This window comes from Glycine soja, chromosome 15, assembly GCF_004193775.1.
Source record: "Glycine soja cultivar W05 chromosome 15, ASM419377v2, whole genome shotgun sequence".
Taxonomy (NCBI): domain Eukaryota; kingdom Viridiplantae; phylum Streptophyta; class Magnoliopsida; order Fabales; family Fabaceae; genus Glycine; species Glycine soja.
This window is the reverse complement of record NC_041016.1, coordinates 43380871-43452959: the sequence shown is the minus strand read 5'-3', so window position 1 is coordinate 43452959 and position 72089 is coordinate 43380871. Positions and strand designations below refer to the sequence as shown.

At 32.6% G+C, this 72089-nt stretch overlaps 2 protein-coding genes and 2 pseudogenes across 8 annotated transcripts; 1 reads left to right on the top strand and 3 right to left on the bottom strand.

Annotated features, from left to right (window-relative positions):
• The first annotated feature begins 18754 nt into the window (after positions 1 to 18754).
• LOC114386183 lies at positions 18755 to 21920 on the top strand (annotated as a pseudogene).
• Positions 21921 to 29060: 7140 nt separating this feature from the next.
• Positions 29061 to 37803, bottom strand: LOC114387046 (annotated as a pseudogene).
• An 11203-nt stretch (positions 37804 to 49006) lies between these two features.
• On the bottom strand, positions 49007 to 52989 carry LOC114386521 (disease resistance protein RGA2-like). The gene has a single exon (XM_028346531.1). It carries the CDS (start codon positions 52748 to 52750, stop codon positions 49151 to 49153), a length of 3600 nt encoding a protein of 1199 aa, XP_028202332.1. The 5' UTR covers positions 52751 to 52989; the 3' UTR covers positions 49007 to 49150.
• Positions 52990 to 54683: 1694 nt separating this feature from the next.
• On the bottom strand, positions 54684 to 63275 carry LOC114387256 (peptidyl-prolyl cis-trans isomerase CYP22-like). Of its 7 annotated transcripts, none has more exons than XR_003661279.1 (6): positions 62919 to 62982; positions 62393 to 62416; positions 61093 to 61149; positions 59262 to 59354; positions 58856 to 58888; positions 54696 to 55029 (listed from the first exon to the last, which is right to left on the bottom strand). XR_003661279.1 is itself a non-coding variant. In XM_028347407.1 (6 exons), exons 1-5 carry the CDS (start codon positions 63095 to 63097, stop codon positions 55783 to 55785), a joined length of 465 nt encoding a protein of 154 aa, XP_028203208.1. In that variant the 5' UTR covers positions 63098 to 63275; the 3' UTR covers positions 54696 to 55029; positions 55754 to 55782. The 7 variants fall into 7 exon arrangements, 6 of the variants coding, with proteins under 6 accessions (XP_028203206.1, XP_028203208.1, XP_028203207.1 ...); XM_028347407.1 differs by lacking the exon at positions 61093 to 61149 and adding an exon at positions 55754 to 55918 and having other exon boundaries at positions 62919 to 63275; XM_028347405.1 differs by lacking the exon at positions 61093 to 61149 and having other exon boundaries at positions 54684 to 55029; positions 62919 to 63275.
• Between the last annotated feature and the right edge of the window lie 8814 nt (positions 63276 to 72089).

Genomic DNA, 72089 nt, shown 5'->3' with positions numbered 1-72089 from the left:
TTTAATCTAGTTTACGAAAATTGGGATGTTACATAGAGAATGATAACTTCACTTCTTTTTGAGTGTTGGATCTTGAGACTCCTTTTGTAGACTTGAGGAATAAATCCCTTGTGGGATCAATGCCTTGATAAAATATCTGTTGTGGGATTCCTTCCTTGAAGTTATTAGTTGTCTCTTAGTTGGTTATTTTTTGGCAGAATGTTAGTGGAGACAGAGAGAAAGGAGAAAATGCAACTGTGCTTTTTTTACAATGTGATTCTTTGCTCCGTAGCAAATAGTCTCTTCACAACTAGAAAACTTGCGTTCTACGTTGGTTAATTGAGGCATACGACATCGGTTAACTACCGTCGTCGTAGACCGCGTCGTAAAAAGCTGTGCTCTATTCTACGACGGTCGCAAAGACCATCTTAGAATGCTTACCAATCTATGTTGGTGTCTCGAGATGACCGTCGTAGCTACTTATTCATTCTACGTCAGTTGTGTACACGTGACCGTCTTAGAATGCAACCCATTCTAAGACGAGTCACATGCGGAGACCGTCTTAGATTTCGTTTGTTTCTACGTCGGTCGTATTTGAAAACCGTCGTAGATTGCATTCATTTCTACATCAGTCATGTGCATAGACTGTCATAGTATTCATTCATTTCAATGTCGGTCACGTGTAGACGACCGTCGTAGTATGCGCTGCATACTACATCGGTCTCCCGAGAACAGGCGTAGAAATATTTTTTTTTGTTTTTTTGGTATAGGAGCTAATTTTTTTTGGTCAAAGCTCATACAATTGATTTGCAACCATATATGTAACGCACACGCGAGACTTACCCTATCCAGCATGAAATTAAATCACATAAATAAATAAAAAACAATATTTGGCATGATGCATATAACATTGCAGTCCAACTAAATAGAGATTTAATTTTATTTTTATTTTGTAATTTTTGTCCAGTCCTAAATGTACTGATAGGCCAATAAGTAATGTGTATAGAAGAATAAAACCCCATAGGCCCTAGCTAGAGGGAATTAAAAAAAAATGTACTGAAAGGTAATTACGTTTCAAAATTTGCAGACTGTTCATACAGCCTAGTAACAGCACTCAATATATCAACAATTAAACACCAAAGTATTAAGTTCAGGCATTTGTCTTCCTAATAGTAGGTTTAGTTTGCAGACAACACTACAATTAGTTATATAAGAGGCAATAAACCATAGTTGATTTTTTGCTTGAATCTATTCTAGAATCCATCAATTCCTAAATCCAATTTTATACTGTTCATATCCATGGAGCAGCAGTCAATCAATATTTAAGCACCAAAGTATAAAGTTCTGACATATCTCCATAAACCATAGGCTTCTTGGCATATAATGCTTCGCCAACAGCTTGCTCTCTCACTTTTAGCTCCTTCTCAACTTCCTTTCTCTTCATCTCGCTTTGCTGTAAGAGACCAACAAGTTCTTTGATTTGATCTTTCATTTCCCTGATCTCCATGTCCTTCTCCCAGAGTTGGCACCTACACTATGAAATACTCAATAAAATATACGAGTTTATATCATGTAATTTAACATGACTTCTGATGTCATATATTCCACTTGTTATCATACATCTGTGCCTTGTGTTCAATTATCTTATTTCTAGAGCATTGAAAAAAATGCTAATAAAAGAGACAAAAGGTCTAGGTCAAAGCACCAAGCATCTGCACCAGAATTAAACATATATTGAAGCAAACACTTGTCTTCTCCCATAGAGCACAACTGATTCCAGCGTCCACGATTATAGAAGGCTCGTTCTCTTTCTTCTGCCTCAGAAAGTTGAGAAGCCATTGCCACAAGTGAGTTACATGATATGCTCAGCATGTTGTCAAGTTAAGCTATTCTGGCCATTCTTGCATTTGGTGACATGGAGGATGCCCTAGAAAGATAAATTTTAGAAGTAACCAGGAAAACAGATGTTATCCTTCACATATTCCACGCATTATTATTTCAAAGATCCAATATTTTCAAGAATATGAGAGGTAGGCATTACCAAATTAAATTAAATTTATACAAAAATGAAATTAACCTGGCAATTCCATTCTTTCTTGGAGGACCACGAGCCTTTGCAGCAAACTCATTTACTTGCTTCAGCATGGCCAATTCCTCTGCAAAGGCAGCTCGCCGGAAGATTGCATTATAAAATTAGAAACTACCCAATATACATCAATCAGTAGCAAAAATAAGTACTGAACATTGGCTACATACACTTGGCTCTGTTTCTCATACTCAAAATGAACTTCATGCTCTTTTACCATGACTTGTAGTTCATGATGAAGCCACCGTTGTAAAGATTTGTCATTGCTCTAAAGATGAAGCTAAATTTTTTTTATTAGTTCCAAATGATATTAAAGCCAATCTAAGAGAAGGAAGGAGAGTTCATTAGCTGACCATTTGTTCTACTTCCATTCATTTCTTCTTCCCTCCTTTAACTGGTTTTGCAAAGGCAAGGTGATCAATTATCACATTAACAGTAAATGTATATATAAGTGAAAAATAAGATTGCCTCTAAATATAAAGGAACTCATTGTTTATCACATATAAAGGAACTCACCCTGTGTATACTATGTCGTGCCATTTTAAATTAACTCAGTCAGATCTGTTGGCGTTAGCTGTCAACAAAATTGTAGGAACTATAATAGGAATATAGTTATTAATTGTTAATTACCCTGATTTGGTTATAATTATCCTGATTTAGTTATAATTAGAAATAGGGTTTTCTGTGTATATAAATATAACCTATTTCCCTTTGTAAGATACGATTGAAATATATGAAAAGATCATATCAGTTTTACATGGTATCAGAGCCAGGTCTTAATCTAGACCTACGGTAACTTTCCATCCTTCTTCCATGGTCGACTCGGATTCAAACTCCGATGAGGCTACCTCGTCTTCTATTCTTGCTGAGTTGACGATGAAAATGACAGAAGTTCTGAACCGTGCTTCAGCCCCGTCACAAATTGGCTCTGACCATACGGTGGCACCGATTAGCATCAAGTTAGATGGTAGCAACTATCCCCTTTGGTCCCAGGTGGTCGAGATGTATATCTCGGGCAAAGACAAACTGGGATATATCAATGGAGATCTCCCGCAACCCCCTCAAACAGATCCTACGTCTCGACGTTGGCGGACTGACAACTCGATTGTTAAGGGGTGGATAATCAACTCAATGGACTCTTCTCTAATCAGCAACTTTATCCGATTCTCCACTGCCAAGCTGGTGTGGGATGCAATTGCGACCACGTATTTTGATGGCAGTGATACCTCCCAGGTGTATGACCTTCGGCGACGGGTGACACGTCTTAAACAAGCCGGTGATTCTCTTGAAAAATATTATAACGATCTCCAAGGACTTTGGCGTGAGATAGATTTTCGTCGTCCAAATCTGATGACATGTCAAGTTGATATCCAACACTACAATACACTTGTCCAAGAAGAACGAGTGTATGTGTTTTTGGATGGACTTGATGACCGCTTAGATAATATCAGAAGCGATGTTTTACAAATGAAACTGTTTCCAACAGTGGAGCAAGCATATGCACATGTTAGGAGGGAAACTCTTCGTCGGGCAGTGATGACAGACAACTCCAATGAATTATCTGGAGCAGTTCTCGCATCCAAGGGTCTCAAATTACAGAGCAGTAAGATATTTTCTCAATCCAAACATAAAGAACCATCTAATGGCACTAAGTGCTCTCATTGTGGAGGTAACAAACATACTAGTGAGACATGTTTTAAGCTTCATGGCTATCCAGACTGGTGGACAGATTTTCAGGCTCGAAAGCATCGCGATACAACTGAGAGCAACCCGGGCAAAGCTGTAGTAGCTACTGCTGAACCACATCTTTCCCTCATTCCGAAATCAAGTTCCCACACCATTGAAGGTAATGTTCTAATTTGCTCTAATCATGATGATGACTCTAATGCATGGATACTTGATTCCGAAGCTACCGATCATATGACATTTGATGCTGCTGATTTTTCTGAACGTTCAACCCCTCGGCGCTCAAGTATTGCCAACACAAATGGTGGTTTATCGACGGTAACAGGGGCTGGAACTGTGATGTTATCACCATCCCTTTTGCTTTCAAATACACTACTTGTTCCCTCTCTATCTCATAAGTTGTTGTCTGTGAGTCAAGTTACAAAGGACTTGAACTGTGTTGTGCTAATTTATCCATCTTTCTGTTTTCTTCAGGATATTCTCACGAAGGAGATCATTGGGCGTGGTACTAAGAGAGGGGGACTTTACTATATGGAGGATTTCAGTGTAGGCCGAGCGCATCACATGCATTATCCAAGAAACAACAAAATGGAGCAAGTTTTACTTTGGCATCGTCGATTAGGCCATCCTTCGTTTGGCTACCTGAAACATGTGTTCCCAAACTTATTTTCAGATACATCCTTGTTGAACTTCAAATGTGAAGCTTGTATTTTAGCCAAGAGTCATCTTGTCACTTTTCCATTAAGTATGAATAAAAGTAATGTTCCTTTTGCTTTAATCCATTCTGATGTATGGGGTCCATCCCCAAAATCTTCTATCTCTGGTTATCGGTGGTTTGTGATATTTGTTGATGATTGCACTCGAATGACTTGGATTTACTTGTTGAAACAAAAAAATGAAGTGGTACACATATTTCAACAATTTCATACAATGATTCAGACTCAATATTCAAAGAAGATTAGGATCCTTCGCTCTGATAATGGTGGGGAGTTTGTAAATCACCAATTCCATGAGTATTTCAAAAAACACGGACTTATTCACGAAACCACGTTTCCACAAACTCCACAACAAAATGGTATTGCAGAACGGAAAAATCGCCATATCCTTGAAACTGCTCGTGCTCTTTTACATGGAGCACATGTGCCTCACCACCATTGGACTGATGCTGTTACTACAGCAGTATATCTCATCAATCGAATGCCATCGAAGGTTCTTGAATTTAAAACTCCGCTGCAGACCTTGTCCACATTTGTACCGCTGCCTACAATACAAATGCTGCCACCTCGTGTCTTTGGGTGTGTTGCATTTGTTCACCTACATAAAAACCAGCGTACGAAGCTTGATCCGTGTGCCGTTCGCTGCCTGTTTTTGGGATATGGTGCACACCAGAAAGGGTATCGCTGCTATGACCCTACTACTCGACGCATGTATGTAACTATGGATGTTACATTCTTGGAATTTGACCATTTCTACTCCTCGGCATCACCCAATTCTTCTCTTTAGGGGGAGACACCAGAAGAAGAGTCGAATTGGTCGACATTTGACTGGTTCAAAGATATTGATATACCATCAACTGAAGCTTCTGGTGATTCTTGTCAAACTCAAACAGACCATATGAGTCCTGAAGTTGAAGTATCGGAATCCCCCCCCTCTCCAGTACTCAACGATCCATCTCCTGAGAATATCATTGAGGTAAGCTCTCATATATCTCCTGATAATAATACTAATGGTGATATCTCTGTTAGCTATGAATTACCTCACAGGCATAATCGGGGAAAACCACCGAAACGTTACTCTCATGAAGAAGAGGATCATAGATCGAGGTATCCAATTGCTAATTATGTCTCCATGAAGGACTTATCTGAACCCCTTAAGAAATTTGCAAATGAGCTATCTTCACACAGTGTACCTAGCAATGTTGAAGAGGCCATTGAAGACCCTAGATGGGTTCAAGCTATGAATGAAGAAATGGAGGCATTAAACAAGAATGCGACATGGACTCTTGTCCCTTTACCAAAAGGAAAGAAACCAGTAGGGTGTAAGTGGGTTTTCTCCATCAAGTACAAAGCTGATGGGTCTATTGAAAGGTACAAAGCAAGACTAGTAGCTAAAGGCTTTACACAAACATATGGCGTAGACTATCAAGAAACCTTTTCTCCTGTTGCCAAGTTGAGCACTGTTAGAGTTCTTTTATCTCTTGCAGTAAATCTTGATTGGCCATTGCATCAGTTAGACGTGAAAAATTCCTTTCTCCATGGGCACTTGAAAGAAGAAATATATATGGATATCCCTCTGGGATACATGCCAAATTATGAGACTAAGGTGGTGTGTAAATTGCAACGCAGTTTGTATGGCTTGAAGCAATCTCCTAGAGCGTGGTTTGGGAGATTGAACCTGGCAATGAAAAAATATGGCTTCCAACAAAGCAACGCAGATCATACGTTGTTTTTGAAACACCGTCAAGGTAAGGTCACAACTTTGATTGTGTATGTAGATGATATGATTATTACAGGAGATGACTCTGAGGAAATAGCAAAACTTCAAAAACAAATGGCAACTGAATTTGAGATGAAAAATCTAGGTGGACTCAAATATTTTCTAGGTATTGAAGTTGCTAGGTCGAAGAAAGGCATCTTTTTATCTCAACGAAAATATATCTTAGATCTCTTATCTGAGGTTGGGCTACTAGACTGTAAACCTGTAGATACTCCAATTGTCCAGAACCACCAACTTGGAGAATATCCAGACCAAGTGCCAACAAACAAAGGAAGGTACCAGAGATTGGTTGGCAAACTTATTTACTTATCTCATACACGACCTGATATAGCGTATGCGGTAAGTGTAGTAAGCCGATTTATGCACAACCCGAGTAAAGATCACATGGACGCGGTAATTCGAATCATGCGGTACTTGAAGTCCTCGCCTGGAAAAGGCTTGATGTTCACAAAGAATAATCATGTACAAGTTGAAGGCTATACAGACGCTGACTGGGCAGGAGATATCACCAACAGAAAATCCACCTCAGGCTATTTCACCTTTGTTGGAGGAAATTTGGTTACATGGAAAAGTAAGAAACAAAAGGTTGTAGCATTATCAAGTGCTGAAGCAGAGTTTCGAGGGATGGCAAAAGGTCTATGTGAGCTTCTCTGGCTTCGAAGACTGTTAATTGAAATTGGCTTTGCTCCGAATAGTGCAATGAATATTTTTTGTGACAACAAGTCTGCAATTGAAATTGCTCATAATCCGGTTCAACATGATCGAACAAAACACGTGGAAGTAGATCGACACTTTATTAAGCAAAATTTGGCGACCAAGATAATTCAATTTCCGTTTGTTAAATCTGAAGATCAATTAGCAGATATACTCACAAAAGCTGTATGTAGTAGAGACTTTTACAACGCACTTGGCAAGTTGGGCATTCGAGATATCTATGCACCAACTTGAGAGGGAGTGTTGGCGTTAGCTGTCAACAAAATTGTAGAAACTATAATAGGAATATAGTTATTAATTGTTAATTACCCTGATTTTGTTATAATTATCCTGATTTAGTTATAATTAGAAATAGGGTTTTCTGTGTATATAAATATAACCTATTTCCCTTTGTAAGATACGATTGAAATATATGAAAAGATCATATCAGTTTTACAAGATCTAATAAACAAAGAACTTAAATCAGAACAAGCCAGCACTTGATGATTCTAAACAACTATGACTCAGATTTCATGTAATCCTAAAATTTGCGATCAAGGCGTCATGATCCAATTGAGTTAGCTCCATTCTTAAGCACACATTATTAGAGTCTAAATCATACAACAGCAGAATAATGCAGATCAATCAAAGGAAAATAAAAGAGCACACTCACGAAAACTAAAGCAAGAGATAATCATATGTAACGAACGAAAATTGCAAGAAATAAGAAGAATCTAACCTGCTGACGCTGGATCTATAAGCACCGATCAGCTGAGAGTGATGACAAAAACTGGTACCTTCAGCTGAATGGTTCATAGCCTGGCAATTGAGTTTAACCGCAACTGGATGTCATCATTTTTGAAGTCATGTATAAGCACTGCTATTGGATATAGTGGTTCGTCAGCCATATCAATTTTCCTTGGTTCCCAATACTTCTGGTACAATGAGCACATTAATCAAATCATTAAAAGAACAAACACAACCACAATTCAAAAATTAATGAGAAAATAGAAGTACAATTATTAGTATACATGCAATGAAGAAACAAGTATTAACAACATATTAAGAATAGTTAGTGTAGGAGGGTCACTCTTATACCCAATTCCTCGTGGCAAATATAGAAACAAGTCTCACACTAAACAACATACCCGCAACTAGAAAAATAATATGGAAGCAGAATTTTACTAACTTCAACAGATGCATAAGAACCAGACTCAAGTTCAAAAGATTCAGACTCAGCAATTTCAATAACAGCTGACAGCAAGTTAATACAGAAGCATGAGGCAACCATTGTAGTAAAACTAACTACTAAATAATGGAATGTTAAGGGCAACAATATGTAAATTATGCAAGGCAATGGATAATAAGAGTTTCAGAAATAGAAACTCAGCACTCCACCATACCTGAAAACTAAACATCATTTGGCTGCAGTATGCTTCCTAACGGATTCTAAGTAGGCTGCAATTAGTGTGTAAACCTGACAACATAACATCAAAGCCAATGCTAATATATTCTTTGTGATGTTTAACTGAAATACTGTATACCCCAAACTTGCTTATTTGCCCCAACACACCGAAGAACACCAAAGAACCAAGGCCCCGTAGATGGAGCTGACCTGAAAAAAAGATACATCCAACTAAATGTGTTTGGTGGCAGCCCAGTATATGTACCTTATTTTCGTTTCTTGTTAATTACACAATCCGTGAAAGGGAGTACCATAATGCGGATACCACTCAGCTGCACTGAAACAGTGGGCCACTACAAAAAAACTTATCCTAGAGGGATAAGTACAAATCGCAACCCAAATACATAGCACATGCAATGACTAAGGTAAAGAAAATATTAAGAGTTATATAATAAAGCTGAATTAAATGTCATCGATCACCATAGAAATGCACGAAACATAAACAATGAAAAAATTATCTTCCAAACAATAATGTTCCTATGTCAGCTAAATTTGTCTAAAATCCATTTTTTGAAGTTGTAGAAAATAGGCTGCCCATTTCTTCCGTAGTGTCGTTATGGTCTCCTTGTCTAATGATGTTTGGTTAGCAAACCACTACAAAATGTTATATATTAAATTAGTTTTGTCCATCACCCATTGAGGTACGATTATTATCATTGTATGCTTACATGATGGAAGTCATTCTTCAAATTGCCGCTGACTATGCACCACATCCAATGCACCACATAGTATCCACACTCATATCCTCCTAGTTGAACATGACTCTACATGAAAATATGAAAATTAGCAATTAAGGTGCCTAACACTTTGTTACACATGGTACCACAATTTTCAACGAGGTATTCATTAACGGAATAACATACCTTTGGTTCAATCCATAGAGGCACAGAGCCATCTGCCTTGCCTTCCAGAGTAGTGGATATTTTCTTCATTGCACTAATTTTGAAAATAACAAAAACGTTAATAACATATACAAGACTTTGTTCCCACAAAACAAATGGTAAACCAAAATTTTAGTGAAGCTTGCAAATCACCTGTTAATTGCAGCCTTGATGTGAACATCACGCCTTTTCCATAATGAACAAAACCAAACTACAATATTATCTCATGGGCACAACACAAGAAGTTGCCAATGTTCCCTGATGTGAACCAAATCACATTAACGAAGAAACATAATGCAAATTTATTGACAACCACGACATGAATTTACTTACTGATTCAAGTAAGGTCCTATGTACACTTCTTGATGTGATTCCTTGACCCACGTTTCTATGTATTGTTCACATTCTTCACGCCTGTCCTTAGCGTTGTGTATAGACTGCAGCTCAAGGAAACCCTAAATAGGGGCAAAGCCTATGCTTGTACTCCAATCATTCATAAACCTTTTTGAAACAACATAAAGAATATAGTTAAGCAATTGTTCTAAGTACATTTACTTATGACTTAGGTAAGGATATATATGCAATTTACTTACATCATCCACAGTTGTAGTACATATATGTTTAAACATTTGTCCCCTAAAATGATTTCAGAAACATCTGCATGTGTCATGAAGAAGCCGTTTTTGGAATTTGGTATCCCAAACTTGGCCCCATCCCATTTTAACTCGATTGGATTTTGGTAAACATCAAATAAGTTCTTCACCAATTATGTCAGGGGATCAATTGCACCCTCTCCAGTGCCCATTTTACCCAGTCCCTCCGACTTTGACAAATGCTTATGGGAATCCTACAAGGTTAACAACAAATACGTTAGTGTACATGTAATTCATTATGACAAAATGACAAATGGTTTAACGGCGAAAAGCAGTAACCTGATAAGATATCACTTTCACAAGATGTGCAGGTCATGCGACGAATGTGCCTAAAGCCTGGCTGACTAACCGAACCTCTGACGTTGGATAAGGGACCAAAGCATCACCTTTGTAAACTGTGACAACACTCACCCTCAAGACATCATCTGCATAAGCCACATTGTGTATGCAGGATGAGTTGTCATACACTTTTCCCAATGCCAGGAGCATAGTAATTTGATCCTCTAGTACGTACAAGCCCATTAGGTCCACACCAACATCAGAAGGGTCTTTAGATATGCCTTTTGTCTCCGGTTCAACGCAGCTACCCTTAGTGCTCATGCGTGCTGCCAAAACCTGTATTTCTGTCGGCTCTACTGGGGCTAACTGATGTGATGCAATATGAGATAACTCAAACTTGATTGACGCTTATAGCTATTGCTTCATTATCTCCAAATTGCGTATCTGTTTGGCTTCAAATTCCCTCTTCCACGCCTCCTTCAGCTGCTTGTTTTCTTCTTCAACCTGTCTTCGTACCTCATCCTTGATCCCACTGATGATTTCAGCCAATTATGCTTGGGTGATTGACGCCGATGAAGTGCTCGAGCCATGGGACACTTGTCCAAAGTATTGGGTGACGGTAACACCTGTCCCTGCTGTGACACCCTCTACCCCGACATATATATAAATAAATAAAATATATAAAAATATCGGTAACCAAATTCACACGGGTAAAAGGTTCACATTCACTTCACTTCACTATTATCAATTAAAACTTATTAAAACCTATTTGGCTCAAAATAAGGCCGTCAAAATTTACAAAAATATTTTGTTAAATCAGTGAGATAAAATAAAATAGACTAACATCATGCAATTAATATAAAACTTATGCCCCACTGTCACATCCTAACAGAGCATTGTGTCCTAACGTCCTACAACACAAAGTTCCTTAAAGCACTTCACCTAGCCATCTGCTCCCCCGAACACAAGGTTCAAGATCATCACAGGATCCAAACACAAACAACACACAGAGAGTGAGTTATCACATTCCTAACTAATAGAGAAAAATAAAACAACATATAGATATAAATATTATATAACAAAATATAATTTACTTGAGCATAACTCCCGTTATTTCACCACACGTCTCATTCATTTTTACAACATTCGCATACTCAATAGTCAAAATACAATATCATCAAATCAATCAATATAGAACAATACACAAGCATTATACAACAGATACACTAAGACTCAATCTTATATGCAATGTGGTACCATGTCAGTGAAAAATCTCGTCGGGCGCCTAGGAGTACATGACAAGACAAACCACACTCTAACAAGTCAAGTCACTCTCACTAGGTAATATCATAGGGAGACCAGTCAGGGTCACAATGTTTTGCGAGAATGCTCCAACCATATGGGATCAACATAGGCTTAAAGGAGCACTTAAACCGGGTGACCCCCAAGGCCTACACTCCGAAGAGTCCGTCAGGGCCTCTCCCTCCTGATTCAGGTCCAACCCAAAAAAAACATTTTAGCACATAGACTCTATCTATGAAATGTACAGAACACATGACTACTCAATTGTTCTCAAATATTTTTAACTCGCCGCCCTTTAAGGGTCTTTGCATTAACTCGTCGCCCTTAAAGGGTCTTAGCATTAACTCGTCGCCTTTAAAGGGTCTTATAGTCGTGTGATTGTACATTCCACGATTTACAACTCAATGCACACAACATCTCAATCACGTGCATACTCAGTTTATCACATTCACTCGATCTCAATTACAATGGTATAATCTCAAAAATAGCATGTTGTCACACCTCATGAATCATATTCACTTTACCTATGAACTATGCAATACACACAACTACTCAATTATTTTCAAAATCATTTTAACTCGTCGCGCTTGTGATTAAACTCGTCGGGTTCCCACAATGGATCTCATCACAATACTCATCGCGCAAAACTCGTCGCCCTTAAAGGGTCTTACAGTTGTGTGATTGTACAATTCATAGCTCACAACACAATACACATCTCAATATACATGTATTCCGTCATTCATCACATGTTCAATTCACCACATACTCACAATTTAAATCATAATTTCATATCCTCAATATAACAATTTATACAAAAGACTATCACAACCTGGAGACTAAAACCCCTCAAATAATATTACACAATTATATCAAAATCATAGGTCAAAATATACAAATATCAAGAGAACAATTTATCAAGCAATTCTCATCAAAACATCAATATTTTATTTATAATCATAAAGGAAAATTTGCAATTTAATAAACATCCCAAAATAAAATCCCAATTTAATCATCTAAGGATCCCTACACATCTTCTCACTAACCCCAATTGTGAATAACTCATCCCTTACCTCTAAGCGGACTCACGTGTCTTCTGAAAGTGATAGAGACATCTCTAACAAGTTCCTGAGATTCCTCTGGTTGCTCTGATAGGGTTCCCAAACGTTAGAGAGAATGAGAAGGGATTGAAGCCTCCATTTGTACTATCTTCATGCGATTTCTTTTTCTCCCTCCACGAATATTAGCTCGCAAATCCCAATGGTAAAATTGTGCGCAATTGAATTTTGAACAACATATCCAAATTTGACTACAATCCAACAGTTAACGAATCCGGGATCGTATTTTTATCGAGACAGTTTTGGGTTTTTGTGGGAAAATAAAAGGCTACAATGAGAAGGGTTTTCCTCTAATCTTAGACATTATTTTGAAATTCCCAACGGTGAGAATTCTGGAAATTGGGTTGTGAACCTGGTGCTTAAATTTCACGATGATCCAACGGTGAATGAGTCTGAGATCATCATTTTTCTAAGACATGTTTGGTGGTTTACGGGAAAAGAGAGGTTGAGAAGGGAAAACGAAATTGAGAGGCGAGGGAGGCGGCTAAGGAGTTAGTGTGAAAACTGACTTAGTATTTTTCTATTTATAACTAGGGGTATTCACGACCTACTATTTACTCTATTTATTTATTTTTATTATTTTATAAAAAAAACTCTATTTTATTCTCCATCAATGAATAATAAAATACTCTTTTTATTTTCTCTCAAACCATTATTTTAATTACTAAAGTTAATTTCCCTTATTTATTTAATTATAAAACCTCATCATTTTTTTTTCTAAAACTCTATTTATTTACAAATAAAAATCATTTTTAAATTAGTTTACGAAAATTGGGATGTTACACCTGCGACTCGAACACGTCCTGGATGCTCAGGTTTGCCAATAGCTGTGTTTAGTATGTCTTCACGACCTTGTGGAACAAAGCTTCCCTACGTCACCTGTTGCTCTAAAGAATCCTGCATGCAAAGATAATTTATTAATGTACAAATCACTGGCTATTGTAATGACACAATTAGTTGCCAATGATTGTAAGCAAACATAAAATGAACTCACAATTTTGTCTAATATCTCCTGTGCCGCTGCAGATGTCATTTGGCCATAATGCTTTGTGTGGGTCATCTTCCACTTCATCTGTCTAGACATGGGGGAGGGGGGGTCCATCCTTAGTGATGGATTTTCAGTTAATTCAGCTAGATGTTCTCGGTGCTTCCTTTTCTCGTCCATAAGCTTTTTCTCTAGTAGATCATACCCCCCATGAGACAATAAGTGGGGATAGTCATTGAATTTTTGAATCTCATGCGCCTTCTTGTGTATTCCCTTACAAACACAAGCAACAATAATTATGAAAATGACATCAAACCAACTATACAGCCAAAATTGTTTTTCAAATAAACACATTATACAAACCTGCCAATTAGGTGTTTGGTGGCTTTTTGCAAATTCCGCCCAAGTAGTTGCATCAAGACCATCCTTCAGTGTAAGATCATTTATTTGTTCACCCTCATTGCCAGCATACACAAATTTAGAAGTCAAGGAAGACTTAAATTGCCTCCATCTAGTTGCAACTGTTGACGTCACCTTCCTTTTTGCATTTTCACCTTCAGGAATGTCAAACTTGCGCTGAACATGAAAGTTGTTATGTCAGACTAAGTCAATGATTCATATTTAAGTCACTTATAAACACAATCATAAAGATACGTATAATTATAACTGCTTACCAAAATATCTTCCCATATTAGCTTCTTAAGGTTGTCTGGGACAACAGTCCAGTTGGAGTGGACAATTGGAACTTTCTCACGTGTGACAACCCCCAGATAACTGTGAAATTTCTCTTTATGGGGGCTTGATCCTCTTCCAGCGGCAGGATTGACGTTCACAACTGGTCGTGGATGATCTAAGCTCCTAGTAGTTAGCCATCTGAGCCTGGAGTCTAGTCCTCTTAGAAATTACCTCTGTGGGATTATCTAAATGTGGCGGGGACGATGAAGGTGTTGCCATTATGTTGCAAATAAAAAACAAATTACGCTAGGACAAAATTAGTTATGTAATATGCAATAAGTTGAAAAATTAATTATAAATTTATTAATTACAATTATGCGACAATGAATAAGTATATGGTAATTTGTGCTTACGCAGTTATGTAGGAATGTTCTCCCATAAACCCTCATCATGATCAGTACGATTTTCATATACATCGTCCTGTTGTTGTTTGTCATCAATCGAAGGCATGTCTTTGGAGAAAGGTGGCATGTCAGTCACATCAAATGTTGACCCATCAATATGTTGACTGCTAGAAAATGTTCTCCCTTGCAAAACAACTTGCCATCTATAGTCACATGGATCTTCTACATAAAACACCTGTCGCGCTTGCACTACCATGATGAACGGGTCGGCCTTATAACCTACCTTTTACAGGTCTACTAAAGTAAATCCCATTTTGTCTTGACGCACACTGGTCTTTCCATTTACCCACTGACATTTGAAGAGAGGTACTCTAAATTCACCGTAGTCAAGCTCCAAGATTTCTTGAATTACTCCGTAGTAAGGTATGCATGCTTCAATGGGATTTTTATCTGAAGCACTAGAAAAGTGAGTCGATTGACCATCAACAGTCACCCCACTGTTCTGAATAGTACTTTTATCATCCTGCAATTTTGTGTAGAAAGAATAATGATTGATATCATATCCCTTCCAAGTTAGCACATTGAAATTTGGGCTGACTGCTAGCAATCTTAATGTCTTGGAAGCATTGCTATTGGCAAAGATTGTTTGTCGAAACCACTGCAGGAAACTTCTATTATGCTTGTGCAACAACCTCATCATGTTCATTTTTGGGTGGATACAACAAACATGTTGTTTGTGAGCATCTATGTATGGGATGACCTCTGTTGTGCTGTGTAATACATATAGATGAGCTTGTGATAGCTGTTGTTGATCCATGGTTACAACATTGAATCCTTGTGTGCCCCGACCTTGAATGGTTTTGTCATAACGACTTTGAGGAACTCCTACTGGTGTCGCAGTTTGTATATATTTTGAACAAAACTCAATTGCCTCCTCCGCAACATATCTTTCTACAATGCTAACCTCTGGTCGATATCCTTTTAGCACCTTCATGTAACGTTCAACAGGATACATCCAACGTAAAAATACAGGCCCACACAACCGAATCTCACATACAAGATGAACAATTAGGTGAATCAGAATGTCAAAAAAGGATGGAGGAAAATACATCTCTAATTCACACAGGATAATGGCGGCCTGATTCTCCAAATCATCCAGTTGTTTTGGGTCAATAACCTTGCTACAGATAGCATTAAAGAAAAAACACAATTGGGTTATGGCAATGCTAACTTTCTCAAGCAAGATACCACGAATGGCGACTGGTAGCAGTTGTTGCATTAACACGTGACAATCATGAGATTTCAAGCCAACCAACTTCAAATCATTAACTGACACAAGGCTCTTGATACTGGAAGAGTATCCTTGTGGTACCTTTACATTTTTCAAACATTGACAAAAATGTTTTTTCTCCTTGGTTGACATTGTGTAACATGCTGGGGGCAAATACGTTCGTCGACCTTGTGGCTGCGGATGCAACTGCTGTCGTATACCATCTCCACCAAATCCAGACGAGATTTAAGACCATCCTTTGTCTTGACTTTCATGTTAAGAAGGGTGCCTATTAAACTGTCACACACATTCTTCTCCACATGCATTACGTCGAGACAATGTCGAACATGTAGTTTGGTCCAATAAAGAAGATCATAGAATACTGACCTTTTCTTCTAAATGTTCTTGTCTGCATGATCCTTCCTTTGTGTTTTACCAAAAACAATTACGATGTCTTTCACCCGTTGATACACTTGATGTCCAGCTAATGATTCTGGGGCACCTTCAGTCTTATGGGTTCCATTAAATGCTTTCTTCAATCGCCGATAGGGGTGATAATGTTTCAAAAATCTTTGGTGCCTTGTATATACTGTCTTCTTGCCATGTTTAAGTTGGATGAAACTCGTGTTTTTCTCACAAATTGAACATGTGTGGTGTCCTTTCACACTATATCCGCTCAAATTCCCATAAGCTGGAAAATCATTAACGGTGCAAAATATCATCGCACGCAATCTAAAGGTCTCACCCTCATTGGCATCATAGACATCAACCCCGTCTACCCACAACTTGCACAAGTCTTCAATCAATGGAGTTAGGTAGACATCAATATCGTTACCTGGTTGTCTTGGACCCAATATCATCATAGACAACATAATGTATTTGCGCTTCATGCATAACCAAGGCGGAAGGTTGTAAATCATTAGCAACACAAGCCACGAACTGTGATTAGTGGTCAAGTTACCAAATGGATTCATGCCATCTGAGGCAAGACCAAGTCATAGGTTTCTTGGTTCCGCTCCAAATTCAGGATACAAGTGATCAATTGTCTTCCACTATGGAGAATCAGCGCGATGTTGGAGTAACCCATCATTTATTCTGCCAACTGCATGTCATGTAAGGTTTGAAGCATCGTGTGCACTAGCAAACAATCGCTTAAACCTTGATATAATTGGAAGGTACCAACAAACCTTTGCTAGACGAGGGTTGCTTGTGCCAACATCATCAATTTATTCCCCATTGTTCAGTTTGTATCATGATACCCCACATGTCGAGAAATTCCGCAAGTCATCAAAGTCTTTTTTGTACAGCACACAATCATTACGGCATGCATGAATTTTTTGGTACTCCATTCTCACAAAACATAATATCTTCTTAGCCTCATAGTGACTCTTAGGTAACTTGTTATCATTAGGAAGCATATTCTTCAACAACATAAGCAACTCAGTCAGACTTTTGTCACTCCACCCAAATCTAGCCTTCAAGTTGACCAAAGCTAGCACTACAGATAACCGAGTGAAGGTTTTGCACCCCAAGTACAACGGCAGCTTCGAATCTGTTTGTAATTCATCATAATAGGGTGCATGAGCTTGCAAAAAAACCTCTTTGCCAAGATCACGTATCATGTCTTCCATTTGATCGCCGGTTTCAATATGTACCACTTCAGTTTCGGCGGGTGTTGAGATGTCTGGCAATTCACCATGCCATATCCAATTAGTATAACTTCGACTGAAGCCGTCACAAATTAGATGTGATCTAATGCCATCTAGTGATTGACGCCTTCCATTGACACAGTTGACACATGGGCAGAAATACTTGCCACCCAACACTGGTGCATGCTGTTGCGCAAACTCCAAGAAATCATCTACCCCCTTTTCATACTCGTCAGTTATGTGCGGTGCTTGAATCCAACTTCTATTCATGTTTTCTGTTCTATGAAAGCACCTCTATTATGTCGTATGCATGATATTCTCACTTTTTCCAAATGAAGTTGAGGTCCTATCCCATTTAGGAACAACCTTTTTTGCTTCATTCATATGTACAAGTTAAGTATGTTATGTCAAATTTGATGAAATTTCGACAGCATTTCGCATTTGTCTCCAAGTACACAAAATGAAAGCGGTCAAATAAATTGACCATAATCAAGTATGCACCTGAAGAATAAAACAATACGCAATCAACTGAAATTTTATCAAATATAACACAACATATGAATGAAGTAAAAAAGGAGAGTTCCCAAACTGTCCAAACGGACAATTCAAGATTCCATACCACAACTAATCCAAACAATCCGTATTAATCATGGTATGGAATCTCAAACGGGAAACTAGGGTTCACTCAAAATGCACATATTTGTGATGAACAATAATAGTTATATATGAACAACAAAGTTACAATCGAAATAAAAGTCAGATTAAGTTACATACCTAGATAGATGGTTTTAAGAATATAGATGACTGCGGCAATGGTAGCTTGAATGAGATGGAGGTTATTATCTTTGTTTAACGAACAAATGAAATTCTCCAAAGTATCTTTAATGTTCACCTACAGAAACATCAGCAGGCAGCAAAAGTAATTTAGTCTTGTGAGCCACAACAAATATATGCTACAGAAACATGGCAAGTTGCTCAAAATTGAAAGTCAAATGTAACAATGCCTCAATTTGGGGTTTTTTTTAAACAAATTAAAGTATTGAATATGTGGAATTTTTATTCCTAATGAGATAATTTTGGTGCCAACATATTTTATAATTGGCGAACTGAAGGGATAGGAAAGGGAAATACATGCTATGGCTATGAGGGTATACAAATACATCAGTAATTCATTGTAGCCTAAACAAGCCTGCAACAAACTGCAAAGGTAAATGAAATCCATTTCTTTTGTTCCCACAATGAACCCCAACTACAGCAAAATGACAACCATTTCTTTAGTCCAGAAAAAGCAAAACAGGGAAATAATGAAACACTAGTCTTTAATTTTGAGGGTACTCTATTACGATCCACTTCGTTTTTCCCTTACTTCATGCTGGTTGCTTTTGAAGCTGGTGGGGTATTAAGATCTCTCATGTTGTTTCTTTCATACCCTTTGGTGTGGTTGGTGGGTGAACACCAACTTGGCTTGAAAATCATGGTTTTATTCACCTTTTCGCAGTTTTCACTTCAGCCAAACTTATCTCTCTTTGTTTCTTTGTCTTTCTTTCCCTCCTCACACCTTTGTGGAGATTCTTCACCGCGATTTCACTCTGCAATTCAATGCAACACTTTCCATGCCCTATTGAAAATTTTCAACGAGTAGTACTTGAAAGGTTTTTTTTTCTTCTCTTTTTTATTTTTGTTGGTCATTTTTTCTTGCGGATTCAGCTAAAGATGGAAACTTTGATGCGGTTTTGTTGATGGGGTTTGCTTAAAATGTCTGAATTGGCTACTTGGTGGTTGTTTTCTGTGTGGATTTCAAAAGACATCTCTGAAATGTTTGGATTATTTTGAGTTTGATGTTTACAGTGTGTTGTGATGATCATATTGTTTTTCTTTCAGTTTCTTCCTTGTAGCATTCTATTTCTTTTATTGCAGTTTCTTCCTTGTAGCATTCTATTCCTAGAATTGGTGTAGAGGTTACTATGAATCTAAATTGATGTTTCCACGACGTGTTCTGATGGAAAATGTTTCAGCAGGGTGAAATGTGAAGAAAAATTGGAAACTTCTATTCTTATTAGTTGAAAATCTTTTATATTATAATTAGGACTTCAAAATTTGACAATTTGTTGAACACAATCTACTATCATGGTTTGATTCAGTAGCCAATGACATGTCCTTGTTAACATGTATCATATTCATGAATGACATGCTCTCATTTACCACATAAGTCAAAATTGTTTCTATGGTTTCTTATTTTATAGAGTGTTTGGGCAAAGGAGAGTCAACTTAACTTAGCCTAGAAAGATCTGAAAAAATATTTAGGAACAACTAAAGAATGCAGAAACTACCAAAGCTCAAGTCCTGGTGGAGCTTGAAAACGCTAAAAGAGTGGTTCAGGATCTCTCACAAAAGCATAAAGTTGTCAGTGAATCAAGAGAATCAGCAATTCAGGCAACAGAAGCTTCAAAAAGTCAAGCAAAACAGCTTAAAGAAGAAAAATGTGGTGTTCTTGTACTCCAATCGTGGTTGGAAAGAAGAGTTACAAACTGCCGTTGTCAATGTTGCATCTGTAATTACAGAACTTGATGTTGCAAAGCAAGAACTGAGTAAAATTCATCAGGGCTATGATTTATCCTTGGAAGCAAGAGTTTCAGCGACCAAGCAAGAAGCAGAAGCTGAACATGCAATGAAGGCAAACACGGAAAGAGCATGTGAGCTATCTAAAGAAATTTTGGTTGTGCAGGAATCAGTTTCCAAAATGAATGCTGAATCTGTCCAAGCACATCAACTGCAAGAAGAGACATTAGCCGAACAAAAACTTCTTAGACAATCATATGAAGCCATCCTTAAAGAATCAAAAAAGAAGTTGCTTGATTTAAAGAAGGAATTTAATCCAGAGCTTATAAAAAATATTGAAGCGCAGCTCACTGAGACAATGATTGAAATTGGGGTTTTGCAAAAGCAAATTAAAAACAAAAAGACATCAGACTTGGACTCTTTCAGAAGTGTCACTCAAGATCTTGGTGATGGTAAGGAATCACTGCAGAAAGTAACAGGACAAGAAGACACCCTTAGAAGCATGGTGGAAGCTCTTGGGATGGAGCTGGAGAATGTAAAAAGAGAACACTCTTGATTGAAGGAGAAAGAATCCAAAACTGAATCCATTGTTGAGAATCTGCAGGTAGAGGTCTGGAAAAGCGAGTTTGAACTTGAAGTCTACTTGGCAGGAGAACCTAAAGCTAGAGGTGCATCATCAGAGGAAATGATCTTGACATTGAAACAGTTGTTTTCTGAAACTGAAAATGCAAGGAGGGAAATACAAGATATGAAGAATGACACTGCAGAATTGGAGATGGAAGCTGCAGTCACTAAACTTGTGTTAGAAGATGCAGAAACAAAGTTTAGAGTAGCGGACTAGCGGTGGAAGAAGTGGAAGCAGCTAATGCAGCAGAGGCAAGTGTTATTGATCAGATTAAGGTTTTATCTATGAGAACTAGTCCTTCTCATTCATCTCCTTCTGAACCTAGTGCAAGAATTACAATCTCAAGGGAGGAATTTCAATCCTTAGTTCATAAGGTTGAGGAGTCTGATAAATTAGCAGATATCAAAGTGGCTGCTGCCACAGCACAGGTTGAAGTTGCAAAGGCTAGCGAAAATGAAGTTCTAAAAAGGTTAGAGGAAACTCAAAAGGAAATTGAGGATATGAAGAGTGAACCACAGGCAGCATTGAAAAGGGCTGAAATGGCTGAGGCAGCAAAGAGGGCGGTGGAGGGTGAGCTCAGAAAGTGGCGTGAACGACAGCAGAAGAAAGCAGCAGAGATGAAAGTGGCAATTCAATTATAGAGTTGACTACCCTGCACCTTTGGTAGTCATGTGGTCCCTAATCCCATTCTCCTTCTTCATTGAAATTGACATCTTGAGTGATGATTGTATTCCCCGAATTAGGATTGCAGATCCTGTAGCCTTTGGAATTTGAGTCATAACTGATGAAGATGTACTTCTTACTTTTGTCATCCAACTTGCTTCTTTTCTCATCTAGTACGTGCACATGAGAAATGCTTCCAAAGACTCTTGGATGTGAAATGCCGGGCTTCTTTCCACTTCATGCTTCCTATGGTGTTTTTCCCCATACACTTCTTGTTGGAGATTGGTTGGAAAGATAAACTGCACAAGCCCCTCCTTCTACCCAAAATTCCTTTGGAAGTTTTTTACTCTCGAGCATGCTCCTCACCATGTCTAATATTGTTCTATTCTTCCTTTCTACAACTCCATTTTGCTTGGGAGATCTCGGTTCTGTTAAGGGTCATTGAATTTCATGATCTTCAGAATACTTTTGAAATTCATTCAATGTAAATTCTCCACCATCATCGGATCTCATGGCCTTGATCTCAAGGCCACTTTCCTTCTCAACAAGGGCTTTGAACTTCTTGAAATTATCAAACACCTCTTATTTATGCTTTAGGAAAAGCACTATAATTTTCTTGAAAAATCATTAATGAAGAAAAGGAAATAATTACTCCTACCAAGTGAGCTTGGCTTGATAGGACTGCACACATCTATATGTATAAGTTCCAACAATTTTTTAGCTCTTGAGTTAGACTTATTTGAAATGTTTTTCTTGAATTACTTACCAAGTAGATATCCTTCGCACACTTGATCAGGGTGACTATTACAAGACAATCCTCTCACTATTTCTTTCTAGGAGAGCAACTCTAATCCTCCAAAATTGAGATGCCCAAATTGAATATGCCAAAGCCAAGATGCATCCTTCTAGCACATCTCGAGATATTTTGCGACATCATTTTGAATGTTGAACAAAAACATTATATTTCTTGACATTGGCACCTTAGCAATCAAGTTACTTGCATTGTCTCTTATAGAAAGGTTATTTTCTTTTAAGCGAATATCATAACCTTTCTCTAAGAATTGCCCCAAGCTTTAGATATTACTTTTCATATTTGGCACATAATAAACATTTGAGATGAATTGGTTCTCACCATTCTTCAAACAGATAAGAATATTACCTTCCTTTCACTTCTGGCTTGGATTCATCTCCAAAGGCCACATTTTTGTTCTTCAATTCACCAAGCTCCACCAACACAATCTTTTTTCCACACATGAGTCGTGCAAGTCATCAATAAAGGGTCACCTTCTTTACTTTGTTCTTCAACATAGTTTTCCTTTTCTTCAACTCTATTGTTGCCAGGAGCTCTAGATTTAGAAGCATAAGGACCAAACTTACCATAATTATAAAATTTCACATTTGACTTGTCATACCTTGATCTTGAGTTGCCTTGGCCATGATCTCTTGTTGAGATTTCTCCTCTTTGAAATTTGTTGAGCCTTGCCCATGGCCTTGTCCTTGTCCATGACCTCGCCCTCTTCCTCGATCTTCACTACAACCTCATCCTTGTTGGCTTCTATTATTTTGACTACTTTCTTCGTTGGTTGAATAAACTTGTGTCTCGAGTAGTTGTTCCATGATTCATTCCTTTTTTTTTATAAGCTTGTAATGAGCCCAAAATTTGCTCAATGGTTATAGCCTACAAATCTTTTGTTTTGTCGATGATGGCGACAATATGTTCGAACTTTGGATTTAACGATCTAAGAATTTTCTCCATAATTTTTAGATCGTCAATATTTTCACCATTTCTCTTAAGTTGATTGGTGATTGTTAAAATTATAGAGAAATAGTCAGAGATAACTTCATTTTATTTTATATGCAACGTTTCAAACTTGGCTCTTAATGTTTGAAGACATACCTTCTTGACTGGATTTGCTCCCTTGTATGTGGTTTGAAGCTTCTCCCATATATGCTTCATTTGCCAATTATTCTTTTGAAACCTTCTCAAAAGCATTATCATCTTATCCTTGATAGATTAGATAGAAAGCCTTCTTGTCTCTCTTTCTTGAGTCTCTCAAACCATCCCTTTAAGTTTGAGAGAGACTACCTTTATTCCTTGGCTCGATGTGGCCTTTCTCTATTATCTTCCAAACATCTTGTGTGCCAAGGAGAGCCTTCATCTTCATGCTCCTATTGTCATAGTTGCTCTTGTTGAGCATTGGAACTTGGAATGGAACCATGCCGCTACTCGCCATCTCCTTATAAAGGACCTTCTAGCTTTGATGCCTATTTGTTGAAATGAAATTTTAGTAGTGTAGGAAATATTTGAGAATGGGAGAGATTAGAAATTTTGGAAGAAGAGACTATTTGTATAAATGATTCTTGATTTTTGGCTTGATTTGATTTGATACAAACTCTAAGACATCACCCCTATTTATATTAGAGGCTCCTCCTAAACCAATGGTTAGGATTTTGTCAACACACACTTAATCTAATGACTGCAAATGATTCTCTATAACTTTCTTCGTAGATACAATCTTACTCACAAATTATAGATCATTCTATATGATACTTTAGAATTATCTTTTAAAACAGATTTCTCTAAAACATTCTTGTAGAATTTGGGCTTTTAGACTAATAAGGCTCAAAATCAAGTTTATATTTCAACATCTTATGGGTGAATACATATACTAAATATTCTCCATCGGGGGTTTGTCTTTGATGGAAACTTGAGAAGAAGCATGAGTGAGGTGGTTGGGTAACAAAGGAATTTGCATTCTATTTGAGATCATAGATTGGGTTATGGAAGAGTGTGTATAATAGAATATGGGGGGGGGGGGGGTGGAAGTCATTTCTCTCGGTGATGTAAATGAGTTGGATGAGAGATGAGTGTTTGAAGAGTTAAATAGTGGTGGTTTTGGAAAGGAAAAGAGACGGTTGAAATTAAGGGAATGGCCATCGGTGATTGTTCAAACTTAAGATCTAATATGTCCCAATTTTTTCTTTAATTCTTGTATTTTTTTCCCCCTGCATTTGTGGGAGTTTTTATTGTGTGTTGATTCTTGTACTTTTTTTTGGAATTTGACAATTTTTAACCCCCATAAATTGCATTTTAAAATTTAAATTAAAAAATTTTCACATAGGTTTAGATTTATTCAAACCTAATTCCAAGCCAAAAAGTAGTACATTAAAGTTTTAGAGGGACGAACAAAATTTTGTAAGGACTAAATCCAAACTATTGTAATATTTTAGGACAAAAAATATATTCTAACCTTATATTTTCCTATCAAGTAGTGCTCCTGAAGTGTCATCTTGTTTTACTTTCTTCTTTATATAAAATCACACCTTGTGCGTAACATGCGGACATCATGAAATTGTTGTGGGAAGATAAAATTGGAGCCATAAGAGAGTTGGATGTTAGTTATTTCATATGCATACTACATGATGATGATGTTTGATAGATAAATCATGGTGATGATGATTGATTCACTCATAATGATGATGGTATTTAATGATTGAATCTTGATATGATATTGATGAGGTGGTGATTGTTATGATTTTCTTTGTTATGTGGATTATGAGACTTATGCTTTGTGTATGATTTTAACATATTATGTTATATATGTGATGATGGTAGATTAAGCATGATTTAATTGTGAAGTTTGATCTTATTTTAATATACTCCTTTAGCCTTTAAACTCAAGAGCTATGACATTTATTTAAAGTTTAACAATTAAATCAAACAAATAATATAAAATAATCATATTAAATATTAATTACATGAACCAAATAAAAATCCTTTGTGCTCTCTTGAAGTATGTCAACAAACGATACAATACAAAATCAAAGGAAACCTTCTATATATATAAGTCTCGAACTGTGAGTTTTGTGGCCATGATAAAAGTTAATTAATTTTTATTTATACTTTTTCGGCTTAAATATTCGGTCTAGGAAAGTTAATATGAAATTTTCCATCAAATAAGCATTGTATTTTTCAATATATACTTTCAAAAATCATCAAAAAGGCTAGGCCTGATAGCAGCTTAAATATGACAATTCTTATTTAAAAACATGTAAAGTGAAAAAGGGAATAGATACAACAGAGTGAAAGACTTATTTTTTTTAATTCTTAAATTAAATTACTTATTTATTTTAAGCAAGATTTTAAAAAAATAATTATTAATACGTTATTGATCTATTATTTTTACTCCAATTTTTTTGGGAAAATTCACTTTTCTTTAAAGAAAACTTTAATTAGATACATATTCGGAAACACTCTTAAAAAATTGAGCAAATTATTAAAATTTTTTATACAAGATCCAAAGGGAAAAAATTAAATTTTTAAACAAAGTTAGTAAATAAACTTTTTGAAAAAAAATCAATGGATCACTGAGAAATTACACGTAAATTGTTTAAACATGATTCAAAACATCAATATACCATTGGTTAGTATTAAAAATGAATTAAATTTCATTCGTCTATAAAATTAATTTTTTTTGTTGTTGTTACATATGAAAAATTTATTTAACGACAAATATTTCATTTATTATTTTTTTAATTAACGGATTTTGATAATTCACATTTTTATTAATCCATTACATGGGTAATCAAATTAGGACAAATTTATTTGAGTGGTGTAAAGAGACTCTTAGATATTTATAATTAAATTAACGAATAAATTTTTTATAAGAATGAAGTTTTTTTTTATTTTTATATATATCAAAACATCCTTCATATTTTTAATGAGACTATAAAAAAGTATACTTTTTAATCAATAATATATTCTTTTATGTTGCATTAATTCATCTTTATATTCATTTATGTCACCCAGGTAAATTATATTAGGACAAATTCTTTTGGATGATTAATTTTTTTAATAATCATTGGGGTTTTTGTTATGTTTAGAGACTCTTAAATATTTATATTTAAATTTAATTCATACAACTCTAATATGAATGATATCTAAATTTCTTTTTATATCAAAATATCATTCTTTTTTTTAATTTGAAATTATAAAAATTATATTTTATAAATTATTATATATTATTTATATTACCCTAATTAATATCTATATTTATCATGGATATCCATTCAAAATCAAATTTATTTCGATGATTATATATATAATGATTTGGATTTTTTATTGCAAGAGTCTTACATATTTCATATTTTAATTTATGTTTCTTTTTATATTAAAACACCTTTCATTTTTTCAATTTAAAGTATAAAAAATTATATTTTTTGAATTATTATATAATCTATTTATGTTAAATTAATCCATATTTATATCCATCTATCTAGATAACCATATACTAAGACAAATTCCTTGAGTCTCTTTTGTATTTCTTAATTTGATGATATAAAAAATTATATTTTTAAACTATTATATATTTTATTTATGTCACGTTAATCCATATTTATATTCGTGTATTACATGGGTGATCATATTAGAATTTATCGATTTGAGTAAATATTTTTTTTATAATCGAAGATTCATGGAAGTTAACACAATATTCTATTATTCCATTATATCCATGGATGAAAAAAAAAGTATCTTAAAGATGTTATTAGTTCAAATTCACAAGCCTAAGAAGTAATATTTTTAATTAGGAAAGTAGTAGTTGTAATAGTAATTATAAGATAAGTATATTTAAATATACTCATTTTACTGACCCAAAATTTTAGATAACTCATTGGTGAATATTTCAAAACTAATAAAGATTGAAACTATTTACAACTAAACGTGTAAATGCTTTTTTGATTTCAATATTAAGCTAAATGGCATCATTGGTGAAAAACAATGTTTCTTGAGTATAGAATTTCATGTTGTAACAAATAAATTCCATATTACACAAGTAAAACTTAAGAGATAACATCACTTTTAACTATAACAAACTTTTATGATGTAAGAAAAACAATTATCTCTTAGAAGTAAACTCTTGAGATGGTTAAACAATATGTTTTTTTTTATGGGGATGGTTGGAAAGCTTATCTTTTCTTTAAAGAAAACTTTAATTAGATACATTTTTCCAAAAACACTTAAAAAATTAGCAAATTATTAATTTTTTTAATAGAACATTGAAACGAAAAAAATTTAAGTTTTTAAAGAAAGTTAGTAACTAAACTTTTAGGAAAAATTACTGGATGACTCATAAATTATACGTCAATTGTTAAAACATGATTCAAAACATCGATATATCATTAGTTGTTATTAAAAATGAATTAAATTTCATTTGACTATAAATTTAAAGTTTTTTATTTCTATTATTAAATATGAAAAATTTATTTAAAGACAAATATTTATTTATAATCATTTGTTATAATTTTTTTTAATTAACAAGATATTGATCTCGATAATTCATATTTTTATCCATCCGTATCATAGGTAATTATATTAGGACAAATTCATTTGAGTGATTTTTTTATAATCATTGATTTTTTTTAATGTTAAGAGACTCTTAGATATTTATACTTAAATTAATGTATAAATTATTTATAAGAATGATGTTTATATTTTTTAAATTAAAATATCCTTCATATTTTTAATATGAATCTATAAAAAATTATACTTTTTAAACAATTATATATTCTTCTTTTGTTGGATTAATTCATCTTTATATTCTTTATGCACCCGGGTAACCATATTAATTAGAACAAACTAATTTGGATATTAATTTTTTTTTAATAATCATGGTGTTTTTTTTATATTAAGAAACTATAAAATATTTATATTTAAATTAATTTGTGCATCTTTTATATGAATGATGCTTAAATTTTTTTATATCAAAGCATCATTCTTTTCTTTAATTTGAAATTATAAATATTATATTTTATAAACTATTATATATTATATTTATGTTATCCTAATTCATATTTATATTTATCTATCACACACGAGTATCATACAAAATCATTTGGACTTTTTATTGCAAGAGTCTTAGATATTTATCATATTTTAGTTTATGTTTATTTTTATATTAAAACACCTTTCATTTTCTTTTCAAATAGAAAGTATAAAAAATTATATTTTTAAAATTATTACTTAACCTATTTATGTTAGGTTAATTCATATCTGTATCCATCACAGTAACCATATACTAAGACAAATCAGTTGGGATGTTTAAACTTTTTTGTATCAAAACATTTTCTTAATGTGGTTATATAAAAAATTATATTTTTAAACTATTATTTATTTTATTTTTATCATATTAATCCATATTTGTATTCATATATTACATAGGTAACCATATTAAAATTTATCGATTTGAGTAAAAGAAAAAATTTATAATCAAAGATCTATGGAAGTGAATACAATATTTCATTATATCCATGAATAAAAAAATATATATCTTAAAGAAGTTATTAGTTAAAACTCACAAGCCTAAAAAATAATATTTTTAATTATAAAAATAGTAGTTATATCTTTAGAAGTAATCTCTTCATATTATTAAACAATATACCAAAAATTTGTCATCAATAACATAATAAATTTTGGTAAGAAATTATAAATAAATTTAAATGTGAAATATTTTATTCAGTAATAAAAGAATAAAAAAAAAACTTGTCTCCCACAGAATGCATATATAACTATGTAAGTGTAAGAAAACAATTATTTAGTAATTTCCTTGAAGTACAAATCGTGTAAAAGGTTCATGATAATTGAGATTAACTAAAAAAGAAAAAGTTTCATGATAATTCTTAAAAATCAGCATCACTACCATATACTACCAAATATCCACGGTTGGAATGTGAGCAATCTTTGGTCAGTCTTCGCCTCCTAGGTTCTCGCAACGCTGCTTGAGATTTGGGAAGACCCTCCTCTGGTAGCTGTTGGAGGTTGGGGCAGTCTAGAAGAATCAATTCCTTGAGAGAGGAGAGCTGACAGAGCCCCTTGTAGTCCAGTTTTTTCAGATTTGGGTAATCACGGATGCGTAGACAAGTAAGAGAGAGTGGCAGCAAACCTTCATCAGGACAAGATTCCGCATCCAGCTTACCTATCCCCAAGGTTTCCAGAGAGGGATAGTCTCCCAAAGCCCCTTTCAGTGAGGCCATGAGTCCCCACGAGCATTTATAGAGTCACATCTCTTTTAGATTTGATGGCAAACCTCCTTCAGGGAACGACTCAACTCTTGGACAATCGTATATTCGTAGCTCCTTCAGAGATGGAAGCAGTATATGAATGCTTCCAGGCAATGATTCTAATTGAGGGCACTTACCGAATGCCAGAACTTCAAGATGATTATGGGTGTGATCCTGTGTAATCATCTGTAGATTACGAAAGCCAATGAGACAAAGGGTCCTGAGTGCTGGGAAGAAATCTAGCGGAAAAGTCTTTAGAGTGTCACAGCCATCATCACTCATTTCACAATCGCAAAACATTCCACCATGCTGTTTCGGGCAACAATAAATTTCCAGTTCTTTCAAAGTATCCGACTTTTCCAGCAACGATGCTTCCATGCTGTGTCCGCCCATGCAGAGCTTTTTCAAAGAAGCCCAGTCAAGTTGCAGCTTTCCAAAGTCTTCTAGGTATAGTTCTAGAGCCCTGGGAGCTGAAGCCTCAAGTTGTTTGCACTCACTAATTTCTAGCTTCTTTAAAGTAAGAAGTTGCTCTGGGAGGTCACCTTTCAGCTTTGGACATTTCTGTATAGAAAGATATTGGAGACACGGAAAAGCACCTATCACAGCTTCACATTCCCATTTTTCCCATGCTTCCATATCGTAGAAATTCAATCTTTCCAACGATGGAAATGAAGAAGTGCTATTCCCATGAAAATCAGCACCAATGCTTACTATCCCATCAAGACTTGAAATCTCAAGGTTCTTGAGAAATGGCAAAAGTCCAAGGGAAGGCAAATGTTGGCAAGATTGACAGTTGTCCAACTCTAAGGACACCACATTTGATAAAGAATTATCGGATAACCAATTTGGGAATTGTTTACCACCATAGTTGATGATTGACAACTTCTCCAGGTGTTTGGAAGGTTGTAGATTCTCAATTACAACTACATCCCTTTCTCTGGCAGAATCATCAGGGTTCCAGTCCGAATTCCATTCTAACTTTAGTTCCACAAGACGTGTTTTATTTTTCAAATCTGCAGCTAATGCATCTGAGGAATTCTCAATATTCTGCAGCTCCCTAAAAAATAATCTTTCATGAAGAAGATTGAGCTCTCCGAATTGCTGAATAGTGAACTCGTTACTTTTGCCAACATCAAAAGAACTCATGGATACTTGAAGATTCTTCAGCTTTCCCAGATGCAGTGGCACCTTTATAATTTCAGTAGCTACAAATTCAAGGCGATGCAAATTGGTGAGTTGATGCAAATTTGAGGGCAGCTCCTTCAAATTTCTACAATCGTTCAGCAGCAGTATTTTCAAGTTGGAGAGTGAACATGTTGAGTCAGGTAGTTTTTTTATGCTAGTACGGGAGAGGTCTAATGAACCAAGATGTTTAAGATCGCCTACAGAGTTGGGCACTTCTGTAAGGTCATAACACGAAGACAAAGATAAAACACGCAAATTGGTGAGTTTATGCAAATTTGAGGGCAGCTCCTTCAAATATCTACAACCATTCAGCTTCAGTATTTGTAACTTGTAGAGTGAACATGTGGATTCTGGTAGTTTTTTAATGCCAGTATCGGAAAGGTCTAATGAAAGAAGATGTTTAAAATTGCAAACAGAGTCAGGCAGCTCTTCAATGTCTAAACAGTGAGACAGAGATAAGACGCGTAAGAACTTAAACTTGGAGAACAATTCATGTATCGACATCTTGCACTGCCAATGATGGTAATCTCCATTCATTTCCCTACTTGTTGGCATAAATGTACGTAACCTTTTTGTTGTATGTTGGTTCATTAACAACCATTAGTTAGTTCTTTTAATCTTTACCAACTTAGTATTTTTCTGTTTTCTGTTATTCTGTTATAGCATGTAACAGTTAATTAGTTTTAAGTTGGTTGGGTTAGTTAGGCTTGAAATAATGTTTCTATTTCTTCTTCTTGTATAGCCTAGATCAAGAGAGTTTTTTCTGTAACTAGAGAGTAACCAGAGAAATTCTGCAGAGGTTGAATAAAAGTGGCTGCAATGAGTTCTGTGCAGTTTTTTGGTTCATCTTCTTTCTGCATTTTGCTTATTCTTGTTCATACAAGAATTTCATTCTTTTGTGAAGTAAAATCTGATCTTGGCACAACAAATTGGTGCGATGAGCGTGGAGCGATTTTTTGAGTTCGATTCAAGAAATGGGTTCGGCCAAGTATGAGGTTGAAAAATTCACAGGGCAAAATGATTTTGGGCTATGGCGATTGAAGATGAGAGCTCTTCTTGTTCAGCAGGGTCTGGTGGAAGCACTTGATGGAGAAGCCAAACTTGAAAAGATGATGGCTGATGGGGATAAGAAAGCACTACTGCAGAAGGCACACAGTGCAATTATCCTCAGTCTCGGAGACAAGGTGCTGAGGCAAGTCTCTAAGGAAACAACTGCTGCTGGGGTTTGGTCAAAGCTTGAAGGTTTGTACATGACCAAATCTTTAGTTAATCGTCTTTACCTAAAGCAGTCTTTGTATTCGTTTAAAATGCATGAAGATAGATCAGTAGGAGAACAATTGGATTTGTTTAATAAACTGATTCTAGATCTTGAAAATATCGATGTCACTATTGATGATGAGGATCAAGCTTTGTTATTGTTGTGCTCTTTGCCTAAGAGTTACTCTCATTTCAAAGAGACTTTATTGTTTGGAAGAAATTATGTTTCTCTTGATGAAGTGCAGGCTACTCTGAATTCAAAGGAATTGAATGAAAGAAAAGAAAAGAAGTCCTCTACAAGTGGTGAAGGGCTGACAGCAAGAGGCAAGACCTTCAAGAAAGATAGTAAATTTGATAAAAAGAAGCAAAAGCCAGAAAATCAGAAGAATGGTGAAGGAAACATCTTCAAAATCAAATATTATCACTGTAAAAAGGAGGGTCATACAAGGAAAGTTTATCCTGAAAGGCAGAAAAATGGTGGCAGTAACAATAGGAAGAAGGACTCAGGAAATGCTGCAATTGTTCAAGATGATGACTATGAATCTGCAGAGGCACTGATGGTGTCTGAAAAGAATCCAGAAACTAAATGGATAATGGATTCAGGGTGTTCATGGCATATGACACCAAACAGATCATGGTTTGAACAATTTTCTGATCAAGCAGATGGGTTAGTACTCCTTGGAGATAACAAGCCTTGCAAAATTGAAGGAATTGGGTCTATAAGGTTCAAGTTTCATGATGGGGCTGAAAGAATTCTCACAAAGGTCAGATATGTACCTGAGTTGAAGAGAAATTTAATCTTTCTTGGTGAATTTGATAAAAGAGGGTATGTGTTCAAGGGTGAAAAAGGAATATTAAATGTAGTTAAAGACTCCATGGTTGTCATGAGGGGAATTATGGAGAATGACCTCTATTCTGTAGATGGTGAAGTTGTAATTGGCTCTGCAGCCTCTACAACCGGAAGAGTTTTTATCAAAAACTGAGTTATGGCACATGAGGTTGGGCCATGTAAGTGAGAAAGGGTTGATTGAATTGGCAAAACAGAAGTTGCTATGTGGGGACAGAATGGAAAAATTAAAGTTCTGTGAACATTGTGTCTATGGCAAAGCCTGCAGAGCCAAATTCAATGCTGGACAGCAGAGAACAAAAGGTACCCTTGATTATGTTCATGCTGATCTTTGGGGTCCAACCAAGACTCCCTCTCATTCTGGAGCAAGGTATTTCTTGAGCATTGTGGATGACTACTCAAGGAAGTTGTGGATCTACATTCAGAAAACAAAAGATGAGGCTTTTGATAACTTCAAAAGCTAGAAAACACTTGTGGAAAACCAAACAGGCAGGAAGATCAAGAGGCTTCGTACTGATAATGGTCTTGAGTTCTGTTCTGAACCTTTCAATGATTTCTGTAAAGAGAATGGCATTGCAAGGCACAGGACAGTTGCGGGCACCCCTCAACAAAATGGTTTAGCTGAAAGATTCAGCAAGACCATTTTGGAGAGAGTGAGATGTATGTTGCTGAGTGTAGGATTACCCAAGATTTTTTGGACTGAAGCAGCAATGACTGCTGTATATCTCATCAACAAGTGTCCTTCAACAGCTCTGAATTTCAAAACCCCTGAGGAGATTTGGTCTGGCCATCCACCATGTCTAAAACAACTAAAGGTATTTGGTTGTGTTGCTTATGCTCACATCAAGCAAGATAAATTGGAACCTAGAGCTGTCAAGTGTATTTTTCTAGGATATCCTGAGGGAGTAAAAGGGTATAAGCTGTGGTGTTTGGAGGCTGGTTTTAAGAGGTGTTTGGTGAGTCATGATGTTGTCTTCAATGAAGCTGAAATGGCCTACAAGACTAAGCCTAGCATGGTTCAGTCCAGCACTGATCAGAGTAAGGAAACTGATTCTGAAAAATTAAAATTTGAGGTGGAGACTGAGGATAAACATGTTGAAACACAAGCTGTTAATTGGCCTCTTGATGAAGAGAAATATGAAGAAGAGGAACAAGAAGAAGCTGACTATGTGCTGGCTCAAGATAGAATCAGAAGGGAAATCAAACAACCTAAGAGACATGGATATGTTGATCTAATAGCATTTGCTCTGGTAGCTGCCAATGAAGTTTTGGAGGAAGATCCAAAAACTGTTAAAGTTGTCTTAGCTAGTAAGGAGAAAGAAAAATGGCTAAGTGCCATGAATGAAGAGATTAAGTCTCTCCATCAGAACCATACATGGGAATTGATTAAAAAAACCCCTGGTTCTAGAGTGGTCAGCTGCAAATGGATCTTCAAGAAAAAAGAAGGCATCCAAGGAGTTGAACCAGACAGATTTAAAGCTAGACTTGTTGCTCGAGGATTCACTCAAAAAGAGGGAATTGACTTCAATGAAGTTTTCTCTCCTGTAGTGAAACACAGGTCAATCAGAATTCTTATGGCTATGGTGGAAGAATTTGATCTTGTGTTAGAACAAATGGATGTGAAGACAACATTTTTGTATGGAAAGCTTGATGAGGTGATATTGATGAAACAACCCGAGGGGTTTGAAGTCAAAGGTAAAGAGGATTATGTTTGCAAATTAAACAAATCCTTGTATGGTCTAAAGCAGTCCCCCAGGCAATGGAATAGGAGATTTGATGAATTTATATGGCTCACATACAGTTTCATAGAAGTCACTATGATAATTGTGTTTACTTCAAATTTTCTAAAGCTGAGTTTATGATATTGCTATTATATGTTGATGATATTTTGATAGCAAGTAACAACAAGAGTGAGGTTGAAAAATTGAAATCTGAGTTGAGTAGGGAATTTGAAATGAAGGATTTGGGAGCAGCCTAGAGAATATTGGGAATAGAAATCAAACGGGACAGAAAAAGGAAATTGTTGTATTTGTCCCAGGAGTTATATCTCAAAAAAGTTCTTGAAAGGTTTGGAATGTCAAATTCCAAACCTGTAACTACTCCTATGTCACAGCAGTTTAAGCTCAGCACAAGTCAAGCACCCAAGACACATGATGATATAATTTACATGGAAGGTATTCCATATGCTAATGTTGTACTTGCCCTGACATAGCTCATGCAGTGAGCTTAGTAAGTAGGTTCATGGCAAATCTAGGCAAAACACATTGGCAAGCCCTGAAATGGATACTCAGATATATCAGAGGATCACTTGGAAGAGTTCTGGTTTATGGTGGAGCTAGGAATAGCAGAAGAATAGCTGCTATTGAAGGTTTTGTAGATTCAGATTATGTTGGTTGTTTAGATTCAAGGAAATCCCTCACAGGATTTGTGTTCACTGCTTTTGGCACTGCAATTAGTTGGAAAGCTAGCCTTCAAAAGGTAGTGGCTTTATCAACCACTGAAGCTGAGTATATTGCTCTTACAGAAGCTGTGAAAGAATCTCTGTGGCTTGAAGGCATTGCAAAGGAGCTGAAGATACAAAATGAAGTGATCACAGTACACTGTGACAGCCAAAGTGCCATTGATTTATCCAGAAATTTTGTGCATCATGAGAGGACAAAGCACATTGATATTAAGCTGCATTTTGTTAGAGAAGTTATTGGTCAAGGATCAGTTATGGTCAAGAAGATTTCAACTTACCACAATCCTTCTGATATATATGATCACAAAGGCTCTTCCAAGTAGCAAGTTTTTCCATTGTTTGAACTTAATTCAGCTGAAGGATGATTAAATCCTGTTTCTGCAGCAGCCACTGTTTTTTATTAATGTTTTGTTATTGAACCAAGGTGAAGAATTTTTGTATGTTGGTTCATTAACAACCATTAGTTAGTTCTTTTAATCTTTACCAACTTAGTATTTTTCTGTTTTGTTATTCTGTTATAGCATGTAACAGTTAATTAGTTTTAAGTTGGTTGGGTTAGTTAGGCTTGAAATAGTGCTTCTATTTCATCTTCTTGTATAGCCTAGATCAAGAGAGTTTTTTCTGTAACTAGAGAGTAACCAGAGAAATTCTGCAGAGATTGAATAAAAGTGGCTGCAGTGAGTTCTGTGCAGTTTTTTGGTTCATCTTCTTTCTGCATTTTGCTTATTCTTGTTCATACAAGAATTTTATTCTTTTGTGAAGTTTATCTGATCTTGGCACAACACTTTTATTATCACGTGAAGTTGCAAACCCATCAAAACATTCTTTGGTAATGATTGAAACTGAAAAATGACGGGTTATTTTCTGTGTACTTTTTTCTCGATCAACTCCCAACCTGAAATAGATGTCCCCGCAAACATATTTTGCCAAATCATTTAGAAGGTCATGCATGACAAATCCTTCTTTATATTTGCTTGATTGTTGAAGGAAGGACCTTGATAATAGATCATTGAAGGACCTTGATTGTTGAAAGAAGGACCTTGATAATAGATCATTGAAGTACTGTTGGCCAACTTCCTCTGGACTCGTACCACATTGATGGCAGTTTAGAAAATTTTCAGCCATCCACAACTGAATTAAACACTTCCTGTCAAACACATAATCCTTGGGGAATAAAGCACAGTAAGCAAAGCATGTCTTGAGATGGCGAGGAAGGTGGTGATAGCTCAATCTAAAGCAGGAAGAATATCACTGTCCTTGGATTCCCATATTTTGCTTTGCAACACGCTTTCCCATTCCCAGGCAAATTGTTTGTTGTGTAATAGACTTCCCATTGACTTCAAGGCCAGAGGAAGTCCTTTACATTTTTTAACAATCTTCATACCAATCTCTGGGCATCCTGGATCTCATGGAAGATTATCATCTCTGAATGCATGTTTAGCGAACAATTGCCAGCAATAATCTTCTTGTAATTGATCCTGCTTGTGTTCTTTTGACCACATGGTAGAAGCAACTTCCTCACTGCATGTTGTGACAAGGATCTTACTTCCCTGAGCTCCACAAACAAGAGCATTCTGCACAGCTTCCCATTTAGGCCTGCTTTCGTTCCAAACGTCATCCAAAACGAGGAGAAATTTTTTATCTGCCAAATTTTCTTTTAGTCTTCTCTGAACTATTTCTAGCTCTCTACCATGATCAGTCCAATCAGTAATCGTGTCAAGAATTGCTCTTGATACGTTGAAAACATCAAATTCTTTTGAAACACAGATCCAAGCTTTGACATCAAACTTATTATTCTCTATTCTTGGGTCATTGTATACAAGTTGGGCAAGCGTGGTCTTACCCAACTCGCCCATGCCCACGATAGAAAGTATTGATAGCTTGTTATCAGTGTTAGAAGTGAGCCAGTTAATGATCATTTCTTTATCACCATCTCTGCCACAAATATCACTTTCTACTACCAAAGATGTTGATTGTGGCACTTTACCACCAGATCCTGATCCAACTACAAGATCACTAGGCCTTTTTCAAACCTAGATGATCCATCTGGTTTGCAAGACCATCTAGATCATCAAGGATTTTTTTCATGGTGGAATTAATTTCCTTGTTAAAGGAACCAAAAGAGAAAGATTTGAAGAATTTGGGTACCTTGTAAGTACAGGTTTGAGATTCAGATTGAGGTTGAACTTGGAGTCGGGAGTGTTGTATTTCAGCCAAGACATCTTCTACGTCAAGCGTGGCAACTTTGAGCTCAATAAGCCAGTCTCTCACATGCATAATTCCAAACTGTTTTTGTTCAGCATCATCAAGCACAGCTTGGATGGAGAGGAGCTTGTTTTCTAAGTCCTTCCGCAGCTTCTGATCGATCTTTGTTCCACGAAAGAAATCCAGAACTTAGGAGAAGCCAGCTTCTGAAATACAGCCCCGAGGAAAGAAGAAAGAACAGCACCACCAACGCACTCTAATGCCATTGTATGGTAGGAAAGGGAGCAGTGGAATCGATGAATGGAAATCTGTGTTTTCAACTGCAGCTTATATAAATAAAGATATTTTCAATATTGCTCACCTACTTCCTATATATATATAAAGATACATCATTCACATAATGTTAATGTTTTCTAATTTGTATAAATAATATTATTTTGACAAATGTTAATTTTATAGTATAATTTCAACAAATATTTTTACACTTTTTACTCATATAATTTAATAAACTATTTCTTTTTTTAACACTTTTAACATCTTCAAATTATATCACATACAAATTAATATTAATTTACAAATAATTTATACAATGGATATATTTTATTTTAAATGTTTTTTTCGTATAATTCCAACAAACATTTTACATTGAATTACTTTTATAATTGAATGTAATATTTTTAAAATATTTAAATATATATCTCAAAATTATTTATAGGCTTAGATGTGTTTTATTCTTATTAAATACCTTATTTTTTTCATTTGTTTCCTAGTAAAACAACAATTTTATTTTTATTACTTGATATTTTATTTTAGTCCTTGATGAATTAACAAATTTTATATTTAATCTCTGATAAATTAGCTAATTTTGTTTTAGCTCTGACTATTAACAAATGAAAAAAAATATTAGAAATAAAACACAAGATTCGCTAATTTATTATGGACTAAAAGAAAGTATCAACGATCAAAAATAAAATTAGTTTATTAGCAACCCAATGCAAAGAAAAATTTATTAGGGAGTAAATACAAATTTTTTGTATTTATTAGAAATTAAAAATATATTTAAGTTTTTTTTTTAAAACCCATGCAATGCCTAGGCCAATACCAAATTTTAATAATTCTGACAAAAAATGACATATTGGCCGCAAAGGATATTCACAGAAAGCTACCACCAAAATGAAAATTATGCTGGTCCCTTTTGTTGTACTCGTTCCTAGCTCTAAGCACTGGGGTGATGCTAGGTGCATCCAGCATAATGCTGGTGCACCCAACATTTAATGTGAAAGGCCAAAAATGCCCCTGGCCTTAATTTAAAAGATTTTCATGCACCCAACACCATTTTACGCCTTCCATACAACAACATAATGATTTTCCATTTGTGTCGCCGCTATTCTTCTTCTCCTACCTCCGTTTGTGTTGCCGCTATTCTTCTTCCCTTCCCTTGGTGTCATTTTTGTTGGGCTTTGATCATTCTTCTCCTCCATTGGCATTGTGTACATGGTCCACCGTTGAGGTAAGCTCATTCTCCCCTTTAATGGTTGTTTATTCCGTTGCTTGTTTTTAATTTGTTACGGATGTGGTTGATCCGCAATTGTTTGAAGGAAATAGGTTTAGGCTTACGGATGAAGTAGGAAGTAGGTTTGTACATATGGATCAAGTTGATCCGTATGTACATTTTTTTTGAAAAAAAAAAGATGTAAATAAGTATTTTTGTTTTGAAAAATGTTTCTTATTAGGATTTAGGGTTAATGTTGATGGTTTAGGGTTGCTGATGATTGTTTAGGGTTACTGTTGAGGGTTTCTATTATATTATGTTTGGATTCTTTGAACTAGTTGATATTGGTTTTAGATATTTTAGTTTACTAAATTAGTATCACTTTAAAAATCGTTCATATGACTGACTTATGAGTAACAAGTAATAAACATATGTGAAATCACTATCTTGAAATGTAAGAATAGTTTCAAATCATGCATTATATATTAAATATGTGTGTCATTAGAAAATATGAAAAATTCCACACTACACAAGCACACATATAAGAATGGTAATGGCAGGCTAATGATAAAATAGGAACAAAATGCTCCACTTTAGTTTAAGATCGAACCTGAGCTACACGAGGAGCACCCCTATAACCCAAATCTCCTCAGGTTTCATTTGCCCCTAAAAGAAGCAAAACTTAAGTCCTAAAAGCAAAACAACCAATAAATATCCGAAGCCTGTCTGCAGAATTAAAAACTGTGGATGCTTTAAAGCTTCTAATGTTGCCTTTGCAGAGATCCAACAGAAGTTGTCAATCCCAAACATGTTGTCCTCAATTAGTCTTGCTACAAACAATTTTCAATAAGCAAAAAAGTTCAAAATCTCATAAATGAAAATTACTATAGATTTGGAATAAGACTTTCCAAAATGACCTGAAAATCAAAACAACTTACGAGCACAAGCACACAAGTTTATGAGCACCTGAAAATCAAATTACATTTAGTCTGCAAAAGATTGACATTCTTGTCGATGTAAAACATGCACAACAAGTTTGTACACTTAGGGAATACAAATTTCACTGCATTCATACCTTGAAACCATTCTGAAGCCTATACCACATTATTAACATATTCACCCTCCAGATATGCAAAATCAACAGAGAATGTCATCTCCGTTGGTGTCACACCAACAAAGTCAAGTAGTGAGAGTTTGTACCTGTTATGTTTTATGTATGATTTTTACATATTATGTTATATATGTGATGATGGTAGATTATGCTTTAATGGTTAAGTTTTATCTTGTTTTAATATACTCATTTAGCCTTCATACACACGAGCTATGATATATAAAGTGAAAATGGATGATAGATACAGTAGAGTGAAAGACTTATTTTTAATCCTTAAATTAAATTGTTTATTTGTTTTAAGTAAGATTTTAAAAATATACATATTTTTTAAAATTAGTATTAATACACTAGTGATATATTATTTTATTCCTTTTTTTTATTGGGTTGATTGGGAAGCTTATCTTTTCTTTAAAGAAAACTTTAATTAGATATATTTTTCGAAAAGCTCTTAAAAAATCGAGCAATTTGTAAATTTTTTAATAGAATAGTGAAAGGGGAAAATTTTAAGTTTTTAAAGAAAGTTAGTAACTAAACTTATAGGAAAAATTATTGGACGACTCAGAAATTACTCGTCAATTGTTAAAACATGATTCAAAACATTGTTATTAAAAAGGAATTAAATTTCATTTGTCTATAAATTTAAAGTTTTTTATTTCTATTGTTAAATATGAAAATTTTATTAAAGACAGATATTTATTTATAGTTTTTTGTTATAATTTTTTTTAAAATTAACAAGATATTCATCTCAATAATTCATATTTTTATCCATCCGTTGCATAGGTGATCATATTAGGACAAATTCATTTGAGTGATTTTTTTATTTTGATTGATTTTTTTAATGCCAAGAGACTCTTAAATATTTATACTTAAATTAATGTATAAATTATTTATAAGAATGATGTTTTTATAATCATCAAAAATTTAATGTAAAGAGACTCTTAGATATTTATAATTGAAATAATGAATAATTTTTTTTATAAGAATGATGTTTTTATTTCTTTCTATATCAAAACATCCTTCCTATTTTTAATGAGTCTATAAAAAAATTATATTTTTTAATCAATAATATATTCTTTTTATGTTGCATTATTTCATCTTTACATTCATTTATGTCACCCGGGTAATTATATTAGGACAAATTCATTTGGATGATTACATTTTTTAATAATCATTGGTGCTTAAATTTATATATATTATATTTATATTACCCTAATTCTTAAATATTTATATTTAAATTTAATTCATACAACTCTTATATGAATCATATCTAAATTTCTTTTTATATCAAAACATCATTCTTTTTTTAATTTGAAATTATAAAAATTATATTTTATAAACTATTATATATTATATTTATATTACCCTAATTCATATCTATATTTATCATGGATATCCATTCAAAATAAAATTTATTTGGATGATTATATATATATATATATATATATATATATATATATATATATATAATCATTTGAGTTTTTTTATTGCAAGAGTCTTACATATTTCATATTTTAATTTATGTTTTTTTATATTAAAACACTTTTCATTTTTCCAATTTAAAGTATAAAAAAGGATGTTTTTTTGAATTTATATAATCCATTTATGTTACAATAATCCATATTTATATCCATCTATCTAGATAACCATTTACTAAGACAAATTCCTTGGGTCTCTTTTGTATTTCTTAATTTGATGATATAAGAAATTATATTTTTAAACTATTATATATTTTACTTATGCCACCATATTTATATTCATGTATTACATGGGTGACCATATTAGAATTTATCGATTTGATTAAAAAAAATTTATAATCAAAGATCCCTGGAAATTAATACAATATTCCATTATATCCATGGAGGGAAAAAAGTATCTTAAAGATGTTATTAGTTCAAATTCACAAGCCTAAGAAGTAATATTTTTAATTAGAAAAGTAGTAGTTATAATAGTAATTATAAGATAGGTATATTTAAATATACTTATTTTATTGACCCAAGATTTTAGATGGCTAATTGGTGAATATTTCAAAACTAATAAAAATTGAAACTATTTACAATTAAACACATGTATAAATACTTTTTTTGATTTCAATATTAAGCTAAATGACATCATTGGTGAAAAACAATGTTTCTTGAGTATAGAATTTTATGCCGTAACAAATAAATTCTATATTACACGAGTAAAACTTAAAAGATAACATCACTTTTAACTATAGCAAACTTTTATGATATAAGAAAAACAATTATCTCGTTAGAAGTAAACTCTTTAAATGGTTAAACAATATATATTTTTATGGGGGTGGTTGGGAAGCTTATCTTTTCTTTAAAGAAAACTTTAATTAGATACATTTTCAGAAAAGCTCTTAAAAAATTGAGCAAATTGTTAAATTTTTAATATAACATTGAAATGGAAAAATTTAAGTTTTTAAAGAAAGTTAGTAACTAAACTTTTAGGGAGAATTATTGGATGACTCACAAGTTACAACATGATTCAAAACATTGATATACCATTGATTGTTATTAAAAAGGAATTAAATTTTATTTGTCTATAAATTTAAAGTTTTTTTATTTCTATTGTTAAATTTTAAAAATTTATTTTTAAAAAATATTTATTTATAATTTTTTGTTATAATTTTTTTTAATTAACAAGATATTGATCTCGATAATTCATATTTTTATCCTTCCGTTGCCTAGATAATCATATTAGGACAAATTCATTTGAGTGATTTTTTTATAATCATTGATTTTTTTAATGTCAAGAGACTCTTAGATATTTATACTTAAATTAATGTATAAGAATTATTTTTATATTTCTTTTTATATTAGAATATCCTTCATATTTTTAATAAGAATCTATAAAAAATTATACTTTTTAAACAATTATATATTCTTCTTTTTTTGCATTAATTCATCTTTATATTCTTTATGCATCCGGGTAACCATACTAGAACAAACTCATTTTAATCATTAATTTTTTTAATAATCATTGTATTTTTTTATATTAAGAAACTATAAAATATTTATATTTAAATTAATTCATACAACTTTTATATGAATGACGTCTAAATTTTTTTTATATCAAAGCATCATTCTTTTTTTTAATTTGAAATTATAAAAATTATATTTTATAAACTAATATATTATATTTATGTTACCCTAATTCATATTTATATTTATCTATCACATGAGTATCATGCAAAATTATTTGGGCTTTTTATTGCAAGAGTCTTATATTAAAACACCTTTCATTTTCTTTTCAAATTGAAAGTATAAAAAATTATATTTTTTAAATTATTATATAACCTATTTATGTTACATTAATTCATATTTGTATCCATATATTTCTAAGTAACCATATACTAAGACAAATCATTGAGAGGTTTAAATTTTTTTTATCAAAATTTTTTCTTAATTTGGTTATATAAAAAATTATATTTTTAAACTATTATTTATTTTATTTTTATCATGTCAATCCATATTTGTATTCATGTATTACATAGGTAACCATATTAGAATTTATCAATTTGAATAAAAAAAAATTATAATCAAAGATCTATGAAAGTCAATACAATACTTCATTATATCCATGGATGAAAAAATATGTATCTTAAAGAAGTTATTAGTTAAAACTCACAAGCTTAAAAAATAATATTTTTAATTATAAAAATAGTAGTTATAAAAGTAATTATAACATAAGTATATTTAAATATACTCATTGACCCAAAATTTTAGATGAGCTCATTGGTGAATATTTCAAGATTAACAAAGATTGAAACTATTTACAAATAAATACTTATATATAAAAGTTTTTTGGATTTGACTATTAAGATAAATGACACCATTGGTGGAAAATAATATTTCTTGAGTATAGACTTTCATGTTGTAATAAATAAATTTCATATTAAACAAGTAAAACTTAAGAGATAGTATCACTTTTAACTATAGTAAACCTTTATGATATAAGAAACATAATTATCTTTTTAGAAATAAACTTTTCATATTATTAAACAAGATTGGCAACAAATTAGTACATAATTAATATGGGATATCATATGCCGGAATATGTGATTAATATTTTGAAGTTTAACAAAATGAAAATCTTTGTTTTGGTATTTTTTTGACGTGAAACATATCAAAGTTTTAATCTTATGCTATAATTTTCTCACAATTTGAAAAAAAAAATTAATATTGATGAATACATAAATAAAGAAATAATATGCTATAGCTAGTAAATATTTTAAAAAGTAAATAAGAAATAGTGTTAGAAAACAATGAATATTAACTATATACAATTTAAATTTTGAAAGACTTGTCAACTTATATTTAAATTTTACATATCATGTAAACATATATCAAGAAAATATATGAAATATAAAATTTAAAATTACTTCGATATGAATTTGAAGTCATTATAATATAAAAATACAATAGAATCTCTTCATTTAAACATATATTAATATCATGTCATTTACAATTATATTTATATATTTCAATTCAAATTCATTGATGGTTCTAATTATGGTAGATTGAGATGGTCCTACAAAATTTTGACAACTTACAATATGAGAAGTATAATAAAATTTTTGACATGAAAATAAGCTAAAATTATAACAATCAACAAAAACTGGTATCCAAACCATCTGTATTAAATTATCACATGAAAAAGAAATAAAAATATTAAAAATAATGCTACATTTATGTATGAAATTATACTAAAATTAGAAATCAGTAATATTTAGAAACACTTTTACCTAATAGTTTTTTTAATTTTTTATCACATTTACATTTTCAATTTTATATAAAATATTTTTATAATAGCATTAATTGTGCAATTATCTGATTAAAAGTAAATATAATTGCCTTTCGTATATTTACTAGTGTAAAATCTAAAGAAATGTTTATGTACATGAAGTGTGCAATTTTTAATTTATAATCTAATGAAAATCATATGGCCTAATCACAAAGTATACCTTTTAAATTATAATTAGTATAATTAGAATTTAATTTTCTTATATATATATATATATATATATATATATATATATATATATATATATATATATATAACAAAAGTATAATTAGAATAATTTATAAATCTGTGAGAACATTACAAATTGATAAAATAATTTATAAATATTTATTTTTAATTTATTATTCAATCCAACAATATGATTTATCCTGATAAAAAAAATTAATCAACCTTTTGCATTCTATATTTATTTAATTCTTATATAAAAATTACCTCTGTCTCTAATAAGAATATTCCAGAACATCACAAATTAGTAAAATAATTTATAATTTTTATTTTTAATTCATACTTCAGTCCAATAATATGATTTATCTTAATAAAAAAATTAATATAACGTTTCACACTCTGCACTAATTCAACTCTTAAATTAAATTTTGTAATTATTAGATAAATTAAGGTTATCTTTAAATACCAATCAAATTGTAAATGAAGCAATTTTCTTAAATATGATTTAATGATACGTTAATAAGCATTAAATATCAATCAAATGATACAATTTAAATTACATAAATAAAGTTTATTGTTATATTAAATTCTATTAAAAACACTATTATTAATATCATAATTTCAATTTTTAAAATATTTATTATTCAAAATATAAAATTGATCCTAACTCAAAATTTTAATTAATTATACTAATTGTATTTACGTCAAACTTAATTTATGATAATAAAAACCAATTACAAAGTTTTTAATATTAAATTGAATTTGATAAATGAATTTTAAAGAGTAATATTTTGTTGTTTCTAATGCTGAAAACTTTTAAATTTTATATTCTACAAATTAAAAATAAATTGTTTTTCCGTTTAACACATTAGATTGAATTTGTAAAATATATTTTTTATAACTACTTTATTATTATTATGAAAATTTTAATTTTTGATTTTGATTTTGATTTAGTTATAATTTCTTATTAAAAGTATAAATATCTTCTATATTAAATATTATCAAAACTGTAACAAATAATCAATAATTCAAATATTTTATTGTTCACGAAGCATTTTTTTTGTATTTTTAATTAAAAATTTAAATTTTAATCAGAATAAAAAGTATAAAACAAATTATTGAAGATTTTGACCCTTGTATAAAATTATTTTATAATAACTTTAAATGAGAAATTATCTAATCCAAAATTTAAACATTCTAAACAATATAAAGTTAAATTTTAAAATCTTTATTCATATAAATATAGAATTGATCTTAATTTAAACTTTGTAATGAAGTCAAAAATTAATTTATCATTTAAATAATAAGAAACATACAAAGATGTTAAATGATTTAAATTAAAATTTAAAAAAAAATATTAATTTGATCAATTTAAATTGTTGTTACATATGTGTGCACCTGAGTATCCTGTGAGATCTATGCCTAAAAGTTGTTATACATTCCAATTATAAAGCGAATTATATGTGGGAAATGAAAAAGACAAAATAATTGGAAATAAAATGAGGATATGTCTTATTTAAAAATCAGAAAATGGAATGATAACATAATATGAGCATATGTCTATATATATTGAAAATTTAACTAATAGATGTATGTTAACCTTAAATGAATCGATTTTGGTAAAAAAAATAAAAATCTTTCTCTTCAAATACCATTATTAGGTATTAAACTTTAAGACAACAATAGAAAAACATTTTTCTTCAATATATTTTGGATGAAAAATAATGTTTTGATTAAAGTTTTATACAGGATCTCATTTGTTTAAATAAAAGAAAAAATAGTCTAACATAACATAAAATAGAAGTTTTCATGTGTCTATTGATATTTACTCAATTAATCAAAATAATGATTATTGATTGAAATGATATTTTTATGTCCACTAATTACTATTGAAGTTAATATTTTTAATATTTTGGTTTTCATTCAATTTTTCTAATCAATTATTTTTTCTGTTGTTGACATTTTCATTTCACGGTCACATCGGTTAACATATGTTGTATGTTATTTTTCATATTCTAATTAAGACTAATTGAAGCCTGTTTTTTTTTCTTATATATGTATAATTTAGATATTATAACAATAGTAAGGTCCCTTTTATTCTATTAAACCAAAAATATATATTGTAAATTGAAGATATAAAATAAAAGTAAAATTATTATTGTATAGTATTTATATTATAGTACTACAAGTACAAATTAAATATAAGAATGTATGAGAAAAACTTGTATAATGATCATACAAATATAAGATGAAATAACAATTAATGATAAACATAAAAAAAAACAAATTTTCCTAAAACTTTTACATATTAAAACTAAGTAATTTATTATTTTCTTTATAATTAAATCAAAACTTGTTGAAGTAATATAATAAATGATCAAAATAGCTAGATGGGTAACATTGTTATAACTTGAATATTAAAAATCTATACTTATTTCCTCAAAATTATGAAAACACAATTTGTTGGTGTGATTATTTACTAATACTATTTCTCCAACCATAGTCATTACCCCATCTAACTAGAGAAACTGATTTTTATGAAATGGAGTAAAGTTGTAGAAGAATGTTTGTCCTATATAGAATAGAAATAATATTATATTAGATTGTTTGAAATAAAATGACAAAAAATCTAGATGAAATCAAACCCAATAATTATAATTGAAAGAACACAAATTAAACAATGAACAAAACAAAAGCTAATGTATATAAAACACAAACTAAAACATGAACAAAAACAAACAAAACCCAACAATTACAATTAAAAGGAAAAAGAAAACTCACATAATAGTATCATTGATTACAACAATATTTTATATTATGTTGCATTAATTCATTTTTATCTTCATATATGTCACTCGGATAACCATATTAAGATAAATTAATTTGGATGATTAAGTATTTTTAATAATCATTGGTTATATTTAAATTTAATTCATACAACTTTTATATAAATGATGTCTAAACTTCTTCTTATATCAAAACATTATTTTTTTAATTTAAAATTATAAAAATTATATTTTATAAACTATTATATATTATATTTATGTTATCCTAATTCATTGTTATATTTATCTATCACACGACTATCCATACAAAATCAAATTTATTTGGATTATTATATATGTAATTGTTTGAGTATTTTTATTGCAAAAATACGTCTTACATGTTTATCATATTTTAGTTTATGTTTCTTTTTATATTAAATCACCTTTCATTTTGTTTTCAAATTTAAATTATAAAAATTTATATTTTTAAATTATTATATAATCTATTTATATTATGTTAATTCAAATTTGTATCCATTTATCATTAAATAATCATATACTAAAACAAATTCATTGGAATGTTTAAACTATTTTTTTTATCAAAACATTTTCTTAATTTGATTTTATAAAAAAAAATATTTTTAAATTATTATATTTTTTTTATAATGTTGATCCATATTTATATTCGTGTATTACGTAACTAGTCATATCTTAGCATCTATCCATTTCTTATTATAACCAAAAATCTTGGAAGTAAATATGATATTACATTGTATCCATGGATGAAAAAAATATCTTAGAGAAGTTATTACTTAAAATTCAGAAACCTAAAAAAATAATATTTTTTAATGATAAAAGTTATTATAAGATAAGTATATTTAAATTTATTAATTTTATTGATCCAAAATTTTAGATAGACTCATTGTTGAATATTTTAAATTAATAAATATTGAAACTATCTACAATTAAACACTTATATATAAATTTTTTATATTTAAATATTAAGATGAATGACATCAGTTTTAACTATAATAAACCATTATGAAATAAGAAATACAATTATGAAATAAGAAATACAAGTAAACTCTTCAAAGTATTAAATAATATAACAAAAATTTGTCATCAATGACATAATAAATTCTAATAAAAATTATAAATAAATTTAAGAATGAAATATTTTATCCAGTACTAAAAAGACTCGCACACAATGCATATATAACTATGTAAGTGTAAGAAAACAATTATTTAATAATTTCCTTGAAGCACAAACCGTGTAGAAGGTTCATGATAATTCAGATCAACTAAAAAAGGAAAAGTTTCATGATAATTCTTACAAATCAGCATCACTATCATACCAAATACTCACGGTTGGAATGTGAGCAATCTTTGGCCAGTCTTCGCCTTCTGGGTTCTGGCATCGCTGCTTGAGGTTGGGGCAGCCTCCAATACCAAGATGTGAAATGGATTTGGGAAGACCCTCCTCGGGTAGCTGTTGGAGGTTGGGGCAGTCTATAATATTCAATTCCTTGAGAGAGGAGAGCTGACAGAGCCCCTTGTAGTCCAGTTTTTTCAGATTTCGAAAACCATATATGCTTAGATTAATAGAAGAGAGTGGCAGTAAACCTTCATCAGGAAAAGATTCCGCATCCAGCTTTCCTATCCCCAAGGTTTTCAGAGGGGGATTGTCTCCCAAAGCCCCTTTCAGTGAGGCCATGAGTCCGGAGGAGCATTTATAGAGTCCCATCTCTTTAAGATTTGATGGCAAACCTCCTTCAGGGAACGACTCAACTCTTGGACAATCATATATTACTAGCTGCTTCAGAGATGGAAGCAGTATATGCATGCTTCCAGGCAATGATTCTAACTGAGGGCAGTTAGCGAATCCCAGACTTTCAAGATGATTAAGGGTGTGATCCTGTGTAATCATCTGTAGATTACGAAAGCCACCGAGAAAAAGGATCGTGAGTGCTGGGAAGAAATCTAGCGGAAAAGTCTTTAGAGAGTCACAGCCATCATCACTCATTTCACAATCGCAAAACATTACACCAGGCTGCATCTGTTTCGGGCAACAATAAATTTCCAGTTCTTTCAAAGTATCAGACTTTTCAAGCAACGATGCTTCCATGCTGTGTCCGCCCATTCTGAGCTTTTTCAAAGAAGCCCAGTCAATTTGCAGCTTTCCAAAGTCTTCTAGGTTTAGTTTTAGTGCCCTGGGAGCTGAAGCCTCAAGTTGTTTGCAGTCACTAATTTCTAGCTCCTTTAAAGGAAGAAGTTGCTCTGGGAGGTCACCTTTCAGCTTTGGACATTTCTTTATAGAAAGATATTGAAGACACGGAAAAGCACCTGTCACAGCTTCACATTCCCATTTTTTCCATGCTTTCATAGAGGAGAACTTCAATCTTTCCAACGATGGAAATGAAGAAGTGCTATTACCATAAAAATCAGCACCAATGCTCACTATCCCATCAAGACTTGAAATCTTAAGGTTCTTGAGAAATGGCAAAAGTCCAAGGGAAGGCAAATGTTGGCAAGATTGACAGTTGTTCAACTCTAAGGACACCACATTTGATAAAGAATTATCGGATAACCAATTTGGGAATTGTTTACCACCATAGTTGATGATTGATAACTCCTTCAGGTGTTTGGAAGGTTGTAGATTCTCAATTACAATTACATCCCTTTCTTTGGCAGAATCATCAGGGTTTCGGTGTGAATTCCATTCAAACTCTAGTTCCACAAGGTGTGTTTTATTTTTCAAATCTGCAGCTAATGCATCTGAGGGATTCTCAATATTCTGCAGCTCCCTAAATGATAATCTTTCATGAAGAAGATTGAGCTCTCCGAATTTCTGAATGGTGAACTCACTACGTTTGCCAACATGAAAAGAACTCATGGATACTTGAAGATTCTTCAGCTTTCCCAGATGCGGTGGCACCTTTATAATTTCAGTATTTACAAATTCAAGGCGATGCAAATTGGTGAGTTCATGCAAATTTGAGGGCAGCTCCCTCAAATGTCTACAATCATTCAACTTCAGTATTTGCAAGTTGTAGAGTGAACATGTGGATTCAGGTAGTTTTTCAATGTCAGTATGGGAAAGGTCTAACCAACGAAGATGTTTAAAATTGCAAACAGAGTCAGGCAGCTCTTTAATGTCTAAACAGTGAGACAGAGATAAGACGCGTAAGAACTTCAACTTGGAGAACAATTCATGTATCGACATCTTGCAATTCCAACTCGAGTGATTTTCATTCATTCTCCAGCTTGTTGGCATAAATGTACGCAATTTTTTAGTATCACATGAAGTTCCAAACTCATCAAAATATCGTTCCGTAATCATTGAAACTGAAAAATGACGGGTTGTTTTCTGTGTACATTTTGCTTGATCAACTCTCAACCTGAAATAGATGTCCCCACAAACATATTTTGCCAAATCATTTAGAAGGTCATGCATGACAAATCCTTCAAATATGCTTGATTGTTGAAAGAAGGACCTTGATAGTAAATCATTGAAGTACTGCTGGCCAACTTCTTCTGGACTCTTACTGCCTTGATGGCAGTGTAGGAAATTTTCAGCCATCCACAACTGAATTAAACACTCCTTGTCAAACTCATAATCCTTGGGGAATAAAGCACAGTAAGCAAAGCATGTCTTGAGATGGGGAGGAAGGTGGTGATAGCTCAATGCTAAAGCAGGAACAATACCACTATCCTTTAATTCCCATATTTCACTTTGCAACACGCTTTCCCATTCCCGGGCAAATGGTTTGTTGTGTAATAGACTTCCCATTGACTTCAAGGCCAGAGGAAGTCCTTTACATTTTTTAACAATCTTCCTACCAATCTCTGGGCATACTGGATCTCGTGGAAGATTATCATCTCTGAATGCATGTTTTGCGAACAATTGCCAGCAATAATCTTCTTGTAATTGCTCCAGCTTGTGTTCTTTTGACCTCATGGTAGAAGCAACTTCCTCACTGCGTGTTGTGACAAGGATCTTACTTCCCTGAGCTCCACAAACAAGAGCATTCTGCACAGCTTCCCATTTAAGCCTGCTTTCGTTCCAAATGTCATCCAAAACGAGGAGAAATTTTTTATCTGCCAAATTTTCTTTTAGTCTTCTCTGAACTATTTCTAGCTCTCTACCATGATCAGTCGAATCAGTAATCGTGTCAAGAATTGCTCTTGATACGTTGAAAACATCAAATTCCTCTGAAACACAGATCCAAGCTTTGACATCAAACTTACTCACTATTCTTGGGTCATTGTATACAAGTTGGGCAAGCGTGGTCTTACCCAACCCGCCCATGCCCACGATAGAAAGTATTGATAGCTTTTCATCAGTGTCAGAAGTGATCCAGTCCAAGATCAATTTTTTGTCATCATCTCTGCCATAAATATCACTTTCTACCACCGAAGATGCTGATGGCAATTTCTCTAACACTTTACTACCCGATCCTGATCCAACCCCAACACCACTGGTCCTTGTCAAACCTAGATAACCACCTCGGCTTTCAAGATCATCCAGGTCATCAAGGATTTGTTCCATCCTTGATTCAATTTCCTTGTCAAAAGAGCTCAAAGAAGAAGGTCTGAAGAAATTGCTCACCTGGTTAAGAATGGGCTGGGATTCAGCTTCTACTTGGCATTTGGAGAGTTCATAGTCTATATCAGCCAAGAGATCCTCTGCTTCAAACACTACATCTTTGGCCATAAAAAGCCAATCTCTGACACGTGCATCTCTGAACTGCTTAAGTTCAGCATCATCAGCAAGAACATCGATGGCTAGTAGCTTCACCTTGATTTTGCTCAGCAGCTTCTTATTGAGTTTTCTTCCACGAAAGTAGTCCACAAAACGAGAAGCCAAACTGTCAATTGTCTTCTGAACGAAAGTAGAAACAAGAGCACCAGCAACCATTTCTGCTGCCATGGTAGGAATGAAAGTAGATGAGTGGAAATGAGTAATTTGAAAACCGCAGTATATGCCAATGACTAAGTGCTGGGAAGGGTCAAAATATTTTGGTGAAATGAGTAATAAGATATTCTATGAATGATGGTTGGCTTTACTTGAAGAAGGTTGCCGAAAAATGAACATTTTTTTCTTTGATGACCAATAACTGCTGAGTCTTCCGGATAAGACAAACAATGACACCTGCATTCCTCCCTTCGTATTCATTAAATTATCAAGTTATACATAATTGTACTTTTATATTTAGGAAACAACATAGAAAAAGAGAGGAGGAGGTCTTATTTCTTAACTGTATTTCCCAAATTTCCAACTTCTTGAATATTCTTTGACTTGATAAGGATTTCTTAATCCGATATAATATATTGCATGCAAATTTGTTTGATATCCTTAGTTTATTCACTTAATGAAAGATTTAATTAAGCAAGTTTAGCACATTTAGTCAGACAGTATGTTTAAATTTGATGATTTAATTATTATGTCCAAAGAATGGTATTAATTTCTTGATAGTTGGTAGCTCTTAAGTTATGTCTGATATTGGTTAATTAATGAAAACTTTAGTATGTCTAGTCAATTTCAGTAGCTAAAATATCGTACATGTATATTTAAGCCATAATAGCATGCCGTTATGTATATTGCAACTCAACAAAGGATAGAAACTCTGATCGAATTAATTAAATAACTCAATAAAAAAAACTAATTGAATAAATCATTTATTTTTTTCATTTTTCGACCATTTTTCTTTTGGTACATTTTGTTATTTTTATCACATTTTTTCCATCCTTTTTTCATTTTCTTAATTTTTCGTTCACTCTTATTAAGTTTATAAATTAGGGCTGGCCAAACTGATGGAAGGTTAATGTATGATGAAATGTGTAAAAACTAGCAAGCTATTTTATGAATTATGAATGAATGAGTGGCTCTTATTCTGAGAGGGTAAAACTTTTGGGATATTTTCCATGACTTGATTAGAAAGGGTTTTGTTTGTACGTACTGTGTGTCACACGTTTCTGTACGATGGCCTGAGATTTTTTTATTTGTGGCTGTCAACCATAGTCTTCCCTAGAAAGAAAAAAAAATTTAACTGAAAGTTTGGGTAAAAACTCATCCTGCATCTGCAAGTTCTAAGAATTGTGGAAGGGTGAGACTGAGCAGAATAAGGACCTTTAACACTGATTTGCACACCCTGAAGACCAAGCTCATTCATGCAGGGTCGATGTACTGATGAAATAAGTAATAAGCTATTTTTATAAACAAACTTTCCTAGCAAATACAATAGCATGCATTTTTTTATTTTTTAACCCGCAAATATTTAGTTGTTAATAAGTTAATTTTTTTTAGTGAGAGACTTGAATTCATAAGCATGCATGTAATGTAGGTGTGAGCTGTATTCCACGAATAAATGAGTGGCTATGATTCTGCAAATGGTAGCTTTTAGGATATTTTCCATGACTTGTTATTCCAAAGGTTGTGTCTCACACGCGCGTTTCTGTACGGTTGCTTTAATTTGGGTTGGTGAACATCTTTAATTTTCTCTGATGGCCCGTCAACCATAGAGTCTTCCCTACAATACTTACATTAACAGCAGCTAGCTGTATTTTTCCAGGAATGAATGAAAACAGTTTATTATTTTCTTTACAATTAAATCAAAAGTTGTTGAAGTAATATAATAAATTATCAAAATAGTTAGATGGGTGATATTGTTATAACTTGAACATCAATACTAAAATTTTACACTCATTTTCTCAAAATCATTAAAATATAATTTATTGATGTGATTATTTCCTAATATTCTTTTTCTAATAATCATCATCCCTACCGCACAAGAGAAACTAATGTTTATGAAATGGAGTAAGATTGTAGAAATTTTTTATTAGGAACCCAGTGGAAAGAAAAATTTATCTAAAAATAAACACAATTTATTTGTATTTATTAAGATTCAAAAATATATTCAAGCCTTATTTGTAAACCCACACAACACGCCAATACCTAATTTTAATAATTCTGACAAAAAAAAATGAAAAATTGGCAGCAACGGATATTCACATAAAGCTAGCATCAAAATGAAATTTTCGCCGGTCCCTTTTGTTGTACACATTCCTAGCACTAAGCAGAAGAACTGGGTATTTTGTAATGTTTCGCATAATATTCTTAATAGAGTTTTGGAATCCGTTTCTAGTTTGCTTTGGCCACCTTGCATTTCCATGCCACGAGCAGATTTCAAGTCTTCGATCAACTCTCGTCTGCAAAATAATACCGATTATTTTACATGCTTTATGAGACATGATTGTTTCAAGAAGATGTTTTCTATCATTAATAAATTATAGCTGATCCCACCAAGCTCGGACAAAGAAGGAAGATTATATTAAGTCATCCGCAGTAAAAAAAATTAAAATATTAGGAAACAAAAAAAAATTATACCACAAAACAAATATAAATCTAGTATCTACATGAAGAATCACCAACATAGTTTAGCCTAATTAAATTCAAGATATCTAACATCTTACATATATTTAATTTAATGAAGACTTTAATGTGCTTAGTCAGTTTTGACTCACATATCAATAAAAAAAATCAAGAAACCTAACATCATACATACACATATATATGTGTAGAGTTTAATGACAGTAAGTCAATCCATAGCAATAATAATTTAAAATGTATGTGTAAACAAAAAAAAAAACTTAAATAGCTCAGCAGAGCATAGCAAACTCTGATCAAATTAAACTAATTAAATAACTCAAATATACACCATTAAGTTTATATATTGGGGCTGGCCAGATTCAGTGCAGGGTTAATGTAGTGATGAAATAAGTAATAAGCTATTTTTAAGAACGATCTTTGCTAGCAAATACAGTAGCACATGATGTTAGGAATGCCAGTGTGAGCTTTATTCCATGAATGGATGAGGGGCTATAATTCTACAGAGGGTAACTTTTGGGATATTTTCCATGACCTTCTACTTACTGCGTGTCACGCGTTTGAGTACGATTCCTTTAATTTGGGTTGGTGAACATCTTTTTCTTTGCTGGCCCGTCAATCATAGTCTTCCCTACAATACTGACATTAACAGCAGCTGTATTTTGCTCAGTGTCTTGGCTCTTGGGATGTTTTCGGAAAATACTGAACCTACTATATTTTAGAATTTAGGAGAAAGGTTCCTCCAAAGCAAACATGAGTACTGTATCTAATCACTACTAAAACCAGTATATCCAATCTTAATATAACTAAGGTTATCCAATCTTAATATAACTTAGGTTATCTTAGGATTCAAGTTGGTAAATATTTTTCTAAATTTTAATGCACAATAAAAAAATTTAATACACCAAATGGAATAAGAAAAAAAATGTTGCTTATAGAATAAAAATACTTTTGACCTCTCACAACTTTAACCAAACATGCATTTTAACATACCATAACGATCTTATCATACTAAACGATGATTTACATACGCTTTATTTACTTTGCTCATTCAAGTACAATATATAGAAATAAAACTGTTTTATTAGAAAGTTAGGGAATAAATTGCACATCCAGTTTCATGTTTGCTTGCCATCTTGCATTTTCATGCCACTAAGATATTTCAAGTCTTCAATCAACTCTCGGGTCTGAAAAATAATATGGATTACTTAACATGATTTTTGAGACATGATTGTTCCAAGAAAACATTTTCTATCATTAATAAATTATAGATGGTCCCATCAAGCTCGGTTAAAGTTAATTATAAAACCAATCATACGTGGAAAATGAAAAAGACAAAATAATTGAAAAATAAAATAAAGATATGTCTTATTAAAAAAATTAAAGAATAGATGTAGGTTAACATCAAATGGAAGGATGACCTAGTACGAGCATATGGCTTTATATATTAAAAATTTGATGAATAGGTGTATGCTAACCTGAAACATATAAATCGATTTTGATAAAAATAAAATAAAAATCTTGCTCCTCAAATACCATTATTAGGTATTATCCTATTAAAACGATAACAATAGAAAATCTTGCTCTTAAAATATTTTGGATGAAAAACAATATTTTGATTAAAGTTTTGTTGAGGGTCTTATTTGTTTAAATAGAAAAAAAATAACGTAACATAATATACCATAAAAAAATTTCATGTGCCTGTTGATATTCACACAATTAATACAAAAAATGACTATTGATTCAAATGACAAAAAATTATCAAAATAGTTAGATGAGTGATATTGTTATAATTTGAACATCAATACTAAAATTTTACACTCATTTTTCCAAAATCATTAAAACATAGTTTGTTTTTGTGATTATTTACTAATATTCGTCCTCCAATAATAATCATCACCCCTATTGAGCAAGAGAAACTAATATTTATGAAATGGAGTAAGATTGTAGAAAAATGATTGTTCTATATATAATAAAAATAATATGATATTAGATTGTTTGAAAAAAATGATAAAAAAATCTAGATGAATTAATCAAACCCAAAAATTGTAATTGAAAGAAGACAAATTAAACAATGAACAAATCAAAGACTAATGTATATAAAACACGAACTAAACCATGAATAAAACACAAACCAAACCCAAAAATTGCAATTGAAAGAAAAAAGAAAAAAGAAAACTCACCTAAATTGTAAATAATGTAATATTTCTAAAAACACAGTCGAAAGAATAAAAAAAAGAGAAGATATCACAAATTAAAAAATTCTTTAAAATCAAATTTATTCAAAATTATTTACCTATAGTCGTGCTAAGGTTGAAAGCGTGAGCTATTAAGGAGAAAAATCGAGGAACCATCAGTCTAAAAAAGAGAGTGCTAAAACTAAAAGTCACTCTATAATGTCCACTTATATTTGGTTATATTAGAAAGACATTAATTATAATATTTAATAGTATTAGTGATTACAACAATTTTTTTATACACAGTGGTTACTATAATTAATTTTTTGAATTTCTAAAAAATTAACTCGAGTGTTGAAAAATATTTTTTATTATTTTGTTTTTAAACTTCATTTTTTTCTATTTTTATATTAAAACAAGTAGGGAAAATCTCATATATAAAGTAATGAAGATTAAAAAAATAAATTTGATAAATAAAAAATAATTACTAATTCATGAGGCACGTACAAGTAAAATTTTGTGTAGTTTTTTATTATAGAAGATGATCCAACACTTGTCATGACATCTCAATGGAATAAAATTGACTAGATGAAAAAAAGAATAAAATGATGATTGATTACATTGATCGGTTCGTTATTTATAATGAATATATATATATATATATATATATATATATATATATTATGTATCAATTGTCTACTTAGTGAAGAAAACTTAACTTTTCAATTTTTTTTTAAATTTAAATGATGTTTATTTCTTTCATTTTAAAAATATTTATTAATTTGATCAATTTAAATTGTTGTTACATACGCATGTACCTGGGTATCCTCTTAGATCTATGCCTAAAAGTTGTTATACTTTCCAATTATAAAGCAAATTATATGTGGGAAATGAAAAAGATAAAATAATTAAAAATAAAATGAGGGTCTTATATAAAAATAAAAAACGGAATGATGACATAGAATGAGCATATGTCTTCATATATTAAAAATTTGACGAATAAATGTATGTTAACCTTAAATGAATCGATTTTGGTAAAAAAAATAAAAATCTTTCTCTTCAAATATCATTATTAGGTATTAAACTTTAAGACAACAATAAAAAAACATTTTTCTTCAAATATTTTGGACTAAAAATAATGTTTTGATTGAAGTTTTGTACAGGGTCTCATTTGGATGAAAAAATAGTGTAACATAACATAAAATCAGAAGTTTTCATGCGTTTATTGATATTTATACAATTAATCAAAAAAATGATTATTGATTGAAATGATATTTTTATGTCCACTAATTATTATTGATGTTAATGATTTTGATATTTTGGTTTCATTCAATTTTTCTAATCAATTATTTTTCTAAAGAACTGCAAGCAAGAAGAGAACATTCATCAATAGGAAAAGAACATTACCAATTTAATGTTACCACTGAGAAAAGGGAAAGGAAAAGGAAGTGAGTGACCACTGGAAAGTTACCTGACAACCATTGGTATTTGGTCCGCTATTTGCCTGCAGATTAGACAAACAGGACTTAAGCCATTTTTAGTTGAAATAAGTGAAAGCATAATTTAGTCATACAAATTGAATCAATTGATGCCATGATTGTTTGAAGCTTAGCAAATTAAATTTAATATGACTCCAAAGTTTCCAGGAAGTAACAATTGCAAGTTAACCTGTTAAAATATGTCTTATAGATTTGTGTATGTATGTACTGTCAATAAGTGCTCCAGTTAAGGAGCTATTTCAGGAATAGATAAACATAGCAATTATCACAGTAAATAATACCATACTGGTGCATATTTATCCTTGTGTGGTCATTCCATTAGCAGTCTCCATTTTCATATTACCCAAAATGACAAAGGTAGAAACAGCAAACACATACCATGGACAGAAGGCCAGGACCAGTGTGTTTCGCAGTAAAGTTTTCATCATCAAACTAGAGTCCATAGATGGAAACACATCCACTACCATCACCCTTCCAAGGAAGAAAAGAATATATTAGTAAAGATTTCACATAAAAGCAGGATTTAATTCTTTTGTTGTTGCTGATAGCATTTATACAAACCAGGATTTTATATAAAACCAGTTCTAATTTGGGAGTACATATGGCAGTTAATTTATAATAATATAATTTGAACCCCAAGCATATCATGCTCCAAACTAAAAACTCATTTAACTTTTTGTTATCTGAGAGAATACCATTTCTCCCTTGGTCTAGTTGTTTTAATTGAAATTTTATCATTATTTATGATATTGATATTTCAGTGTTTGACATTTAATATAATGATGCTACTGGCTATAATTTCCAAAATTCAAATTAAATGCATATATAAATAAAGCATTAATCAAGTTACATTGTTCAAGATAATCATATCAATCGTCTCATATCCTTAGGTATCATTTGGGTTTAGTTACATATAGTAGCATGATAGCAAACTCCACCTATGGTCTCATAGTCTATTACAAAGCCACAGGGTAAAGGAGGAGGGTTGTTTTAGGCCCCAACAGTCAATGTAAACTTGTTGAAACCCCAGACAAAGAACTCATGACTGTTTTGTGCTAATGCTAGATCATTACCTAAAAGTAACACACCATATGCCTAAAGTAAAGTGTTACATGAGCTAGTATTGCTGCGTGGCACCTGAATGTAGCACAAAATGAGAAAGGACCCTCAATTTTCCAGACGGATATGGTTATAGAAGCTAGTCTAGAAGTGTTTGATTAGGTTTGCTAATTGGAATATTGGTTTGATAGTTAAGCTTTTGGAAGTGATGGACACCATGATTTGGAGAAGGATTAACATCATATTTCTTCAAGAAACTAAATAGGTTTAAGAAAAAGCAAAGGAGCTGGATACTATAGGATTTAAACTTTGATACATAGGGAAAGTTAGGGGGAAGACCGAGTCGGTACTATTGCGGATAGAATTGAAAGAATAATGTGGTGGATGTAAAAGGAATAAGAGACAAGATCTTATCTTTAAAATTAATGGTTTCATGGGAGACTATCAATATTTTCTTATGCACCACAAGAAGGAATGGAAGAAGTTTTTGGAGGAGTTGGTTCAAGGCATTATGTTGGAAAAATAAAATAAAATAAAATAAAATAAAAATTCTTATAGGCAAGGATCTAAATGGACATATAATTGGTAGTGAGACAAGGCAATTTACAGGAGTTCATGTGGATTTGGATTTGAAGAGCCAGATGAGGAAGGACAAATTATTCTTGATTTCAAAATGACATATGATTTCAAGATCAGAACACTTGTTTTAAGACTAAGAAGCGGGAAGAACACATATCACCTATAAACATTCCAAGTAAACAGCTTGCAAAGATTGCAAGGTAATTCCAAAAAAGAGCCTTAATTCACAACATACGGTCTCTTGGTCCTTACTGTTTGACAAATTACAAATCCAAAAATCAACTAGTGGCAACCCAAAGGTGACGTTAAGGGAAAAAATCATTGGAAGAAGGTAAGAAACAAAAGATTGTTTTAAAGCCTAGCATGTATGCAATAACACAAAGATGGGCAAGGTATCGAAAGGTTACAAATGAGACAAGGAAAGTTGCTACAAGACCCAAAACTTTATAACTAAATTAACCATCATGTTATATGTGTCCAATAAGAATATGCCATGCATATGGACCATAAAGTGTACTCAGCTTAATTTATTTTCATGAATGTTGACACAAAAACTAGACAAGAACAGTACCTTTACATCACGTGCCTCAATCATAATATCTTTAATCACTCTATGAAATTGAGAACCCTTGTAACCAACAGGCAGTCATGTCAATAAGATCAGATCATAAAAAGTATTGGTTAACTTAAACTCACAGACTTAAAAAGGCAAACATTCAGTATCCTTTTGGCAGTCAATACAAGAATAAATCAGAAGGGGGCAGGGGCTCAAAAAAATACCAAAAGGTTGTTAATTTAGAAGATCCTACCTAGTCTCAAATGAGACGGGGAGGAAGAAATGTAAAATGTACTAATAACAAATAAACATAAATAAGACCTTTAAAATCACAATACTTAATCAAGCTTCAATTCAAGATAAATAACATGTGCCTTGTACTTTGATTTGATATACAATCTTAGCATATATTTTGTTCTTAGATTTATTTAATAAAATAATAATATTTTTCTCTCATCATTTCCACCATGTTGGTGGAAGAGAAGAGGGCAGATGTCAGGCCAGTTGGAAGGGCTAAACAGAAATTACAGTTGCAAGGAGGCAGAAGTAAATGCAGATTTTAGTGGCACAAAGAGATGAATTACTTTCCCATTATAATTACAGATTTCAGTCGAAGCAAGATCACGACAGCAAGGATTTCTGGCTGGGGTATATTCAGTTACGAATTTTCAGGGTTTGGTTCTTGCTCACCCTAGACATCTGGTGACCAGTATGATCTTACAATCCCACAGGTTCTATGTGCTGGGATGGTATCCCAGCAAACGAGTTTGCGGCTAGAATTGGGATCACTTAAGCCTTCCAAATTCACAGAATAGTAGAATCATGAATTTAACAACCATCCCCCTTCCCAACAAGTAGATGTATGAGGCATTATTCCAGCACAAGCGGAGACTTTCCAAAATTCAATCCTATGACCTTCGGGTCACAAGATAACAACCTTATCACCATGCCAACGTTGACTTAGAAATACCATTATATTAATTTGTCATCATGACAGTAGTCATAAAAAAATTATGATAGCAAAGAAGGCAAGACTAAACACCATCAGGCTGATCCTCATTCAACTAACAGACTTTGAAAGCAGGAAATGATGAGGCGTTTCCAACTTAGATTAAGGCTATGAATCTTATATTGCAAATCAGTAGTTGTAATTATTAAAGTATACTACAGCGATGATAATGATGTCATGGCTAACATAAAAAGAAGAAGAAAAAAAGCACAGCAATAGATCATAACTATCATCATGACTCTAAATGAAAAGAGAAAGAAAACCACAATAGATTGATGGCCAGACTGGAAAAGATTGTTTCAATACCCGTACTCCCCAGTGCAGAACTGCCTGCCAAATAAAAAAAGCCAAAATTAATCAACTGAACTTCCCAATAAAGAGAATCTCAATGCAATAACAAACACCCACACACACAAAAAAAAGAAGGAAAGTTCAAAATACAGTTGAACAAATAAATTGTCTTTGAGAAGTATTCAAATCATCTATACTAATACTATTCTACAAGCACACAAGATTCCAAACATGCATTGCATTTACAAACATATTTTTTCTATTTCATTGTCATGTATGTAGCTGAATGAAATGCAAGCTGAAACTTAAGTTTCTTAAATTCTAAAGTAAAACAGATAATATCACATTACATCAACTAAGAAGAAAAAAAAACTAAACCTGCACTTTTGCAATTAAAATGAATAAACTTTTGTAGACTAAAACAAAAACTAGTGATTTTTGGTGGAAGTTCATTCACAAGTTGATAGCAATGCTTAAAGCCAAGGGGCACTCTAACTAAGCACTAAAAGAAGAAACGCTTTAAGACTAGAAGCATAGATACCTGAAATTTTTGGCGGTTTTTGAGGCAATATCGGCGAAGAGTTCCATCTTGATTCGACTGGCGGGAATGTTACCGATGGTGACATCGAAGAAGACGATGGGGTTCTTAGGGTTTGGAGGTCGCACGTGCCACTCCACACCCGTGCTTGTATTCCCTCCGCCTCCAATTGAACCAGCCATTTCACTCTGCAAGACAATTGTAATTTGCACCTGCACGCTCGTTTTTTAAAACCAAATGGAATGTGGGTAAGTATTCATTAAAGGTTAATTTTTTTTTTTAGAAAGAAATATACATTTCTAGTATAGGAGATTGTGAGAGGTCGCCTTTTGGTTTGGGATCTAATTTCTAGTCATTCATTTTCTATTTTTAGGTATGACTAGCTAAGAAATAAGTTTTATATACTGTTATATTTATTTCCTTGTGTGGGCACACTTGGAGATTTATTAGTTAGATGTTGATGGGATTGTCATAAGCCACAATACTATTTAATTAATTACTTTTCTTATTGCATGACGAGACAATGTTATATTTAATGTCATTGTGCGATATAAGTAAATAGAAAAAAGTGAAAATTTCACAAGTACTTTCCAAAACAAATTAAATATAAGACCTTTGAAATAAATTAAAATAAAAAAATCTTCAGCATTAAAAAGAAGTATGGTGTCATGTAGCATTTGTTACTTGTCCAAATTTGATAAATTAAGATAAAGTCTTCAACATTAGAATGATTAAGAAAAGAGTTTCTTCAAATTAATTTTGACTCAAGATTGCTGTGGAAGATCAACAACCATTAGATACTAACTTTGATCTTCATTATGTCCCAGTTTGTAGTCTTAAAATAAAAAGAGAATGCACAAGAATGGGGGTTTTAATTATGTGCTATGTATTTTAAAACTTTTTCACATACAAAAAGGTTTTCTTTTGTTCAAGCACTTTCAAAAATAGATTGTCTACAAATGTAAAGTGAGAGATAAAAATAATAGGGAGATAAAACATTCAAGGATAAATCCTGGTTCACTCTATAACAAGAGCTACGTTTAATCTCTTCTAGCTGAAAGATTTTCACTAATTAAGCAAACTACTTACAACACCAAGTATTCTCGAAATCTCTGTAAGTTTTACGGCAACATTATCTTGGTCCAAGATAACCACCCAAATAATATTTATTTCTCTAAGCCTTTATAGGCTTTTATGAAGATATGTCTTTGAAAGATTACTCACAAAGTGAATGTTTACAAGTTAACCATTGTTATGGGCAGTGGACTGTGATACCTTGGTTCAATGCAAGGTTACCTCCTGAAGAGAGAGACTATGGGAATAAGCTTTTTTCATAGTCTTATTCATTTGCTTGCAGCTTCATATACTGCAGCTTTATTGTAACCCAACAAACTAACAGATTTAACAAACTTGTTGGTAACTAACTCAAGAGAATAAACTAACTACACATGTTGATTATTATACTTTGGCTTCCTAACATTTCCTAACCCATCAAAAACACCTCGTCCTCAAGGTGTTGGGTGCAAAAAACTGAATATGAGTAAAACAGAAGTTTAGCTTGTGTCAGCCATATACGACAGGTCGGACCAATTGTTATGCGTTGGTGTGAGAATTAACTGTTAGAATTTATGTCTCATGTGAGAGGCATGTGACTTATGTAGGGACTAATAAGTATATAATTAACGATTAAGGGTTAAATTGTAATTGGACTTTATAAGAGAAGTTTATAGGGTTAACTGCTACTTGATGGGAGTAGTGGTTATAAAAGGAGGTCAATACCCACTAACGTGAAATAAGGTCCCCTTCCTTACCAGAAAAGTGTTCTCTTTCACCCATAATCATCACGAACGGAGAGAGGCAAAAAAGAAAGGCTAAAGGAAGTGAAATCTTATTTCGCTCCTCTTTCAAGGAAATCAAAGTGCACCGGAGAGAAGTTCCTATAAAAGAAAGGTACAAGTCTTCCTATGGAGAAAGGTACACAAAATATTATCTATTGTTTATTGATTATTTGTGAGAATCATAGGTTTCAAGATCCTGTTGTTTCCAATAATTGATAGTCTAAGAAATCCCTTAAGTATTTTTCATGTGGTATCAGAGCATGTGTTATGAAATTTATGATTCTCCAAGAATGATTTAATTTTTCTCAATTATGCATGAACCCTAATTATGAAATTTAAGGATAATTTAATTTCTCTCAATTATGTATGAACCCTAATTATGAAATTTAGGGATAATTTAATTTTTCCCAATTATGCATAAATCCTAGTTATGAAATTTAGGAATTTTATTTTCCGCTGCATGTATTGTTTTATTGGCAATATTTTATTATTGTTGAATACCAATTTTTGGAGAAAAATTATTTGAAAATTTATGATTATCGGAGAGAAAGTTGCACGACATGTATATATTAAATTTGGAGAAAGTTTTTACTTCTAATGGTGAAAGAAAGGAAGCGTGCCATTAACGTAAAGATTTAATTCCAATTTTGAAAAGTTGCGCAGGGATGCTAGCCGTATAGGAAATTTTGGAAATTGCTATTTGCAACCTTATGTTTGCTATTTCCAATCCCACTCGATCTTTTTTTTTCCCGAAAAATTATTGTTGAACGTGATTAAAGGATTGAAAGTTTATGTTCTATAATTAAATTAATGTGAATGTTTTGTGATTATTGGTAGCAGTAAATATATATGTATGCTACATATTTGTTTGAACGTGTTTGAATGTAAAAACACAAATAAATGCAAATATTATTTTATGGCCTGGAATGAAATTAATAGAATGGTTATGAATTGTTAATAGCAATAAGTATGTGCAGGCCATATATATTTGGTTGGAATTAAATGTATGTTGAATTTGTTAGTCACCAAAGTGGCCAAATTTGTAAGGTTATTTAATTTCAATTATATTTGGTTGGAATTAAATGTATGTTGAATTTGTTAGTCACCAAAGTGGCCAAATTTGTAAGGTTATTTAATTCCAAAATTAATGATTATTTCAATTACTCATAGAATAATGGATGCTAAATTATATGATTATTGGTTTATGGGTAATTGAAATTCATTGTTATAAGGCATTTATGAATCGCCCAAAGGTTGATTAGTTGTTCTTATAATTAATGAATATAATTGTAGGCGATTTGTGTGTATCATTAGTTTTATTTATATGCCCAAAGGAAATAGATACTACTAATTGGTGCATATTTAATTGCCAAATAATGTTGAAATTTTATTAGCATCATTATGTTTGTATGTTGTGTATTGGTGTATCACTCAAAGGAGAACATCAATATACATTGACTGTTATATGGATGAATCATATGTATGACATGTATTTTATGTCTCAAAACACTTATGTGAATTTTATTTTGTAATACATGTTTTGAATTCATTGGATTCTTATGTATCATTTGTGCCAATTTTAATGGGCTTAACTTCTCTGACTGAAATGAGCAAGTCCAATTTCACCTCGGTGTTTTGGATCATGATCTTGCTATGTTGGAAGAGAAGTTTGTTACTATTATTTATGCTAGTAGCAATGAAGAGAAAGTTCATTATAAAGCTTGGAAAAGATATAACAGACTCAGCCTAATGTTGATGAGAATGATTGTTGCAGACAGTATTAAGACAACTCTCCCTAAAATCGAAAGTGCTAAAAAAAAGGTTTATGGGATTAGTGGGAGAGTGTTCTCAAACAACTGATAAGTCTGCTGCTGGGACATTAATGAGTACATTGGCCACCATGAAATTTGATGGTTCACGTACTATGTATGAACATGTCATTGAGATGACAAACATTGTAGCAAGACTTAAGACCTTAGGAATATAATGGTTGTGAATGAGAACTTTCTTGTTCAGTTTATTCTAAACTCATTACCGTCTGAGTTTGGTCCGTTCTAAATGAACTATAATACCATGAAAGATAAATGGAATGTGCATGAATTACACAGTATGTTAGTTCAGGAAGAAACGATACTTAAGAATCAAGGAAGTCACTTAGTCCATTATGTAAGCCACCAAGGGAATCAAGGAGCTTGAAAAGAAATTTATGAAGAAGCATGATAAAGGCAAAGGGTCATTAAAGAACAATGACGACTCTTTGCAAATCCAGAAGAAAGGTATCAAAGGGCAATAATTGTCAATTTTGTGAAATCAAGACATTTCCAAAGGGATTGCCTAAAGTGTAAGTCTTGGTTCGAAAAGAATGGTGAGCTTAATGCTCATGTATGTTTTGAATCAAAATTAACTGTAGTTTCTCATGATACATGATGGATTAATTCTAGATGTATGACTCATGTTTCTAACATTATGCAGAGATTCCTTACAATCCAAACCATAAGCCCAAATGAGAAGTTCATTTTCATAGGGAATGAAGTGAAAGCTCCAGTGGAAACAGTTGAGACTTATTGTTTAAAACTCAACACTGGACATCGTTAAGATTTATTGGAAACTCCTTATGTACCTAGTTTATCTAGAAATTTAGTTTCATTATCTAAACTTGATGTTACTACATACTCTTTTAATTTTGGTAATGGATGTTTCAATTTATTTAAGCATAATCATCTCATTGGTACTGGTATTCTTGTGATGGTTTATATAAATTGGAAATAGACAGTTTTTATGTTGAAACTGTTTTAACTCTGCATCATAATGTTGACACTAAACGTAGTTTAGTGAATGAACGATCTGCTTTCTAGATTTTATGGATCTAAATATTTGTGTGGGTTGTATTAAGGGAAAACAAGCAAAACATACAAAGAAAGGAGCTACAAGAAGCACTCAACTTCTTGAAATTGTGCACACTGATATTTGTGGACCTTTTGATGTTAGTTCTTTCGGAAGGGAAGTATACTTTATCACCATTATTGATAATTATTCATGTTATGGTTATGTCTACTTACTGCCTGAGATTTCTCAGACAATGGATGCCTTAGAAATTTACTAGAATGAAGTAAAAAGGTAATTAGACAGAAATGTGAAAATTATTGGATATGATAGAGGCGATGAGTATTACGGAAGATATGATGAAACTAGGCAACACCCAGGTCCATTTGCTAAGCTTCTTCAGAAACGTGGCATTTGTGTACAATACACAATGTCCGGTATACCACAACAAAATGGTGTATCAGAAAGGCGTAATAGAACTTTAATGGATATGATTAGGAGTATGTTAATCAATTTGAATTTACCCGTATCTTTGTGGATGAATGCCTTGAAAACTGTCATGTATTTGTTGAATAGGGTTCCTAGTAAGGCAGTTCCAAAGACACCTTTGAACTGTGGACAAATAGGACACCTAGTATAAAGCACCTACATGTTTAGGGTTGCCAGGCAGAAATAAGGATTTATAATCCGCAAGAAAGAAAATTGGATGCAAGAACAATCAGTGAATATTTCATTGGTTATCCAGAAAAATCAAAGGGGTATATGATAGAGGTGGTGAGTATTACGGAAGATATGATGAAACTAGGCAACACCCAGGTCCATTTGCTAAGCTTCTTCAGAAACGTGGCATTTGTGTACAATACACAATGTCCGGTATGCCACAACAAAATGGTGTATCAGAAAGGCGTAATAGAACTTTAATGAATATGATTAGGAGTATGTTAATCAATTTGACTTTACCCGTATCTTTGTGGATGAATGCCTTGAAAACTGTCATGTATTTGTTGAATAGGGTTCCTAGTAAGGTAGTTCCAAAGACACCTTTGAACTGTGGACAAATAGGACACCTAGTATAAAGCACTTGCATGTTTAGGGTTGCCAGGCAGAAATAAGGATTTATAATCCGCAAGAAAGAAAATTGGATGCAAGAACAATCAGTGAATATTTCATTGGTTATCCAGAAAAATCAAAGGGGTATATGTTTTATTGTCCTAATCATAGTATGAGAATTGTTAAAACTGGAAATGCAAGGTTCATAGAAATGGTGAAATCAGTAGGAGTGCAGTTCCACAAGAAGTGGAAATTAAAGAAGTTAGAGTGCTAGTCCTTTTAGCTTGGGCCTCTAGTAGTAAGGTGATTGCTCCTTTTAGTTGTTGTTACAAAATAAATGAAGAGGAGCAACACAATAATGAACCCATGATGCATAATGAACCTATTATGGAAGAACCACAAGAAGTAGCATTAAGGAGGTCTCAAAGAGAAAGGAGACCAGCTATTTCGAATGATTATGTGGTGTACCTACATGAAATAGAAACAAATTTAAGCATTAATGATAATGATCCAGTTTCGTTTTCACAAGCTATAAGTTGTGATAATTCTGAGAAGTGGTTAAATGCCATGAAAGAAGAGATAAATTCCATGGAACATAATGGAGTTTGGGATCTTGTAGAATTACCAAAGGGTTGTAAGAGAGTTGGTTGTAAGTGGGTCTTCAAGACTAAACGTGACTCTCATGGCAACCTTAAACATTACAAGGCTAGACTTATTGCTAAGGGATTTACTCAAAAGGATGGCATTGATCATAAAGAGACGTTTTCACCGGTCTCACGAAAGGATTTTTTCAGGATTATCATGGCATTAGTAGCCCATTATGACTTGGAGCAACATCAGATGGATGTGAAAACTGCCTTTCTAAATGGAGATTTAGAGGAGAATGTTTATATGGACCAACTAATGGAGTTCTCAACTGAAGGAAAGGAACACATGATGTGCAAACTAAAGAAATCAATATACAGTCTTAAAGCGAACTTCTCGCCAATGGTATTTGAGGTTTAATGATACCATTATTTCCTTTAGATTTAAGGCAAATACTGCTTATCGGTGTATGTATCTGAAGGTCAGTGGGAGTAAGGTTATTTTTCTAATTCTGTATATTGATGATATCTTGCTTGCAACTAACGATCTTGGTCTTCTTCATGAGACTAAGAAATTTCTCTCTAGAAACTTTGAAGTGAAAGATATGGGTGAGGTAAGCTATGTGATAGGGATAGAAATATTTCATAATAAATCACAAGGATTGTTAGGCTTATCTCAGAAAGTATATATATCGATAAAGTGATAGAGAGATTCAAGATGGAAAGGTGTTTAACATCGCCTATTCTAATTTAGAAATGAGACAGAGTTAGTCTCGCACAATGTCCTAGAAATGATAAGGAACGAAAACAAATGAAAGTAATTTTGTATGCATCAGTTGTTGTTGTATCTGAGAGCTGAACTTGTAGTATGTTTTGAGGCTACAATTCAGGCTAATTGGCTGTGGAACTTTATTTCAGGGCTTGGAATTGTCGACAGTATTGCTGACTGCTGAAAATGTATTGTGATAACTCCGCAGCAATATTTTTTGTAAGAATGACAAGTACTCTAAGGGTGCTAAGCATATGAAATTGAGGTACTTTGTCGTGAAGGAAGAAGTTCAGAAACAAAGAGTGTCAATAGAACATATTAGCACAAACCTTATGATAGTTGACCCTTTAAATAAGGGATTATTGCCCAAGACATTATAGAACATGTTGAAAGTATGGGCATTATTGTTATTGATGATCATTAAGTGTAATTTACCTTATGTAATTTTGCTGACACTCTGAGCTCAATTATGATATGTTTCTGATTACTTGTTCTTTATGTTTGCATGCATGTTTGTGTTAGAGTAATGTTAACAGGTTTTGTCTTGAATGAAGACATTATGTTGGATCAATTATGTACTCCTAACTAATGGTCATATTAAGGAGAAGACTAATTTGTAGTACATGAAAGAGACTATGTCGATTAGATGATGTACAACCGCCATAACTCGAATTGGTTCATATTCTTAATCATGAAACTATGATGTACCCAATGTACAAAACAATTTAGTCATTTTTAAAGCGCATTATGTTAGTTAATCTATTTATTTATTTAGTCCATAATATTTATTAATGTCACATGTGCCAAGTGGGAGAATGTTAGAATTTATGTCTCATGTGAGAGGCATGTGACTTATGTAGGGACTAATAAGTAAATAATTAACGATTAAGGGCTAAATTGTAATTGGGCTTTATAGGAGAATTTTCTAGGGTTAACTGCTAGGAAGAAAGAAGAATAATAATAGTCTAAGAAACCCCTTAAGTATTTTTACACTAACGCAAGGAAGAAAGAAGAATAAGCCATGGTTCGAGGTCAAGGTCCCTCCTTTGCAACTAAACTTTCATTGAAATAATTCTCTGCATTATTCGTACATGCTTCAAGCTTTTATACAAGCTACAGTGAGTATTAACGAACCCTCAAACAACTCTAACTACCAGCTCATGCAGTTAACGGATCGCTAAACTAACTAACGCCATGCATGCATCTTCTTCCTGCTGCATCTTTTTTCTAACATCATTGAATACAAATAACTTTTTGAATACAAAGGATAGGACAGCTCATAGCATATTAGAGATCATCCAGTAACAAAGAGCATGCTAGAATTCTCTGCATTTGTAGCGTTGTTCTTCGTGGCTCTTGAGTATTCTTCTAATGGAACTTTGATAAGATGTTTGTTGAGAAATAGGCTTCTTCCTATTTTGATGTGCATTAAATGTATGGGATATCAAATCACCAAAAGTTGAGGGGAGAGAGTCAAACACCAATGGTGGCAGTATCAATTTATACCAATAGGTTTTTTTTTTTCTCTTTCTTAATGCAGGTTAGACTTATTCTACCTTCTTTTATTTAACTACTTCGATACTAGTTTTGATAAGTTAACTAACTTTTCTTGTTTAGCTTGTACCAAAATCAAAGTTACTATTAGAGCTATTTCTATTCCACATTAAATGAAACACAACATTCAAAAAGACAGTAAATATAGTCATCTAAGTAACTTAAATCTATTTTGAAAAGAGTGTATTAAGGTTTTGCTCACCGGAAAACTCATTGCATTGTCCATTAGATAACAGATACCATATGTATGGTCTTTTTGTAAGAGAATTTATGATAGAATGATTTTTTTTTAACAAAAATGAGTTTTTTGAGAAAATTAAAAATGAAAAATTATTTGTTGATTTCGGGCAATTTTGGTTATGATAAAATTTAAGATATGTTAGTCAAAGTGACACTCTGCTTGTGGGAGGTGTCACCCGATTCACTCCATCCATATAAGAATATTTAGCATTAGTCAAGTAAATTCTAACAAAAGAAAAACTTACTCTAAATGATTTAATTATTTTTTAAAATTAAATATTTAAACAAATGATATATTAATTAATTATTGAGTCTC

Coding starts and splice junctions, on each gene's coding strand:
- LOC114387256 (XM_028347405.1), bottom strand. CDS start 63,097: ATGGCTGGTTCAATTGGAGGCGGAGGGAATACAAGCACGGGTGTGGAG. Junction 59,355..62,392: donor TTCTGCACTGGGGAGTACGG/GTATTGAAACAA, acceptor CTTCCTTGGAAG/GGTGATGGTAGTGGATGTGT. Junction 55,030..58,855: donor CAAATACCAATGGTTGTCAG/GTAACTTTCCAG, acceptor ATTATTTTGCAG/ACGAGAGTTGATCGAAGACT.
- LOC114386521 (XM_028346531.1), bottom strand. CDS start 52,750: ATGGCAGCAGAAATGGTTGCTGGTGCTCTTGTTTCTACTTTCGTTCAG.